This window comes from Dromaius novaehollandiae, chromosome 15 (assembly GCF_036370855.1).
Source record: "Dromaius novaehollandiae isolate bDroNov1 chromosome 15, bDroNov1.hap1, whole genome shotgun sequence".
Lineage (NCBI taxonomy): Eukaryota > Metazoa > Chordata > Aves > Casuariiformes > Dromaiidae > Dromaius > Dromaius novaehollandiae.
The window spans coordinates 3551248-3621932 of record NC_088112.1 but is presented as its reverse complement, the minus strand read 5'-3'; the positions used below and the strand labels follow the sequence as shown (position 1 = coordinate 3621932).

At 48.2% G+C, this 70685-nt stretch overlaps 2 protein-coding genes and 1 non-coding gene across 4 annotated transcripts; all 3 read right to left on the bottom strand.

The window, feature by feature from the left end:
- Window positions 1-3206: 3206 nt before the first annotated feature.
- ETF1 (eukaryotic translation termination factor 1) lies at window positions 3207-31783 on the bottom strand. Of its 2 annotated transcripts, XM_064520813.1 has the most exons (11): window positions 31631-31783; window positions 31418-31544; window positions 16084-16259; window positions 15142-15281; window positions 11622-11760; window positions 10510-10700; window positions 9854-9983; window positions 8930-9085; window positions 8289-8353; window positions 6924-7071; window positions 3207-5371 (listed from the first exon to the last, which is right to left on the bottom strand). In XM_064520813.1, the coding sequence occupies exons 2-11, from the start codon at window positions 31501-31503 to the stop codon at window positions 5289-5291; spliced, it is 1314 nt and encodes a 437-aa protein (XP_064376883.1). In that variant the 5' UTR covers window positions 31504-31544; window positions 31631-31783; the 3' UTR covers window positions 3207-5288. The 2 variants fall into 2 exon arrangements, with proteins under 2 accessions (XP_064376883.1, XP_064376885.1); XM_064520815.1 differs by lacking the exon at window positions 6924-7071.
- Window positions 31784-36461: 4678 nt separating this feature from the next.
- Window positions 36462-59402, bottom strand: HSPA9 (heat shock protein family A (Hsp70) member 9). The gene is made up of 17 exons (XM_064520812.1): window positions 59212-59402; window positions 57842-57900; window positions 56115-56202; window positions 55820-56001; window positions 55140-55264; window positions 53628-53701; window positions 53433-53539; window positions 52511-52673; window positions 51757-51849; window positions 49709-49918; window positions 46962-47189; window positions 45983-46087; window positions 44787-44904; window positions 42289-42383; window positions 39903-39995; window positions 38064-38204; window positions 36462-37222 (listed from the first exon to the last, which is right to left on the bottom strand). Exons 1-17 carry the CDS (start codon window positions 59368-59370, stop codon window positions 37163-37165), a joined length of 2100 nt encoding a protein of 699 aa, XP_064376882.1. The 5' UTR covers window positions 59371-59402; the 3' UTR covers window positions 36462-37162.
- On the bottom strand, window positions 46622-46692 carry LOC112981829 (small nucleolar RNA SNORD63). The gene has a single exon (XR_003258830.1). It is a non-coding gene; the product is annotated as a small nucleolar RNA SNORD63 (small nucleolar RNA).
- Window positions 59403-70685: the final 11283 nt, after the last annotated feature.

The following is a 70685-nucleotide window of genomic DNA, read 5'->3' as shown; positions in this document are numbered from 1 at the left end:
CTTTGCCTCGGCTCGTTCCTGCAGCGAAGGTGCTCGCCCCGGCACAGCTATCGCCCTCTCTAAAACTAGCGAGCCGGGAGCTTTAAAGCACGCGGAGGTGCAGGTTAGTCCACGGCTGCCCCCCGACGCCACGCAGCCCTGTTCTTCCTCTCCCTGAGGGTGCTGCACGCTTCCCCAGTGCGCCCAGGGTCGGTACACGTCTCCTTGCCACCGGCAGCTGTTTTCGACGCAGTCCTACCTTCAGGGAGCTGCTGGAGCCCGGCGGCACGCGGGGCAGCTCTTGGGCCACCAGAGCCTAGTGGGAACCTCACCGAAATGGAGGGAGCTGCAAGCGAGCCTAGAGCGCGATCTTCCTCCTCAAAGCGCCAAGGCCGAAGTCAGGGCGCCGGGGCAGGGAGCCCCGCGGCAGAGCAGCTCGGCCGCGAGCAGCCCGGGGCAAGGAGCCATGGGGAAACTCACTCCCCTGGGGAGCCAAAGGCAGGGCAGCAGCAAGCTGCCTCGCGGGGCCGAATCCTGCCCTCCCAGCTGGAAGGAGCAGAGGGGCTCTCCCTGCGCTTCCTTGGGCTCTCCGGAGCTCCGTCCCAAAGGCGCTCGCTCCTTAGCACCTCTTGCCTACAGCGCTGGAGGCTGAAGGTTTGCTCGGCCTCCCCCTCGTCGGTGCCAAGTCAGGATGTGCCCTTTGACTACTGAAGCACTGACAAGGATTCAAAAGTGTTGGAAGTGCAATTTTTCACCGACTGGCTAAATATAGCGCAGCGAAATTCCGGAGTTGCCATTCAGCAATCCCAGCTCCGCTTAGCTTAGCGCTGCGACGGCATCCGCAGCCCGCTAGCAACAACGGCGCAGGCTGGGCTCCAGCTCCCTAAATAACAAGCTACAAAGGGCAAATTCTGTCTTTAATTACAGCTATACAAAAAGGAGCATTTAAAAAGAGCATTGTCCGAATACCTGAACCGGGGAACGAGCACTGTGGACTCGCCATACGGGACACAGAAATTCAGCCGGTATTACTGAGAGCCTAACGCACGCACTTAGGCGCTCAGAAGAGCTGGAGCCCTTTCCCATGACGGGAATGCGTTCAGACAGCGAGCAGAAGCTGATCGCCCACTGTAGCAACCACCCGTGTGAGACGCTCAGCAAATTGATCAGGTGGTAGGTGCCCGAAGGCATGCTGCTCTCAAGCTCAGCTGCAAAACAGCGCGGGTGAAAGGGCAGGCAGGAGCGGGGCTTTGCATCTCGGGCCTTGATGCAGAACGTCCTGAGGGGGCATTCGAACGTCTCCGCGAGATGCACAGAGGGAAGCAGCTCCCCGTGGCGTGCCGAGAACAACCCTTCCTATTTACCCTTCTCCCAAGTCCATCAATTCAAAATTGGATCCCTCATGGGAAAATAATTAGTTAATGGCTTACAGGACGCCAGACACGATGAAAACCAGCCTGTCTAGCTTTTAAATACAAACCTGCATCCTCTGAGGGCTTTGGTCTGAAAGCACGCAAGCTTGACCCCACGTAACTCCTTTCCCAATTGCTGCCCGTTCCACAAATTAAACGCTGCAGCGACCGAGCCAGGCTGCTGGAGGCTGCAAGGTCTCCCGGAGGAGAGCACGCCAAGGTGACGCTTTTGCTATACGCCAAGCAGAACCTGCGCGCCAGCCAGCCAACCTCAGACCGCAGCACTTAGCAATATTTGCGGTAAAGTAAGAGTGCCGTAAATCAACACCTTCAGATATGTGACAATCTCAGCAATAACACTGACGCATACACACAGGACAAAAGCAGACCTGCTACAGCACTTTTCTGAAGGGTTAAGGGGACCCAGCGACCTTTCTCAAGTACCTTTAAGGTGCCAGATGCCTATACAGAAGGGACCCCAGCACGCAGTTCCCACAGCTGCTCTGCAGACTATACACAGGTATGTTTTCTTCACTGAAACGAAAAGGGGAGAAACGTGAGAAGCAGCCAAGTAGATTAGCACAGGAGGAAACAGCAGCTTCCAAGCGTGGCTGGAGCAGTGTTTGCGATGCTGCGCTAGCCAGCTCTCAGGCATCCTTCCCTAACAGCCAAGCTTTGCTGCTCCTTGGGATGCAAAACTGGAAAGCACAAACCAGCCTTTTCTGTTCACTGTCAGTTAAAGGTTAATTACTTTTTTTTCTTCTTTTGAGAACAATGTACATCCATATGCCTGATTACACCTGCTGGTAAGAGCAGGCAGCTTTCTGCAAGCAGTAGCTGCTCCTGCGATGTGCACCGACTGATGGGGTTTCCTTTTTATTTTGCATAGATCTCAGCTTGATGCTTTTATCTGCACCATGATTTGAATGGTGATCAGATTTCTGTACTTAGAGCTTGCAGACATCCCGGGATGCATGCAGCAAAGCACTTCTGTGCATCATTTTAATTTCTATCCCAAGAGAGATGCCAGTTCTCCACAGCCTCCAGTTCGTAGGCACCTGGGGAACCAAGGGCCATGTTCTGCCATGTGCTACAATGTAGATCAAATACAAAGCCTGAAAGTCCACCTCAAAGGCAGCTCAGGATTAGCCTATATATGTACTGGCAAGAAGAGCCAGAACAGCTGTATGCATACATCCAGTGCTGTGCTGGTACTGTGGCAGGAGAGGGTAGACGAGAGCAGCTGAAAGGAGGGGTAAAGCATGGCAGAGAACTCTTGCTATCAGAAATACATCTTTTACATATCATCTTCCCAGCTGACAAAGGAGGCAGTTCTCTCTGGGAAAAACATCAATATATCCATTTTGCACACCAGAAACAAACTGGAGGAGGTGGGCCCACACAGCAAGTCCAGTTCTGATCTGGATTTGTCTTGTGCTAAGAGACAGGGTAACAGAGGCCTTCAGAAAACGCCCAGGTGGTCTGTGCATGGAATATTAGGGGCAGGCTCCTACAGCTGCAGGATAGTTCTCCAGCTTTCTCAGTTGTTCAGAAGACCACCTTAGCTAACACTCACAGCATGGAGTTGATTACATTTGTAGGCTCCCCCCACACACACTTTTAAACCTCTGAAGTTTGATTTCTGCTACACCTTGAGAGCGCAGCTCAGCACGATGAAGAAACAAAATGTTCAAGATCAGCTATGGAACAGCCACCTTAAGACTCAGGTACTGATCTGAAGCCTTGCTGGCACAGAACTGAGTAAAGCAGGTGTTTCCTGGACTAGAAAAAGATAAATAAATCAGGAGTCCATACTATATTCTTAAATATGGTTTAATACTCTTCTCCATTTCTGTACATCACAACACCAAGATATCACTGCTTGGGATCTCTCTGCAGAGGCTATATAGTATGCGAAGGCTAGGATTTTTCACCCCCGTTTAATGTGTTTGTATGTGTAAGTGTAATACATATCAGTATATATTGATATACACATCAATATATAATGCAATATATATCACTGAAGAGAACACATTGATTAAAGAAATACAAAAATTTGGCATCATTTCCAAACTTAAATAGTAAAAATAAAAACTACAAAAAGGAGCTGCATACCCTAATGTATCATGTGAAACAACAAGCAGTATATTCAAAAATGTAAATTTACATCCAATTTTTCTGGTCTTGTCATGTCACATTAGACCCATTTACAATGGCAAAATCCAGAACATACCGCTTTGAAGACCACAAACTTGCTCAAGCTTGGGTTTGTGCAAGTCTATGGCAGACCCAGTCACCTTCTATGAGAGATTCCAGCTTTGATGTGAAAATGACAGCAAAGTCATCTGCCAGGTTATAAATCAGGGTTACAAATCAGGGTTACAAATTATATTGCTCACAATGACAGTAATTTTGGACCTCAAAGAACAGTGTGGCAGAAGTTTTAAGACAAGCTCCCCCTCCATTCAAGTGAAACAGGATTATTGGAAAGACAGGCAGGTATGCAACTTGGGAACAGAAGCTGCTTTCGACTGATGCGCCAGGAGAGACAGGGTTGGTGAAGAACAGAGCTATCAGGCACTAAGCTGTTAAAAGTGCCCATCAGAGAACCCAATAACCCAGAAAAAGAAGCAAGATTTGTGCATTATTTTGTGCCAATGTTACCTTTGCCCTCTGCCTGCAAGACCATCTGAAAAACCCTTCGCCATTTCTAGTAGTTTGCAACGCATTCTATATAGCGGGCATGACAAAAAGCTCTCTCGAGTCTTGATGCAACCAGAAGCTTTAACCCATTTAGGGTGCATTTGAGTTCAGCATCAGATTTACAGGACACTTGTTGAGCCAATATGACAGACTTGCTTAGTGCTGGGAAATGGATGTCCCAGTGGGTTGTGCTAATGTTCAAAATATTTAGCATTAAATGTTCCAAATGCACCAGTACTAAGGCTTCAGTCAAGGACTCCACTTGTTATTCCTGTAAAATACCCGCTTCCATTAAAGAACTGTGGGTTCAATCAAATTCACATAATCAAGGAAACCTTACGCAGTCCTAAAGCAAAAAAAAAAAAAAAAAAAAAAAAAAAAAAACCACCACTTACTGAGGAACAAAACAAAGCAAAGTGTACCTTACTTCACTTAAATCGCATGTTTATTTTTGTAAAGACTGGAAAAAAAAAAAAAGAAAACTGAAGGCTGCACTGCTCAAATCCAAATTAAGCCTAAGACTTCAGCAGCATTTTCATTGCAATCAATGAAGTGCATTTCCTAGTTTGTAAGAGCAGTGCTTCTGCAAATAGATTAAAGTACGTTTGGCTGGTAAGCCTCCCCAAACCACCTGAATTTGCAAGCCACACCTTTTAAGCTAGCACTCTAGGTAAGTGCCTTCTCATTCTTTCGAGGAGAATGAATGGCTCCAATTTCCTTACATTGTTTCTTCTGCAGTCTAAGCTGAGAATGCCATGTAAATGGGTCATGTCGCTGCAAAATGCAGCAATTGATTTCTCCAATCAAAGTAAAAAGAAACAAACCAGTAGGATCTTACTTCTATTAATTTTTGAAGGAAGAGGTTTACAGCAGTTAATGTATCATGAAGGTTAAAAAAATCATTTTCATAAAATACAAGAGCAACCAATTTCACCATTGAGTAAAAGTAAAAACCAGGATTCTTTTTAAATTAGTCCAAAGTGGCATATAGGAACTTAGTAGTTTGCTGCTGTACTGACACTATGACAAATCAAAGTGTAGGGTTTTGCTTTTTTAAATCCAATGCTTGTGGATCAAGTTCTGGAAATGTTCCAATTCTAAGGCAGGGATCTGTTGTGTTTTCCACCATGAGTTTGCTCCTTGGGTTGGATGCTGGAGGGGCGAGGCACGTTTTGCCGGACCCAGGTCGACTACCTAGTAGTCATCAAGGTCAAAAAATTCGTCGTCTCCTCCTTGGTATTCCATTCCCTGGAAGTCCACTCGGTACCGCAAGATACCTAGTAAAAACAAGACACTTTAGCTTCTTCAAAATTCAGAGCACTATAAAGGCACTTAAAGCAGTTTAGTGAGCCCTCACACAAACGCGCTGAAGTCTCTGCAAGTCAGCCGTTCCTTAATTAAGTTTTCAAGCTGACTTACCACTTGGTTTGCAAGATGGGCTCAAACTACGATGGTTGACAGCAGACACTCAGCTACATGAGATTCTCACATCCACATCAGCCTGATAATTTATTCCCAAAAGGAATAAACACCTACCTGTCCAGCGCAAGGGTAGCTTTCTGCTGGCAAAGCTGAACCTGTGCTAAGAGTACTGTATCTCCAAAAAGGCTATACCAGGAACAGATCACTTGTCCTGATACAATTGCACAGGCTAGACAGTGGCTCCACTTTAAGGCTGCACAGCTAAATTCAGAGGGCAGCTGACATTGAAATAAGCTTTTACAAGGGAATACAAGCAATGCTTAGTAGCAATCTTCATGGACTCTTTTTCCCCCCACCTCAACCCAGGATTCTGGGAAGCCTTTATTCCTAGGATCATTTGCTTAGGTGTATTCAAGAAGAATAGCCTTTTAAGACTACAGGGACTGGAGCATGGTAGCAAACAATCCCACCAGGCAAAGAAGGCGGATCTGGCAGATTGAGAAGGGCTCCTGGAAGTCTAAACCCTGAAAATGTAGAAACCTTTTGTTTCACATGTAGCCAAACTATTCAAGCTCATTTCCTAGCAATTGGTGTCCCTTGCCCCCTATAACTTTCTACAATAATTCACCTCTATTTCACATCCATCAAACTAGACACGGTAAGTGTTCAGCTAATCCAGAGCTAGACATGCTGATTGTCTGGCAGCGGTTGGCTTATCAGCAAATAAGCAACAGCACTGTTATGGGATCATTTGTCTGGAGAGAGGAGTGTTTGTGATGAGCGTCTTTGCTCTACTGTGATACTGATTTTTGTCAAACTGAGGAAACAATTATCTGCACCACTGTCAGACTTGGCTGATATTGCCCAGCGAGTTCAAGAGAAGGACTGAATTATTTCAGAAGCTTCACTTCTCCATGAATTTGGGCTAAAATACTTTGTTTTGAAAAGAAGCGGAGAACAGGGTGTGGGGGTAGAAGTATGGAGACACTTTGAGGGACAAGCAACAGATATCCAGTTGCTTCAGGAGTTAGGCTAGTTTGTCATACACCACTTCTACATAGCAAAGCATATTCCACAAAACAGCTGGGGAGAGACAGAGCAGGCAATTCAAGGCCCTTTTGAAATTCAGCAGCTGGAAAGAAGGACAGCCTGTCCTCTGTGCCCTCTGAAGGACAAAAGGATCTGGGAAGCACAGTCTCAGAGTGACAGCTGCTTAACACGCAGAGTCATCCTGCTGAACGTGGTTCCCCCATAATTCACCTGGAGACTCCTGCTGAACACAGTAATTTCTTACACAGGTATCATGACTAGTACGAGTCAGATTTGTCTGGTTCTCTGCTTGTGTTAGCACTAGTTTAATCAAACCAACTGTTAGAAAAAATGCATGTTTTTTCTCTTGCAGTTTACCTCCGATTCCTCCAAATCCTTTCACAAATTGGGATCCTTCCTGTGATTTGTCTGTAACAATTTCCAATGTTGCTCCAAATTTCTTGTAGTTGTTTGCAAACCACTCCAGAAGGGGCATACTTTCTATCAGTTCATGTTCTTGGCCAGTCTATGTAGACATTTAAAAAACAAATGATGTTACAGTCATTGCATGTTAGTTATTGAGAAAACTCACACCAAAAGTTGTCTTTGGCTTAATGGACACCAATAGTGTCTTTTCTGTCATAAGACAGAGACACCTCCCTTCATGCTTTGCAGGCTGGAGCAATCTGACACACTTGCCAGGGTCCAGGTGGTAGGCATTCCTGATACAAATGTATCAGACAAGTGCTGGCACAAGCACAGGACTCCTGGTGCTAAGAAACTAAGGTGTTGACAGGTCTTGCTCTGGGCTTCCATACTATGCAGTTTAGTGTAGGAGAGAAGATAGCCTTATTTGTTCTGCTCAACTGTCACTTCATGCCACACCCTTTAGTTTTCACTGTTTCTTTAGAGATTACTCTCTACCCCACAAAACACTCCATCAACATTCATCTAACTGGACACTGTTTACTCTGGGAAACACTGATCCAAGCAAATACAGAGGGAAGACGCAGAGATTTAGAAGTAAGAGGTCAAGCGATTATTAGCATAGAAACATTACATCATGGCAAGTAACACTGTGATCCTTCTGTGCACAGAAGGAATTGGCAATTACTCTATCAGGGTGAGCAGCAGCTGGAAATGACTACCCTAGCAGTCACATTAGGCAGAGTTCACCCACCTTTTTGTGAGGGGGCAGACTTTTGCTCAGCTTACACTGCAGTAAGAGTAATGCAGAATTGCCCTGTCAGGGTTCTCTGACCTTTACAGGCAAGAACCCCATAAGCAGTGGATGACAGATCCACACTTCAAATATCTAGAAACAAACACTTCCTTTCATCCTTTCACTCAAACCTGTGTAACAGTTTCAATCCTCACAGTTCTTTTGCAGCAACAGAATCAATGCACAAACAGCAGGAAGTAATGGTTTGGGACCTTAGCCTGCAGGACGCATAGTGGATATCAGACTCTTCTAGTGGGTGGTTTGATGGTGGTCAAAGACCCCTTTCTTGCTGTCAACTTCAACTGATTTACATAACTTCAGAACCAGCAGCAAGAAAAAAATCAGAGAAAAGCAAGGCTAGGATCCAGGGGGTATACCGCACGTGAGCAGAAGCCACAGTGTTCTCTCAAAGTCTCATCTGAGTGAGAGAAAGGTCATCACACTCGCGTGAGTGCAAACTAAGTTCAGAGTGCTGCACCAGCACATGGAGAATGAATCTACAAACCCCAAAGCTGAAATACCTCTTTATCTGTGAAGTGGGACTTATCTTTCTCTTGCTCTGGTGTCAAATACAGGATCTTCTCCTCTGAGAAGGGGGAAAAAAAAAGAACAGTATTAGGTTGGATGAGACTGCCAGAAGTGGATTAAAAACAGCAGGAGACTGAGGACGACCAGTAATTACAGCTCAGAGGGTTTGGTCATTGGAACTGCCTTCCTTTATAGGTGAAGCTCTATGGGAATACAGGAAACTGAACTGGGCACACAGGAAAAGAAAACCCCTCCTCTCCAAACCAAAACCTCCAAAACAAGGGCTGAAATAAGGCTATGTAGGGCCAGTAAGAGTTTTGCTTCTGGCCAGCAGAGTCAAGGCAGTCTCCCCTCAGATGCACTAGTGTCACATTTACACGCACACAGCTGAGAGGCAGGTTTGATGCTAGCTTTGTGACAAACTGCCACCTCAGCACTGCAATTCCTTCTCCACAGAGGAAGCTTGCTACTTTCACAGTAGCAGGGAAGCTGCAAGTTAGTGACTTGCCCATACAACATCTCCTTGATGGAGTCCTTACAGATCTGCTTAGGCAGTTCCCCCAGAGTAATCTATGAGATGGCTTAGATATTAATCTCCTCATAGACCTTTTAGCCTCACAGAAGCACCACGTACCCTCTGTGCCTTGGCAGTGCAGAACATATCTCATGATATCCAGATTTTCATAGACTATCAGTATCTCTACCGCTCCCATTTCCAAAGCTTTTAGTGTATCTTCAACACCAAAACAGTACTTCCCTGTGTCCTGGCTGATTTCGTCGAAGTATCGTCCTGCGGTCAGGATACAAAGAAACAGATTGTCATGAACACAGACCATGCCACCTGGATTTTAACAAGCCTAATCTGAATAAAAAGACTGAAAAGAGAAACTGCAACATTACTGAAGGGAACAAGGAATCTGACAACGTATCAAAGCATGTAATTCAGAGGATTCACTGCTGGAAAATCAGCTCTATCAAACACAGCCTGTCAGGGGTCTCATTCCATTTAAAAGTTTAACTTAGCTATGCAACAATCACTGGACTAATCAACAAGCAGGCTCTATTTACCTTTATTCCCTTCATCAGTGTAAGGTAGCTATTGTTACTATTGCCCTCTTGCTGCGTTTTCTTATTAGCGGCAACACATGGCTGCTAAAATTCAGACAAGGGATCACTTCTATTGCCATCTTAAAACAAAGAAAACCTTAACTCCTATCTTGCCAAAGATGCAAGGAATCTGAGGAGACGTTTCCTCTCTTCCCACCCCAGTTTCACCAGATGGCCTGAAACCAAGGCAATCTGATGGAAGAATAAACAGGATCAGAGGAGCCTGGTGGAAAAAACAACTCTCCTTAACGTCCCACTAAGTCCTGCAGCAATCGAGAAGGTGTCTGGAGAACTTCAGAAAGAATCACTAGAAGTTCCATTCTGTCCAACTCTGAAATCATTGCAGGGCTGAGCTAGCATGCAGAGGCACTACCAGAAGGTCTAAAGGAAGATTAATGTGTTTGATCAAGAGTATTTGGTTCAGGAGAAAGCTAAACACGCAGTCATATACCTATTAGTTTCTTCTCTTGAATGAATTTCACATTGGAGAGGACCTCAGTTGACAATTCAATTGCTTGATTAAATCCATTTTCTCCTCCATATGAAATGTCAACTAGTTTGAGCACTTTGGATTGCAACCGCTAAACATGAAAAGAGACAGGGTTAGCCAGTCTATTACACAGCACTGCCATAAAACTACTTCATAACCCCCACAAGAATAAGTACCTGGCAAGAGTCACAGCATTAATCTATCTTACTTCACTTGCGAGCACAGGTTCCGAGTCAGGGGGATCTCTGAATGCTTAATATTGAAGCGCAACATTCAGGCAACAGGGCCAGACAGATTAGGTTTAGTGGAGTTTAATTCTACTAAAGCCTCTACTTTAGATTTCGGAACACAAAGCATACGAATGCCAATTCTAAACCAGGGAGGACAAATTTCTTAGTAACGGTGTTACTAAGAAAATGAGATCTTACCTCCTTGCTGGAAGTTACTAGGAAAGGGAGGCCTCTTTAGAATATATCAGATTTTATATTTTGAACAAATCACTTAAGACACCAAGTTGACATTCCTCTTCAAATGCATCTAATATCAGAGCTACTGCTAATATCACATTACTACTGACAGCTTAAAAGTTTGGGCTTTGCTCAGAAAAGGACACTCACCTGATCAAACATGTCAGATTGACTTAATTCAGTTTTGAAGTCAGCTGATCCAGCTAAAACGAGACCAGCCACGTTCACCTTGTCACCGGAAATGAACAGTTGCACAGCCGTCTCTGCTACCTTCCTTACATAGTTGTGTCGTTTTTCCATTCTCAAACGAGCAAAACGCAAGGCAGATTGACCTCCTCTACCTTTAAGAAAGAACAGATGTGAGGTAGCAATTTGGAAGTCATTTCATTTCTAGGAGGTTATTAGTACATGGTCCCAACTGGGCCTTGAGTAACTGAAGCCAAGGGCAGATGCAGTCTCCTGAATTAGCTTGCCACAAGCAGAGCTAGGGGCATTCAGTTGAAACAGCAAGTGAATAGAGTGCTCATTCACAGAACGATTTTTCTCCATGCATCCCACAGGGGGAAATATGTTTTTCAAAGACTCACTATAGCCTTCTATAGAAAATGTGCATAGACACTCAAAATTTTTATATCCTGTACCTTCATTAATTGCCATTTCCTTTATTACACTGCCTCACATACCTTTCTTGCTGATGCAATGTATTCCAGCACAGACACTGCTAGGCTTAGCTTACTGGGGAGACATTCCTACCACATTTTGTCCCATCCCAATCTACATCAGAGAAGGATGGTAAAACAGGAGTAGCTAACAGGCAATTCTCTGAATTCAATATACAATACAGCATCATATAATGGAACAAGAGATTTGCTTGTTCCATTAAGCTTCTGTGCTTCTTGCAAGGAACAGGTTCTTGCTTTTCACTGTAGTTGGCATGCAACACCATTAGATGCAAAACTTAAGGACACTACCAAGTGGTATTACTACTTGCGCTAGTAATCTTTACAAAAGGCTGTTCTAAAACCAAACAATGGGTCAAGTGGGCCAAGAAAAATAAAGTGCCACTTTAAGATCAACTGCATATTATGTTAATTTAATCTTGTCACAAGACTCAAACTATGAGGCTTTGCTGGCAGACTTCAGGGGAGCAAGGAATTGAGTATGGTTAAACACCTACAGCTGAAGTTTCCTGCTCTTCTCCCCCCACACCCCATCCTATCATCTGCTGCTGCAAACAGTTTAGAGAGTCACTACTGTGTTACCATGCTTCTTTGGAAGATCCACAGTGAATTTGTGCAGGACTTCTCTCGTGTTTCCTTGAAGGGTTCCAAAGAGTGCACCGCTACCATCTATTACAATAAAGCCAAACTTGCTGTCGTCAGAAAGCAGCGCTGTAAGAGCCTGAAACAGAAACAACGTTGTCAGCAGTAAGCATTAGTTTACCAAGGTTTAGAAAGACCAAGTTTATCCTTCAAGTTTATCTCGTTCCAAAAGACTATGAAGGACAATAAGCCTCAAGAAAGTTTAATACAGTAGGTGATCATTGCAATTTTCACCAATAAACTAAAAGTAAAGTAGCAGAATAAGGAGTCAAGAGTACTTCTGTCTCACACAGTGCTGCCAAGAGCTGAAAGGAAACTAACACTTAAGCTTAACAGCTATTTTCCCAGCATTACCAGCTCATCACTGGCAGGTGTAATGCAAAACCCTAAAGAGTGGCTCTGGAAAATACAAAGTGAAACGCATCACCTCTCCAGTCAGCAAAACTGGAATAGTAGTTTTCCTAGCATTCCAGCCAGAAAAAACAGAACTTGCTCAGACCACTGATCAGGCTATTCGTCAGTTAGGTTTTAGTCTACAAAGCAATATAGCCTGACTTTCCACTTGCCAGCTATCACAAATACTGTTTTGCTATGCTTGCTGACTTCAGAAAGTCCCAAAGGCAGAAGGATGAATTTCCCCGGGGCTATGACAAGTTCAGCCTTACAAAGCAGAATTAAAACTGTCCTGTAAGTGACTGGCTATAGAGAAGACAGCTATAACATCTGCTGGAAAAAGCACTTATCCTTCAACTACCTTCCCTTTAAAGAAGGCTAAGCTCATTCCATAAGGTGGCTCAAGCTGGCTAAGAATTAAAAGACTGCTTGCTATCAAAGGCTCTAAATATCTTTTGTCTAATTGCTGCTTTCACTTGGAGTTTGGGGAAGAGACAGGAGACTAAAGGGTCCCTGCACAGCACATTTAAGACTGATTATGGTTTCCTGCCCAGAGCCAGTTCTGGTGTTACAGGACACTGCCTGGTACCCAGATTCCACACCCGCCCTGCGGAGGGAGCTCTGGCAGCTCTTAGTGGCAGGCCCAACTGGGAGGTACCTTCAGCAACCTCACACTGCTGTTCACCTACACGTGCCCAAACATAACAGCAAGAATGCTCTCTCTGACATTATAACCAGAGTGGCAGAAACCGATTAGCAGGGTGGAAGATTTGTCAAGTTACAGGTAGTTTTAAGTCACTGGTTCAATACTGAGAGAGTGATGGTGTTGGTTTACACCACAGGACCTTTAACTGCCTCCATGATTACTCGACTGAATGGAAAGAGTAAGACAGTCATCTTCATCCAAAATCCACACAGCCAAGTCTATGGCTTTCAAGCTTAAAAGAAACAGATACTGAGGTTTAGTAGAATCTACTGGCCAAAATAAATATTTTGTATTAACTCCTCAGCAGTGGGATGAATGAGAGAAGGAAGTGGTATATTACATTACAATCTATTTAACTGGGACAGGGCCAAGCAAATTGTGTGACTGGTATGAATGCTCAAGCCAAGGTATCAAAATAAGTCATTGTAAATCCTACCCTTCAGACACACATCAGGGTTCATATCCCTCTTGGGAAGTTACTTCAGTTTCACACATGCAATAAAATATCTACAGGATATCTTATCTGATATCATTGCCAGGCAACAAATTACTACAGCTCTCATGTTCTTGATTCCCTCTTATTTTAATTAAGTATCCAATGATCAGCGATCCCCAATTTCCCCTTCATTAGTTCTATGTCAGCAGTTCCACTGTTCTACCTGTCAAGCTTACAAGGGCCTATTGCTTTTATGTTTTGGTCTATCAGCCTGGGTTGAGTTTCTTCTTTCCAGCCTCAGCCTGAAGTAGAGGATTGCATCCTTTTTCTGCTCCTTTAAGTGTCCTTACTTTCATATGAAATCTGTTGCTATTACCAAGCTAGAGGCCCCATCTCGAGTCCTAGCTGCATACTGGGAACCACTACAAGCAAATGAGATAGTAACAGACAAATGAGGACTCCAGTGCTAACATCTTCTCCTTGCTTGAGATACATAGTACACTTTTACAGCTAGATTTGATTCTGCAGTGCAGACAATATCAAGTAAACTAAGAATATATCCAAAAAAGACAGGGGAGCACACGGCTCATGAAGAAAGGTGCTACTGGTGTGTCACATTATCAATAGTAGCCATTACCACAAATTCCTCTCAAGTTATTGCAACTCTTGCTGAGCACATCAGCAAGAGTGTCTACAGCTGCCTCCGGGGAACAGCCCACAGCAGCTTTTTTTTGTACAGCATCAGTGCCCTGAAGCAAGAGCTACAGCCAAGACCAAATTAATCCCTTTTCTGGTAGGGCAGAAGGCAACCCACTGCCAGTGGGTGGATGGCAGCAGGGCAACAACTGCAGTAACAAATATCTCCCTTGGAGTTGCACCTCTCCCTCCTGAATTCCCTTGTATACCTCTTGCTTTCACTTCCCCACACACATCCAGGCTCAGCAGAGCTTTCAGGAGCTGTATACCTCTAGGTAGGTAGAGGCTGCTCCCAGTTTCAGGCACTCCCAGTAGGTCAAGGATGCACTGGGATTTCATCCTTGGTGGGGAGACAATAACAGGAAGGTACCTCACAGCTGTGGAACAAACATCCCTTTCTGCCTCTACTCCAGCCCTTTGAAACCCAGGACTAGGTCTCCAAAATGAAACCATCCAAACAAACGAGTAGAACTACATCACTGAAGGCTGCGTCAAGGCCCCACTTCAAACGTGAGGCAGTTAAGCCTCCGTCATGCATTTACTGTAGTGAACACCATGGATGTGAAATTTAGTCAAACATCTACTACAGAGACCTCTACACCTGCCAACAGAGCCAAAACAGACTGAGATGCAACAAAGTTACTTCATGCAAACAAAAGGACTACTGTAATCCACATCAACTGAAATACATCTAAAAACTATTCATTTAACTAAGATAAGTAGATCCTGCAATCAGATACTAGATAAAAATAACCCCACCTTACCCTAGATAAATTAGGCACGTGCCAGTTCTTTATCAAGAGTCCCAGGTAACACATCTGAGATCAAGACTGGTAACATTAATATTTTCTTGGCATTACTTTAAGGCATAGCTTGGAGTAAGATCTATAGGCCTCTAAGATTAAGAAAAAACCTGCTGCCAATTACAGAGACAAGCTCACATCTGTGGGTTACACAAACTCAGCAGTTACTGGCTGGGCCATGAAATCAGCTATAGCAGGAGTTGGACAATCTCTCAGCTCACAATGCCTTTCAGCAAATATCACACATTTCTGAATACTGGCCAGTCACAAGCCATCCAGTGGCTTCACCAGCAGAATCCCTTAATTAAAGCCTGCTGTTCTAGAGACTATGGACCCAAGCAAACTAAGAATTGTTTTGGTAAGTTCTAGCAAAGAAGTTTGACTTCGACTACTGCAAGACCAGCAGACAATAAGGAGACTTCTTACCTCTGTGTGGAATTTGTTGTCACACAAATACAATGATGTGTTGATTGGTTTGAAAGGTTCGAAGTCAATGTTGACTTTCTTCTCTTTTCCTTCTTCTGTCACAATTGTTCCACAGTAAACAACCAAACCATTTGGAGGTACTAAAAGGACACAATGCAATTTTAGATCACTGAGAAATACTGCAAGCCATATCCATCAAAAGCTAACTACCAGGATTTGAGACTTAAGACAGGACTGAAATTGAAGTTCCCATGTTCTTTATTTTCTATTTGCCCTGTCAATCCTTCCCAGGTCTCTACAGTGAAAAACAAACTAATCCTGACTCTGAGATAGTGCCCCTGTACTGAACAGCTTAAAGCAGGAAACCAAAGGTAACCCAGGGTAGCACTGATAGAAAGTTAAAACTGTTAAACCTATGAGCTTGCAAGCTTGTAGAATCTGCAAACAAGCTGAACATCCCCATGACACTTTCCCAGCTCTTACACAGCAGTTTACAGATGGACCATCTCAGCCAACGCCACTTGCTGGAGGAAAAACAGCAGCAGTGAACCTTTCTCCTGCACTCATCTTAAACAGCCTGGGTCCATTCCCTCCCCAAACAAGGGTAGTTGCATGCTATCACATTTGCACATAAGGCTCCTCTAGACTTATGCCAGTTCAAATGGGAAACCGCTAGTTTAATGCAATGAATTATAATGGAACAGGTCTCAAGGCTGATCTAATTTAGAAGAGTCACTATTGCTAAGGACAGAATCATGAGCCTGTTTATCTCCCAAGGGCTATCCCTAAAGTAGTCATCCATGGGCAACTTATCTGGAGTATCAGTGCAAAACAGCAGCACAGGTCAACAGATTTGATTAGCAGAAAACTGTGTAAGACAGGAACTTAAGGATGCCTCCAAGTAAGGGAAATCTGCCAGCACCCATACAAGCTAGAAGTTACCTTTGTTATAGAGTTTGAGTCTTTGCTGTACAGATGTAATGGCTCCCAGTACGGAAAGGCGATTCACTCGAGACTTTATGTTGGAGGCAGTGCCAAATTCATCCGCTAGCATTTTTGCGACTCGCGAAATCTGGTCTTTGGGGGGAATGATCAACGATATCATGCTGGTACCATTGCTGAGAAAGGAAAAAAAAGAGGAGTTGTGAGCAGCCACCAGCCAAAGCAACAAGTGTTTTCATAGAACAGTCCACACCAGCAGTTGTCTCTCCTCCCTCCCACCCCAATGGATGCTCCCCTTCATTGTTAGTGTAATTCCCTTTCTGCTGGACAATAACTGGGCAAGAAAAGAAAAGGAAACAAGCTCTTCAGAGGACTGACTCCATAACCAAGCATTCAGGTTAGCTGCTACCAAGCTGTTTGGCCAATCTGGGATAATACACTAGGAAAAAAGAACACATTTACAGGCTAAGAGCTGCAAGCTAAAAGGCAAGTAAGCAGGCCCTAGCAGAGGTAATTTAAAACAATGCAGCCACATACTTCAGGGCCCTTTTTAAGTCCATTCCATTTGTTCTCAGACAGCTGGAGCACTAGTAACCAGCCCAAGTGTAGTTTTAACGCTTTGTTCACCTCAGATTAATACAAAAAAACGAACTGGAAGGATCTCTTCGTAGCAGTCGGTCTGTTCTACTTTCCTACTAGCACTTTGCCTTACAGAGAAGCTCACCAACTCTGGCAGATGCTTTAAATAAACCTTGCTTAAGTACAAGACTGCAAGTTCAGGAGCACCAACCCCAGGCACAGACACAGGAGATAAGACCCCACAAACCACAGACCTGGTTTAAGTTAAATAAAATATAAGTTTGATATTCCTTTATCCAACAGCTTTGCGGCAGGTCCCACAAAGAGCCTGGTGGTTCAATTCCACCTCCCCCCCTCCAAAAAAACACCAAGGAAGTCCCCATCTGCCTTCCATCAGGCACCTCCCATTTGCCAAAAAATTACTCGGATGTCTTCACTGCTGCCCCAAATTTGACCCAGATTTCACGTTCCACAATTAGGGTGATGGCATAAGACAAATGCCTCATCATGTCCTCTAGCCCTCTCAAGGGCGAACCAGCTAAGCTCCATGGAAAAGTAAAAGGCTCTATTCAGGATTTTATCTTAGATCAGCAATGAAAAGGTGCTTTTTCAGCCATTAAAAAACAGGTCTGCTTTTTTACATTTCTTTCTGTAGGACAAGACTAACACGGCACCTGCCTGCTGCCATTTCAGTCTGTCATGCACTAGTGTCCTGCCTGAAGTGTTTGGGCTACAGAGACAGCAGGGAAGCGCTTTAAAAAGCATCACTTCATTAGCCTCTTTACAAAAGTTGTACAGCCCTCTTCCCAAGATCTTCAATTCAGGCCAAGTTGAAATGGATGCTGGTAGGTCAAATAAGTCCCTGACCTTAAAGACAACTAATTGGTTTTAATTTCCAAGATCCCTTCCAACACTAATGAAGAAAGTCGCAGAGACACTTGCACACGTTATTCCCAGAAGGAGCTCTGAGCCATGCTGACAGCTATCACAGACTTCCAGGTCACACCAGCCAAGAATACTCCATATACCACTCAATTAAAGTAGTTAGCTACCTCAGTGAATGGCACGAGCCTTAGGGGAGATATAATGGCCCATCGTTCCCAGCAGGCTCCTTTGAGTAAGAGGCTGATCAGAATGAAAGCAGCTCTTCCTGACTTTTCGGAAAGTAGCACTCTTGAGGTAAGCTCACACGGCTCATCCCCTTCTCCGAAAGGGGAGATTCTCAGGCTTCCCGGGGATCAGAAAGCTCTGCAGGCCATGCTGCTTGCGAAAGATGATCTGCCGCAGGAACTAAGGGCATTCCCACCAACGCGGCAGGTGGGAGATGGGACAGCCATGCCCCTTGGGCACTGCATGGCTCTCCTGCTAGGAAGGGATTTCATACCAGCTCTCCTCCACTGAAGGTACCAAATTGGGAAAGAACAGATGGCAAGACAGAGTAGTGTGGTGGGAACAGCAACGAGGAAGGCCAGTTGCACCCTCACTAGAGCAACAGTCCTTCAGCAAGAAAGCACTTGTCCTAAAAGTGCCTTTTGTTTTCAAATGCAAGCCATCCTTAAAAATCTTTGAGTTGCCCCCATCCCGTTCTTTATGTTGCACTGCCCCAAAACCACCGGCCAGACGGAGAGGCGTTAGCAGAGCTGCTGGCTAAAGAGCAGTTCTATTCACTGGGAGCTGGCTGGATTATGCCAAACCACACCTTGGAGAGCACTGTAACTTGCAATTATTTATACTGCACACAGCATCTTATCTAGAAGGCAGTCACGTGCGTCAGTCAGATCACCGTTCCTTAGCAACGCGACAGCACCCTACTCAAAGTAACAGAGTGGACTCCCCAAACCCTTGTGATCCACTACGGCAACACAAATGAAAAAGGATCTCCAAGTGGGAGAGAATATAGGTATTATGTAATTCTCAAACTACAGTGCAACGCAGCATAAAATTGCACTTTGTCCAACCCTTCAGTGAATTCCAGCCTGGTTACACATCCAGAAGCACCTTCCATTACCGCCATCAAGTGCATTTTCTGGACGTGACACACTTCAGTCACTATTTACTCAGCTATTTCGGGCACTAGCAGATTCCTGCAGAATCCAATAAAACAGCAGGCACGCAGTTTGTCACCGGAGCACCGCGCAGCGCAGCACGCCGCAGGAGCCTGGCGCACAGGAGTCAGCTCGCCTGCTCACCCGGGGGCCCGGGCACCACCGAGGGGGGGGCGGGGGGGGCAACCCCTGCCAGCATGCTGCCGCCACCTGCCAGGGAGGATTAATGCACCCAGAAGGGCTCATGAGGAAGCCAGCTAATTGAAGGTAACATGTAGCACCCACTGCTCTTTACTCATCTCTCTCTCCCTTAAATTAGCACACTTTCAGCATCTGATCGCTAAATTAGATCACGTCCCAGACAGGCCGAGACCAACGCGACACCAGCTCCAGCGAATGTGCGTGCAAACGAGTAAGATGGCTGCAGACAACCTGCAGATGTCATGCAGCACTAAGACCTTGTTAGCCCACCTCAGCAGAGCGGTCTTCCCCTCTCAGAGCAAGCTTGCACCTATACATGGTTTTGTTAGTTTTTTTGGTTAGGTTTTTTCCAAACCTGTGGTTGCCTCTGTTAGACTCACCTCAGTGAGCCAAAGTGCAAAGACGGTTTCCAAGAAAGCTGCAGTTCAAAAAAAAAAGCACAGAGGAAAAAACCTGATGTACTCGGCATATCAATGTAATCTCTAGGATTCCTGTCTGTCTCTGTAGCCACTGTGCCTGAACAAGAGACAGGTATTTCTGCAAATCCCCTGCCTCCTCCTCTGCAGCTGCTCGATCAGCTGTGCACTATGTTCTAGATTACAGTTACTCCGGGAATGATGCACAGGAAATCACGCTGACTGCAGACCTCCAGAAAGGAGCCTTTCCAAACAGCAGACTCCTAAAACAAACAAGCTCGACTGTGCATGAAGTGCATGGGACACTCACTGCCCGGCCAGCCCTTGCCAACTATGAATCCCACAGCAAGCTCGCTGCCAGACAAAACTTCATTATGAAATTGTTAGAGTGCACAATTAAGTAACCAATCTCGATTGAAGGAAGTGCTCAGAGTGCTCACACTGGCATCTCAGGATCAAACAGGCGATGAGCTGGATCCTCCCGGTATCTTCCCCAGTGCTCCTCTAGGAAGGATAGATCTGAAGCAGTTCAGATTATATCCATTCAGCAGGCTTCTTATTTTAAGGAGGCAGCAATGCTAAGAGGTTCTCCCCTAGTTTTAATACACCCAAGACAAATTACACTAGATCAGCTGGAAGCTAATGCTTTCAGACTAAACTGAGCCAGGAAGTTTTAAGCAGCTAGAGACAGTTGCTGTCCCTATTCTGGGCTAGGGAGTGTCTGCACGGCAGCCAAATAGCTGCCATTGTAATGTAAGTACGTGCATCAGGATCTCAAATGCTCCGAAATGTTTGCTCAGTAAGAAATGGGCACCCCAGGCCACAGAACAGCACAAGATGTGCCACTGCACAAGGAGCTGAAGGACAAAGCAGTTAAAAGCATCCAGGGCACCTGTCTGCATACTGCAAAGAAACAAGGGGGCAACTGCATGCCGACCCCAGAAAGGCAGAAACACTAAACTTACTGGGTACTGTGGTTACTAACCACACTGCACCAGCCCTGCCAGTAATTGGCAATTAGCTCAGATGTAGCATGGCCAGGAAGATACCAACATTAGATCTCCAGGCCAGAACAGCAGAGAAGATGAGGGCTCTGAATCCTCTCCTAAACCACTACAGGGGGGCTCCAACCCTACTCCTCCAAACTGCCACAAAGAGCTCTTTGGAGGAAGCAGGAGGAAAGAAGCAAGCACATCTTGTTCTCCCAAGGCAGCAAGTTCCTTAGAAAACTTAGGTTTGTGGGTAGGACAGTCTTCTGTTCTATTATTAAAACATCAGCATTACTACACTTTGAATTTCAGACAAGCGTACCACGAAAACAGCGTTCCAAGTTGCAGAGAGGCCTAATGGCAAATGTGAACAACTTATCACAGTGAGTGGCAGCACATGCAGCGTTGAATCATTTGTAATCAAGCCTGGAAAAGCTGAAGGGAAAATTGAGCAAGTCCAGCCAATATTCCTTATAAGCAGGTACTAGGGCATCCTAACAGCTTGTTTTTCCCTGTAAAAATCTTCCTGCACTTCCTAATAGGTAACATCCTCCAAGGTCTCACTGTGCCTTACAACAGCTGTGGTATTTAAGACCAAGAGCAAGTACATTTTGGGATCTCTTCAGAAGCACTTAAGTCAGTTCAATTCCTGTGCTGAGTCTCAGTCCACATTTGGCACCAGGAGTGGTGGCTTACTGTGCTTGCATTTTATGGTTCAGCATGAAGAAACCACCACAACAGAAGGCAAGTGCACAAGGCAAGCAGTGTATTACATTTGAAATAAGCTGCCAACTATACCCCATGGATGGTTTTTTGTTACAGCTGGCAGTGGAGCCTCCTGTTCTGGGTGGCCATCTTGATCTACAAGGATTTGACTTCTGTGCTTTTGCTGGTCAGAAGAAACAGCTGAGCAGGTTCTTGCACCTTCAGCTTTCAGCTGAAACTAGAAACTGGCTTAGACATTTTCCAAAAGACTCCCACCATCTTACACAGCATATTATTAAACGGCTACCTGAAAGACTGCACACCACATGAAGTACCAAACGCAGCAAGAACCGACCGTAGCTACCCTCAACTTGGCAGAGTTGCTTGGCAGACGAGAGCAGTCCCAACTAGAAGTCCGAGGAGGAGCAGTCACTCAACCTGCCTCACGGAATTCGGGATATGTGCTGGCAAGGGAGAGCATTAATTCAACAAACATACTATATAAATAGCAGTTTCTGGCCTACACTGTGGTATCAGGGGAGACTTGACAAACAGCAGCAGAGCAGTAGTTCTACAATGAAACATTTTATTCTAATAGCACTGTGTAATATGGAGATATATAGGCAAGGAAGGTCAGTCACTCTCTACAACTCAAGACTAGCTTGTCTTTATGGGGCACTAGTTTCACAAGCTTAAGCTCCTTGCTTCCCAGTGCTGCCTGGAACCAAGGGCAGCACGAGGCCTGTATCTGGCTGCAAGAGACTGGCAAGAGTGCAGAGCAAACAGCTTTCAGATAATCTGATCTTAATCACAGAGCACAGCTAGGAAGCTTTCTATGAAATAACTGTTGCCACATACTGCTTCAAGCAGTGTCACCTTCCCAAGGTACCAGCCTTGCTCTCCATCCAAGAGGACTGCAGCTTACTGGGCAGTAACCACACATACTGAGGAGCCCAAGCTACCTAGACAGCCACGGCTACCAAATCTGCGTGATGGACAGACCAGTTTAATCACTGACATGTCCATGGCCAGCTGCAAGGTGGATGCCTGCAATATCCATGCAATTCAAAGCAAAACTTCACCAAACACACACCATGTACCCAAGAGAAAAGCACTACTTCTGAGCAAATATCCACACAGTCCTGCAGGCATGCGATACTTCAGGGAAGGACTAAGTTGAGAGCACAATCCCACACAAGCAGCGATGTAAAGGAAAAGTATTTGAGGTTTTTTGATCCTGATATCTGAGCAGAGATGAACTGCTGTAAAAAGAAAAAAGAAAAACAAAGTCCTTTGGTACAGGCAAGTGTAAAATTGCCAGTATGGGTTCTCTTACTAGCTATGCCACTAGACATTCCCTACTCATATAAGCTTTGTATGCGACAGCACTGACATTGCCATAGGAAGTTTCTACACAAAGGCTCTTACAGCTCATGAATTTTGGCTGAAAAGTACAGAGACTGGTCACAGATACGCCCTCTAATGACTTCATGTCACTTATTAAGACAAAGTCTTCATCAAATAGGAAGTGGCTCCAGTTCGCTAATGCCAAATCTAGAGAGATGACTGCAAAGGCAAGAGTTATACAACATTTCCTGGAAAACCTGTAAGCTGGTTAAATAAGACCAGAGAAACATAGGAGTCTAGCACCCCTTCAGTGCTCCACAGGCAACGTCATCTGGAAGCCTACCCAAAGGCTGCATTGCCTGCGTTTGAGAAAGGGGTTTGAATGTTCCAACACAAACATAACCAACACACCTCAACCGAATTGCTTCTTGAGGAGCAACAGCTTGATGTGGTCTCCCCATCAAAAATAGATGAAATCCCACTCCCTCTTCAGATGTTGGGCTCAAATCACAGCTTGAGCAGATGACAAGTGCTGGATGGATACCTACACAGAGCCCATAACACCAGTTAGCTGACAACGGGACCTACCACTGAAGCTCCTTTGAAGTTTAGTGCAAGTTGAGGGGCAAACCATGTTGTTAGTAATACTTTTTTTTGCATCAGCAAGAACCTCACAACCACTGTCTCAGACATTCTGCATTTTATCACACCACACATCACAGTTCTGGATAAGCTACTAAAAGGCAGCCACAGAGACATTTGTACAGAGTGTTTGTCAAAAGCTTCCAGGTCATGCAAATAAAGATATGAAGATGTGGAAGAGATCAGTTCCCGAGCAAAAGTAAGGAGGGGACAATCTCTCTGTATCTAGTGCCACCCGAGAAACACAGAGAAAGCACATGAAGGGAGAGGACTGCAGTGTCAGGAGACCAAGTCATTCTTTCCTCAAGAGTATTTTCCAGCATAAGCATTAATTGAAAGAAAGTGAACCCCTGAGTCTGAGAAACCCTCCAGATAGTTAATTGCCCAGTCAATCTTTGAATGCCACCTCTACCTGGAGAGACGGAAATCACATAAGCTGCACAGCACAAGGCCATGCAGCTATCACTGCCATGGCCCACGCGACGCCAAGCCCTCATGCCGTAGCTCTGTCCCAGGGCTCTAGATAGGAATCTTCTCTCATTTGCCAGAGGATACAGCATTACAGGAAGATATACACAAGACACTGTAGCCAGCAACAACTCAAATACAGACACTAAGACTGTCCTGAAGAGATATCCTGCCCTCTAACCCAAACCCACTGACCTTCTCAAAGAGGAAACAAGTAGGAGCCCCCAGATGCCAAGCAAGCTTACCAAGCACAAGCTAAGAAGCTAATCACCAGCCAGATCCCACCCTGGAAAAGAGAAAGTGACCCTGCTCTTCCTAAACGCGCTCCCTGCTTCGGCAGGGAGGAAAAGCCTCCCACAGGGAGGCAGCAGATGGCTGCTCCAGCAAAGCAGCAGAGGCAAGACGGGCTAGCGGCTCACCAAGGGTCAGGCAAGGTAGTGCTTTCCCCCCAAGCAGCTGCTGGGCTGCTGCCAGTACCTGACTCCAGAGCTCAGCATGCATCGCTCCTCAGGGACAGGGAGGGGGTGAAAGGAGAATCAGGTCACAGACCTCTTCCTCCACGTAGCAGGGAATTTGGCCAGGTATCACTGGTCTCAAGGCTGCACTGGTAGCAGGTAACAGTGAGCCCTTTCCCACTGGTCCAGCACACATTACCTTCAGAGCTTAACACAAGCAGCACAGACACTTGCTGCTCTTAGCTCCTCTGCGAGACACTAGAGACTCCAAGCTCCAGCCAGGGCCAGCTCCTACACTGTGGCCGATGCTCAGACAACAGTCAGTGCCCAATCCCAAATCTGTTCTGCAGCTCCAGGAGGAGATCCTGACTTCATCCTGAAGTGCTGAAGTGCATTGAATCGGCATGAGTGGATACTGCACAGCCCACAGGGAAGGTGAATCAATGCCACTTTGAAATCCTTGGATCAAAGGCAACACATCACAAAAAATAATTGCATAGGCATGCTTTGAATAGACCTTACTGGCTGCATCTGACCTAATGCAGAAAGCCCGTATGCCCAATTACTGGTAAGTGGAACAGACATTTCTGCACTTCAGACATTTGTGACTCACTGGCAGCCTTGGTTTTGCCACAGCTCCCCTGCTCTCCCTCCTCCCTCTCCAATTATTAATGCTCCAAGTTTAAAAAGACTTGTTGCATTATGCTAATGGGCCAGTTGGGTACAAGATGTACACTGAGGGACTGAAACACCAAATCCAGATTTGCTTGTTAAGATGTTAATGCCTCAGAGGTACATAGAAATAGAGAGCTAATGGGGGGAAAAAATATCCAATTGCCACAAAGCCAAAAACGTCCATCCTCTTTTGAGGTGCTCGTTCCCATCTTCTACCATGTTGCTCGTCTTCAGCAGACAGGGTCTCATTCATTAGCTCTATGTGAATGATGATCTGTGTATGAATCATGCTGTTCAGTAATGATTCACAGTTGTAAAAGAGGATATCAGGCGACAGAGCTACCAAAGGCTATAAACACTTACTAGAACTCTTTCCTGACACATAACAGCTCTCCCAGATCAGGTCATTTTTTGCCACTTGCTAGCGTGTACTCTCAAAACAGCACTTCTTAATTGTTACTATAATTCAAAAGGAACAGGTAGAGCAAGCAGATGAGAAAGCAGAGGAAGTGTTTTACAACAATCACAAACAGGCATCCAGCAAGGTGTCAGCAACCCTCTCGATATGCTTCCCAGCTCCAGCTGCCTTCTGCCCAGGACAGGGAATGGGCAGCTTTCTCAGACCACCGACCCTCGATCCATTCGGCTCCACGACACTGCAGAAAGGTAAGCTGTCAGAGATGCTGCATTAGTTCTGTGGGGTCTGATCAGTCCCACTCGCACGATGGGCATATCCAGCTTCCAAACCCAGTATTATGGAGACTGGCAGCCTGAAGAAACTTGAACAGTCAAGGCAGGAAAACAGAGCATAAGCAGCTGGAGTACATCCTGCCTGATTACCTGCCACAGAGCCCTCAGGTTTGACTTTTGCCCTGGGCAATTTCTACCCTGGCCTCCTTTTCCTTCTCCTCACACTATCAAAAGCAGAAGGCAGTACTATTGTTACAGCCTTTATTTGTGTAACAGAAGCACTGCCCTTCTTCAGAAGCTCTCCTGAAGACAACTGGCCTGAGAAAGCACTACTTTGAGGAAGGAATTTAGCTAAGAACTTAAATCATAACTTTGTCCCCAAACACTCCACGCTTCAGTGATGGATCATAAAGCCAAGGCCGAAAACTCATGGCCAATTAAAAGAAATTCTATATTCCACCCCATGGATACTACTCTTTTGGTCTCACATTCCCCATGAGAACACAAGCCCCAGGACTGGCCCAGCCCAGATGCCAGCAGAGGAAAAGCCTTTCAGCAAAGGTAGATCCACTGGAGACTGGCCTGCACCATGCAGCAAACCGCTGTGTAGGGATCCTCAAGGCCATCCCATGACTGGCGATAACATGACGAATCAGCACTGCAACCTAGTTAACATAGCAAAAGTTGGGAACCCAAGTAGTACCTTGCCACAACACTGCCCTTCACAGATGGACCAGCTCACCCAGACCTGGTTCAAAGTCTCCATCATACTCCACATCCTAAGATAAAGCTTCAGCTCTGCAGAAATAAATCCTGTATCAAGGATCATACTGTTTCCCAGAACCCAGATCTGAGCTACAGCCACAGAGACAGATGCACCCTGATGAAGGCAGGGAAAGAAGTGTGCTGCAACTCTGGGAGCAGGTAAGGGAGCCTCTGAACCAACATGTCTCTGGCAGCGCGGCCAGAAATCAGTCATAGCAACAAAAGACCACACCAAATCCTCCCCCTCATGCATGAGCCCACTTAAAGACAAGACAGTCATACTGGTACTTGCCTAGACATGGTAGGATTATTACACTCATTTATGGTACTCCACACCACCACATACTGTGCAGTAATACATGCTACTGTTAGAATTGACTATTCCAACATATTCAACTATTCAGCAGCTATTCCAGCACAGTTACAACTGCAGTGCAATGGAGCTGCACAATACTTGCTATTGGCAGAACTAGCCATCTACAGTCAAGTGCAGCAGATGCTACCATGAGTAAATGAATATTTCCACTGCCTAATTCAGGAGAAAAGCGAAGCTCTTTGATGAAGAGCTTTGATGAAGTTTTCCAGCACCTTGTTCAAAAGAAATCAGGAACAAGGCAAAAATCTGCAAAAGGACATTACTTGCAACTGATCCCTGTTATTCCCCAAATGGATCACAGCAGTATTGCTGACAGCTAGGGCTGCCACAGCATTCACAGCTCCAGCAATAACTCACAAGTGGGTGGGCTCGTGGGTCACTTCCAGAAAGGCCCACCATGCTAACAGCACAACAGACCAAGTCTATCTTGTTCTCCAGAGCCAGCAGGTTATCCAAAATAACAGGTCTCAACCTTGCCAGCCTGCCTGCTCATGAAAGCAGCACCATCCCAGGACACCCCAGAACAAGGTGCAGAGGTGTCAGGCCTGCGACCTACCCCTACCTGAGTAGGTCCCAATCCCTGTCACACAAGGCTGGGAAGCAGCAGCAGTCTGAGGCCAATTCCAGAACCGGGCCATTCCACAGGAACCAGCGAGGTGCCAGACGGACTGAAGCAAACCCCAGCTGCAACTGCAGCTTTCTGCAGCACATGCTGAGCCAATTACTTATGTATAAGCTACAGGTCAGCTTCCCTGCACTCGAGCTCAACTAGTACGTTCCCTTCTACAGGAGTTTGCAGAATCCACCTCCTAGCAAGAGACTGCATTGCTTTGCTTCCCTACGGCTCTGGAAGCATCGCGCCTTCCCCTTTTCCTCCCCTTTCTCCACTCTCCCACCTTGATTCACTTCTTCCAGTTGCAACCAGAGTAAGTTACTTGTTCAAAGCTAGTTTCTGAATTTGCTCACAAGCATGCATATGCCTCATTTCTCCCCACCTTCCCTCTAATGTATGTATTTGGGAAACATATCATTTTCATGCTCAATTTCTACCCATCTTGTTCATCAGGCTTAACTGTGCTTGCAGACAGAGCCTTCAAAGACACTTTTCACCTTTCTCCTCTGCCTCCCCTTTCCCTGTTTCAGCAAAATAAAATAGCTAACAGAAGTCATTGCTCTGAAGAGAATTCTGCTCCTTTAAGTTCAAGGTTGGAGAGGGAGCTCAAGGGAGCAGGCTCCTGAAGGTTTTGCCATTAAAATACAGCCCCACACCTGGCATCAGCTGTGCTCTTACTCCAGGTCAGAAAGCCAGTCTTCCCAGCAGAGGTGTTAGCAAACCATTTCTGAGCAGAACGGCCTGCAGGAAGAAAGCCTCTGTTTTTAAGACTCTTAGAAATTTTCCAAACATGATTCAGATGCCTCATCTTAGGCCTAAGCCAGCAAGCCGGCTGCTAGTTGTTGCTGCTGCTTGATATTGCCAAGCATTTACAGCTTAGATTAGCAGAAAAACTGACCGTAGCCCTGCTAACTATTCAGGACTGCAAAGACCAGAGGAACAAAGAGTAATTGTCAGTTTAATAGTGATACTGGAAAACTGCACGAAGCAACAGCACAAAAGCCCTGAGACAGGGTAACGAAGAACACAGTGGCAAACACCACTTTACTCTTGCAGAGACATGGCTGCGGCTACTGGGGGGCACAGTCTCTTTCACAGAGACTCAGTTTTACCCAAGCTAATTTTGGATCAATCAGAAAGCTGAATGCCTTTGTAGGGCAGAAGTGCAGGTGCTTGATGAGAAGCTGAGCCTTCCTCGCTACCAGAGGACAGGGCTACAGTTCTCACAAGGGCATAAGTTCCTCATCACCAGCCTTTTACTCTCACCTACTTCTGGCTAGAAGGGTGAATTGCCTGTATCACAGAGCTCAGCCCCCACCTGCTCCCACTCGCACAATATCCTGGCTCCAGCTACTCCTCCTTCCCTTAGCACCAAATCAGAAAGATCAACTCATTAACTTCAAACAGCATCAGACAGTTCGCAACTCAACTTTGGAAGAGCTAGGAGATAACAGATACTTCTGTTTTAGGCCGTAAGATAGAGACAGCAGCTCCTTCCACTCCCTGCCAGCAGGGGTGGGGCAGGTTTGGTGTTTTTCTTCAATGATTTGTTATTGTTTTCATTCGCCAGGTTCTTGCTAACCAGAGATCAGCTCCCTAAGCAGGGCTTGAAAAATAACATAGGACACTTTCACTAGGACGTTACCTTAAAATTCAAGAAGCAGCCTTACCCTCACTGGCCTCTAGCTGATCAGCTTCCAGTAAATCCAAAGCCTAATCTTTTCCCTTGCTTTTTGGGCCAAACATTGCCATTTACTTCATCTATCTCAGACGTGATAAAAGCATCTCCTTGCTCTTGTATTTGCTTAACATTTTGATAACACTCTGCAGATTTCATTGAGATTTTACAGAAATGGCTAGATAACAGCAAAGGCACCCCACCTGTCACATGCGAATTGGATGTCTAGTTCCAGCTCCCTCTATTTCCCATCCCTTTGATCCACTGCAGGAACAACCAGCACATGAAACTGGGACACTGCTGCTGGGTCACTATTAGGAGCACATGAGCAAGGGAAGGTGGAGGCACCAAGAAGTCCTGTCCCTCCGCATCGCCCTACTTAAAGGCTTTGCCCCCTTATCCACCCCAGAACAGGTCTTCCGACTTCACAGGAAGGGGAAGTGACTCTCCCAAAGGCAGGAAAAGCCTGTTTCACTGGCTCACACCTCTTGTGTGCTAGGGAGCCTGATACCGCTGGTAGCAAGAGTTGCAGCATCTCTTCCCCTTACAGGGCCCAAACAGACTAGAATAATTTTGGCTCAGTCTCCCTGCAAGCACCACGTGCATTTACACATCATCAGTACAGCCGTGTTTACAGCAGAGTTTGCTAGCGTTAGCTACCTTTGTCAGGCGGTTGTTTTATTAGCCAATAGACAAATATTAATTTAAGAAACAGCAGTATACATCTAGGAGAAATGCTTGATGCAGAGGCCTCACCTAAACCTCCTATATGCATTTTATTTCACTTACAGTGTCTTTATCATGAACTAGAAGTGTGCCAGGGGACATGGATTGGGAAAAGAGGGGAGAAGCCTGGGCTGTGGCCCCAGCATGCTGTCAAAAAAAAAAAAAAAAAAAGATGACCACGGGTTCTACTGCAAACAGCCACCCCTTCCGGCCTGACTTTCCAAGAGCTCCTGAATGTCACTTTTAATCTTTGCAATATTCATCTATTCCAAACAGGAACAAAATAAGAGCTGCCATTGAAGCTAAACATGCTTATGCTACCACATTTTGAATCAGGGAGAGCCGAAATGCTAGCTATACATTTCCCAAGCACAGCCAAGCCTTTCTCAGTACTGCTGCAGGAAGCAACAGCCCTCTTCAACACATGCCTGTAGCCCCCCCAAGCCACCCTGCCCTTTCACCTTCATAGCAGAAGTCATCCACACACTCCTGTGCTTCTTTGGACCTCCCCACCAGCAGCAGTTAACACTGTGTGAAGGCACAGCTGCCCGACCAGCTGAAGCAGTCAAAGTCCACTCTGGGGCAACACAATCCCAACCCCGCAGTCCCTCTCGCACACCCCCATCCCTTCCACTAACAGCTACATCACAAAAAACCCTGAGAAACCCAGCTTGGGTTCTTCCCCCGCCTCTTCTGCCCAGGTTCGTTTTCAGCCGGACCTTGGCCTGCCCTCCCCACGAGGATGAACGCCGGCACTCAGGAAAGAACAAGACGGCCCTTTTGGCTGAAGTGAGCTATCCAAACGTAACCTGTCCTTTGGGCAGCCGCAGCAAGGTGCCAGCAGCACTCCAGCTAGCTGGACGAAGACTCGTTCGGATGAACCTAGGTGAACTGTAGCCACAAGCCACTGAAGAGTCACCCCTGATTTTTATTTTGTTGTACTCCAAGACAAACACTACAGCTCCAAGACCTACAGCTTTTGCAACAACTCAAGCCTGGGTGGCTTCCTGATCTGTGCAACAACATGCTGCCTAGCTACCCACAGAAAATGGCACCTAGGTCACCTTTGGCATGGAGCAGGCTTCAGAAGTATCCAACAGTTTTTACTCTGATGAAAAGAGATCACAGAAGTACAACAACAATACATATGAGATTAGAGACTTCAAATTTAACACTGTTTGAGTTCTGGAAGAGTTTACTTTTGGAGAAACAGAGCTAAGCCCTTTCTGTGGGAGGTGAAGGGGTGACAGAGAGAACACAGTAAGTGTCAGTAAGACAGGTAATAAAGCAGCTGCTAGATAAGGCCGTGCCTCCCTGCTCTCACCCCTCCCTGCACTCCAGCCAGCTGGCCTCCCGGGTGCAGCCTGACCAGCACGGGGCGGCCAGGAGCCTTCTCCTCCAGCCGGAATCCGCCGGGCCCAGGTGCCAGCTGGCACCGGACGCCCGGGCCACGGCGCTCGCAGCTCCGCGCCCAGCCGGGCCAGGCCGCGACACGGCGCTCCGCAGCCCCCGGGGCCGCGGCCGGGCTCGGGAGGACGCGCACCTGTGACAGCCGGGCACGGAGCCCGCCGCTGCCCGGAGAAGCGGCCGCTGGCCGAGCGCGCCGCGCGGCCGGGCCTGCCCTGCCCTGCCCTGCCCGCCGCGGAGGAAGGCCTCCACCGCTCCCCTCGGCAGGGGGGCCGCGCTTCCTCCCCGCGGCCGAGCCTCTCCCGGGGGCCCCGCGCCCCGGCCGCCTCGCGCCCCGGCTCCCGCCGCCGGCCGGACCCCGCGCGACCGCGGGGACAAAAGAGCCCCGGGGCCCGGGCAGGGGCCGCAGCGGGGCCGCGCTCCGCCCCCCCGGCGGGCCCCGCCGCCCGCCCCGGCCCGGCCGCAGCCCCCGCCCCGCGCCGCCGCGGCTCCCCCCCGCCGCGCGGCCCCGGCCCGGCCGCTCCGCCCCCCGCCGCCGCGCCGGGCCCGCCGCTCACCCGCGGGCCGCCTCCAGGCTCTTGATGAGCTTCTTGATCTTCCAGATCTCCACGTTGCGGTCGGCAGCGCTGGGATCGTCCGCCATCTTCTCCCTCCGCCTCCTCCTGCTGCTGCGGCTGCTGCTGCCTGCGGCGGGCCGGCCGGCACAGAGCACAGCGGTTAGACCCCGGCCGCGCCGCCGCCCCGCCGCCCCCGCCGCGCCGCGCCCTCACCTCAGGCCCGCTCCCCCCGGCGGCGGCGGCGCGGCGCTGGCGGCGGCGCTGACGTCGGACACCGGCTCCTCGCGCTCCCCCTCTCCGCGCTGCATGTGTTGCAATCGGCTCACATGGGGCCTGTGACATCACTTCCGGGGGACCGGGGCGGGGGCGGGGGGGGCGCGCGCCCGCCCCGCCCGCGCGGGAGCGCCGCGCCGCGCCATAGGCCGCCCGCCCGCAGGCCGCCGCCCCCCGCGCGCGCCGCCATTGGCCGGCGTCCGCGCGGGGCAGCGTGGGGCGGGTAGTCCCCGGCCCGCCCCGGCCGCGGCGGCGGGCGCTCGGCGGGGCGGGAGGGGCCGCGAGCTCTCGCGAGACCTCGCGAGCTCGGCGGCGGCGCCGCGTCAGGCCGCGGCGGGCTCTTAAAGGGGCCCCGCGCGCCTCGGCGGGGCGGTGCTGAGTGAGGCCGGCGCGGCCTGGCGGCGCCGCGGTCCCCGCCGGGCCCTGCCCCCGGCGCCGGGGCCTGGCACCCCGCGGCCGGGCCTCCTTCTCCCCGGCCCCGGGGCACCTCCGCCCCCGCGGCCCGGGGCAGCCGCGCCCGGGCTGTGCCGCCCTCGGGGCCGCCTGGGTGCTGCTGCCGTGCGGCCGTCGGGGCCCCTTGTGCCCCCCCCATCGGCTCGGTGCCACGTGTGTCGCCCCCGGCTGTGTCACCCGCTGGGCTGCCTCTGCCGCCTGCAGGCCGTGTCCACCCCGGGACCCCTGCGTCGCCCCGGGCTGTGCCCCCCTGTGCTCGGTCACCCACCGGCCCCCTGCCCAGCCCCGCCGGATCAGCCTCTGGCCCCGCGGTGGGGTGGCCCCGAGGGACACCGGCCTGCGGCACGGCGGCTCCACGCGGTTCCCTTGCCTGTCTCCCCCCCCCCCGCCGGAGACGCCGCCTTTCCGGCTGGCCCGCGCGGCGCCCTGGGCCGGGCAGTCCGGGGGGCGGCAGCGAGGGGCAGCTAGAGACCGGGCTCGGGGTCCCCCCGGCCAGGGCAGCGCCCAGCACGCGTCTGGCCCAGCATGCTTGCTGAGGCCTGGCACGCTTGTGACATGCTGGCGTGGGCCTGGCACACTTGCTGAGGCCTGGCACACTTGTGACACGCTGGTCGGCTCCACCCCACCAAGGCCTGGCCTGCTTGTGACCTGCTGGCGTGGGCCTGGCCCGCTTGCTGAGGTCTGGCACGCTTGTGACACACATGTTGGCGGGCTCCGCTGCATGTGTCACAATGCGCCCAGGGCCAAAGCAACAGCTGGGGTGACACAACCTGCTCAGTCCTCAGCCGCTCCCTTTGAGGCAGGCGGGGAGGCTGAAGAACCACGCGTTTTTGGCGGTGGGGTGCAGCAGAGCAAAGCCCCTCCGAAGCCCTTTGGGCGCCTCGGGCACAGCCAGGTTGCCTCTGCGGAGTCCACGGGCACCCTCAGCTTGCAGCTGCCCGGATCCTGCCCCAGCTGTGCCTGGTGCTGAGCCAGCAGCTGGATTTTCCTGTCGCCAGCATCCCATCAGGGGAGGTGCCGCAGATATCCGAAGCGCCTGACCGCATGTAGTGCCCTGTTTCTGTTCTGGGGGTGAGCAAGTCTCATCTTCAAACCTCACAGGTATTTTTTCCGTGTGCATGTGGTCCCATACAGCCCTTTATAATCTCCTCAAAACAGTAAGAAGGGGGATTATACGTAGCTTGAGAGATTATTCGCTGAGGTAGAAGCGCGTGCGTCCGAGGCTGCAGGGAAGGGTGCACGCGGATGGGCCGGCAAACAACAGCTTGGCTTGTGTTGTCCTGGGACTGCTGTTATCCCAACTCCGTGTAGCGACTCTGCTCCAAAAAGTGCCCAGGGAGCATTGCGGTTGCCCTCTCCCACGCGGTCCCGAGCTGACGCACAGCGTAGCGAGCGTGCCGCAAGCCGGCAGACCCGGGCGCCGAGCAGCGCCTTGCTCTGCGGCAGCGAGGGGGAAAGCCGGGAGCAGCGACGGGGCAGAGCTGCTGAATGAAGGGAACTTCCCCGCTACAACGCAGCTCTGCTTGGAGAAGCACCTGAAAAAGCAGCAGCGCCTTCACGGCACCCCGACAGCCGCTGTCTCAGGGAGAAAGGGGAGAGACCCTTCACTTTCCCCTGGGCGACATCGTGGCCAAAAGCTCCAGCGCCGTGTTTCAGCTCGAGCAGCCGCCGGACGGATGCAGCTTCACCCCGACACTGGCTCCATGGCTCGCGCTTCCTGCAGGCAGCACGGCAGAGCCTTTTGCCCCTGCAGCCCAGTCCCCTCCCTGATCAGGTGCGCGCCCCAAACGCAGCACGCCACGCTACAGCACGCAGCGGACCTGAGCCTGTAGAAGACGCTCGTAGCAAAGCTGGAAGGAGCCACCGCAGGCAAGCGGGAGACTTTCCTGGGTGAAATCTCAGCCTTCTCTCTGCTATTTCATGCATTTGGGGTGGAAGCACGCAGCCCAAATGTTGCTCAGTGACCTGACTTCATTCCCCAAAATGGATGTGCAGAACTTCTCTTAATTGCTATCACACACAGGCCAGCAATTCAGTCTAGAGCTGCAGCACTGCTGGGGCTTCAGGCTTCCCAAGATAAGCCTCTGCCTACATTAGAAACAAGCGCAGGGAATGAACCCAGAACAGCCTCCCTCCCTGGGCTGACGGACACCTTCCCACCAGCGCAACTGAAGCAGTTAACTCCTCGGGGCAGCACTTGCTCCTTTTCAGGAGAGAGAAGAGCCCAGCTGAACTGCCGCCCCTCCTGCCTTCTCGGCAGTTTTTTTCACAGCAGGAAACTGCTTTCAGCGTGAAACATCACCTGATCTCGCTTTTCCCTTCTCATTTCAATAATTTAGCTTATAAAGGAGGAGCTAAGAACAATGCGTTAAAAAATAAAGAACACCTCCTATGAAAGAAGTCTTTAAGCTGTGACAGCGAAAAGAAGAATTCATTCAAGAAGTAAAGGCCGGCCTCGATCAATGATTCAGGACCCTGGAGGCTGTGGGATGACCAGCTTGCTGCCTTTGCCCTGATGGGGCTCTGAGCCCTGAAGAGAGCTAAGAGCAGGCCAGAGAGCCCTTGGCTCTGCTGCAGGTACAGAACATTTATTTGTAGTTTCAGGGAGGCAGCAGGAAAAGCCCCAGTGGAAGGTGCTTTTTAACTTTCACTTAAAGACATTTCCCTTTAGTACCCAATACCTCACTCTGCCAGGGGACAATCCCTCCTCTTTTCCAGGCTGCATGATTTTACACATGGAATCACTTCTGACAACACCAGCAGCACAAGGAAATTCAAAAAGAGAGAAGTCATCTGCAATCTAGTTTTATAAAGGAGATTATTCTCAAGAAATACATGGCCAAGTGCTCCCTGCCATTACTGAAACCTGCAGAGGACAGGATTAGGGTCACGCTGCAGCAGAATGAAGCCTGTAGTTTTGCATATAAGACACGCATAGGACTGCACGCCCAGATTGCACAAACACCCTTTGGGAGCAGCAGCTGTTGTAAACATGCATGTCCTTATCCAGATGCGTTCCTCAAACTTCCCGGGAACCATGGCACTTTATTGCCCATCGCACAAATCTTAAGTATGCCTCAGCTCGCCACTGAAAAGCAGGATCTGGCCCCACGCAAAGTGAATTTGTACCTAGCTACTTGTGGATGATCTACGTTCACACGACAACCCAGCAGCTTGTGTCTCTCCAGAGATGTCTGCTGCTGGAGAGATGGAAGTCTCCTCAGCCCTGCTGGCTGCCACGCTGCCCAGCACCCTGGTGCCTTTCCCCGTGAACAGCCGCAGCACACAGCAGATTTCTTACCCCTAGTCCCCACCAACTCCCCTGCTGAAAGCAAAGTGCCGAGTGCCAGGTTGGAACCCCTCACTTCACCTGAAATCAGGCAGCATAACACACTTAATCACCCGTGAGAAAAATTCCCCTGCAGGCCTGCCCTTCCTCACGCAATGCCAGCCAAGGTTGCTGCTGCCTGCAGGCTTGTGCTGTGCTGCCTTTTGTCTCTTCCCACAGCCCCTTCCTCACCTTGTTTTATGCCCAGGCCAAGATGCTCCAAGCTCACTTTCCCTTCCTTAGCTGGTCCTTTCTCTGCATATGTCCCTTTGAGAGCCATTATCTTTCTCTATGTCCTGGTTCCTGAATATCCATCCTTCAACATGAAGACACACAGACCCAGTTAGACCTAGCACTATTTGCTACCCTGTGCTAGCCCTTCTCTCAGCTGCTCCCACAGAGAGCTAATTGATTTTAAAGAGTTTAAAAAAAAACAAAAACAACAAACAAACTTAACAGAAGCTGCAGTAAAGGACTGGGTATCATCTCCCTCTAGATCCCAGTTTTTGGTTTGACTTTCAATAGATTTCTGAACAACGACTCACTCACTATACAAGGCTCCTCTTTTCCCTGTTGCCTTCATTGGGCTAGGCCTATTCTCTATTTATTTTAGAGTAGAAGCAGCTTCCAGGCTTTCTTGCTCAGGCTGCTGGCACCATTGCAGTAGCTGAAGCTGGTAAGGCCTTGGTCCCTTAAGAAGAAAGGTTCACAGCAGCAGGACTTGCCCAAACACAGAGTGCCTGAAGGTGAAGTCCCACTAGATAAGCTACTGCAGGATCACAGCACAGCTTCAATACATCTCCTCGCAAGTGCAGCAGCAATACTCTCAGAGGGGATGGATCCTAATCTGAAACCAGGTACCCTCTTTTTCACATTAATCAAATACAAATACCAGAAACAAACTACCACTGCAGCTAGACTCCTTCACAGGAGGTTTCAGAGGCAGTTAGCATGCCCACATTCTCCATCAAATGCCAGGACATCAAGAACTCCATGTTGGACACTTTTCTGTTTTTATTTTAAAAAAATCCAGAATGGATCCAATAACAGTTTTATTATCAAGGAAATTGTTTTGCCATAAGCAGAGAACAGACACAGGATGGAGCAGAAGGCTCAGACAAGCAAAGTACATAACCTCCACATAGCCTCTCTTGCAAGAAATAATGTTACAGCTAAATTTCAAGTAACCCGTCTCCTTTAGAACAAAGGTACTATGTTAGCTGCAGATCTCAATGTTCTCTAGCAATATAACCAGCTGTGTCATTGCTGTACACAGGTTCACAAGTACTCAGCTCTGCAGGCAGGACCTACACCGGTGTTACTCCTCTCCAGGTCTTCCATCTCCATCCTTAGACTCAATAACATGGTTTCCAAACTCCGAATTAAATTTAGTACACCATTGTGTCATGTATCAGAAATAAATGATCGCCGAGCCCCCAAGTGGCTCAGTTGAATACCACAGGGCCAAAAACTTAGAACTTCGTCTTGCATGAATTAACTTTCATCAAGTGACAATTTATCTAGCAGACACATCACTAAGTTTATACATTAAAGAAATTTTTATATATAGAGTACTGCAAAAACACAGTAAGTCTGAATTCTGCCCATTTCTGCTCAGGAAGGTCCCTTCTCTCCCAAGCGTCAAGAACATCCTCCCCTTCATACTCCAGTCCAGGCAAGACAGAGACTTCTTATTGCTTCTCTTCCTTCTGATCTCCTGGACTTCCAGAACCCTCTCGTTCTGAGGCCATCTGTGAAAGAATTGGCTTATTAGCTGCAATAACAACATGCTTCTCTCAGACATATTTATTTCCAACTAGCTGCTTAGGTTAGTTCTAGATTGAAGAAACCTTTCTTCAGTGAAAAACGTAATTGTCCACTGGAGAATGGAAGTGATCTTCATCTCTGCATGACTGCTACTAAGAGGACAGAAATTATCTTCCTATTTACCCTTTTCCAGTGGACATAACAGGCTTACATTGCAGCACTGAACATTTCAGTTTGACATCAGGAGGAAAAAAAGCTTTCAACAGCAAGGAGAGCTTATCACCAACAAGGTCACCTGAACAGTGTGCAACATTTCTATCCTAGGAGACTTCTCCCTAGAGAGGTTAAGCACATATCTACCAAAAAGGGCTTAAACAGGTGAGCCTCTGGCTGGGAAGATGGACAAGAAACTCCTCATGGCCTTCTTTCCTGTAATTTTAGACAGGCTGAACAAGAAGCCTGTTATACAATCACCTTTAGAATAGCTTAAACATTACATTACTTCTCTAGGCAGCTTATATACACAGAAGAAACCCTTATCCACAGTTCCCGATGCTCCTTTATTAATAGCGTCCAGTGGTTTTCCCTGCAACACTCTCTAGAGGAATGTAACATGCTGCCTGTAAGGCACGCTACCTACAGAAGGATGGCAAAGATTTGAGGCCATCAGCAATGCCCTTCTACAGCTGCTGCTACAGCAAGTATTATTTAGGGGGAGCTGCATGGAGACTGAGTGCTACCTCCAGCACAGATCTTGCCTAAACATTCCGTGGTCCAACTCCCCCCTCCATCCAAGCACTATAAAATACAAAGGATTGAACCTACCTTCTTGTATGCCATTTCAAAGAGTTTCAGGGAAGCCTGCTGCAGGCTGGTTGCTGCCTGCCTGATGTTTTCTCCTGTTTCAGTATCTTTACGAGCCAGAAGTTCCCTCATTTTAGCAATTTCTTCCTTCAATTTGTTGCACTGCAAATAAGTTACAAACAAATATGATGCAATGCCGCACTCAGATCACCGAAAGTAGTATTCCAGTCATTTCACCCACCTACTGGCCGCAGCAAAGCTGCCATTTTTTTCCAAAAGCAATGAAGTTAAATCCCAAATTAAGCCATGAAGTCTGCAGGGACTAGAATCATGTCCAGTTCCCAGTGGGCACATGTCCACTTCACTAAATGCACCACAGTTGGCATTAATTGGTCCCCTTGGTCGCAGTGTCAGCAGAGGCGCCAAGGATAGAATGCACTGTGGAGACAGCGCAGCCCGCCAAGGACGAGAGCTGCTCTCCCTGGCACACCTCATCAGTGAATCAATCACCCCAGGAGCCAAGGTAGAGGGAAAAAGAAAGCTGGTTTTCATCTATATTTAAGACACTGTCAGAAAGCCAACAAGTACGCTATTCACCACCCTGTTTAATCCCTTTGTTGCACGTAGGAGGAGCAGGAAGGCAAACAAAAGCAATACGGTCTCATCTCAGCCCCTGTAGCCATCTGTCAAACCCTCCACACAGTCTGGCATTTCTCTGTCAGGCTGGCACGCTGCTGGAGAGGCAGGCCTGGAGAAGCGAGGTTACTGGGGGACAGCTGTGCTGGCACCGCTTGCTCAGCAGTCTGTGCAGTCAAAACGAGGGCACAGCATTCTCCTCATTCAGACCCGCAGGATGGGGAAGGCAACCGAGGCCTTGTATGTCAGGCTCCTATCTCCACCCCCACCGCACAGAGCTTCTTCCAAGCCGTGCTACCCACGTGCCCTTGGTATTCCCAAAACCAGAGGGAACAGATACAGGCTTTGCTCTGTGTTCCTGGGAGAGAAAGCTCCAGTGACCACACTTCCAAACACACAGTGAACCAACATTTATCCTAAAGAGGAGCTGAGCTGAACCCTACCCCCTCCAGTATTGAAACTGATCAGAGGCTACTTACCAATAAACTATAATCTAGTTCCCTCTGACATCTCACAGAGCCCCAGGAACTCTTTTATTCTGTTTCCAAGAGTTGCTACTTGAGGATTGCAAAATTTGTTTTAAACTTGGCTTTTAAAATTTATAATGCAGAAATTAAACTGTCACTTTGAGTGGTATTAAAAGCACTCTTTTGACACTAAATATCCACTTCACTCCAAAGACAAGAAAAACTGGAGTCAAGTGGGTACAACAACTTTTGTTCCTTCCAAGTTCTTGGGTGTTATGCTTGCGCTGTTCTGAGGCTGCCAGGACTGCAAGCAGCTTTGCCTTTGTCCCTCTGCTCATATGCTGGCAGGCACTGTTTATAATCTCTTAGCTTTTGAGCAAAATTCCCCTCTCATACAGGCCACAGAGCAGTTCTTATCAAACCACTGCAAGGCCAAGTCAAGGACACAATTCATGGAGCAGCCCTTCATCAGCAACTTCACAGACACTTAGATCTTCACTGACACTGAACTCATACTTTGAAACAGGATATTTGCTATTGTCCAAGCCACGTCCTCATAAGTATGTCCTTACGGCCTCCCACGAACCACATTCATTCCACTCAAGTGCAAAAAAGAAGAATCAATGGCTGTGCCATCTTTACACAGAACAGAGAGCGCCAGCTATGAGTTAAGGAAGAACTCTAGCACAAAACCACCATTAAAGCAGAGATGAATCTTACCTCCTCCTTTATTGTTAAGTGATCCAGAACTACCTACCTCATCTGCTGGCAGCTGATCCTTGAACTCCTCCATCTTAGATTCTGTATCATGGATGATGCCTTCAGCCATGTTTACAGCTTCCACACGTTCCTGGGGAAGACAGGTTGTAAGGGTTTACTTCATACGTAAGTACTTCATACTTCATACTACATACTGGCGCTATGAGTTGTGTATGTATAAACTAACAACTGACTTTTCTTTCTCAAAACCGCCCAGCTCCACTGTAGCTCCCACCCAGGGTCCCTCTTAATGGCAAGGTGGAGAGGAGAGGCAAGCGAACCATTTCTAGATGCATTCTGCTGCTGGAAAGCCCAAATAGGCAGGCTAAGGAAGTCAGTCCTCACATACCTTCACTCCCAGCAAAACTCACTTCCCTAGAAGCAGAAGCACGGCATATAGCGCAGCCATTGGCACACTGGAAAAGCTGGCAGCTGCAGAGACAGCACAGCTCTCTGCTCTGCTCCTTGGAAAAGCCACACAGCTTTTCAAAAACACTATTCACTGTTAGGTTTCCTCTGCAACAAGGGCATTAGAGTCAACTAAGATGCTGGGTTGTTTTTCTGATACCATCTTACTACGAGTGCTTGCAACATCTCAACAGTGGGGGAAAAAAAAATTGTGCTAGTTAATAAATTTGAGTTACTACTGCAAAGAACCAACAGGGGAGGGAGGGAAGTATGCTTTAAGTGCAGAAAGTGCTAGTCCTGCTGAGATGTGATAATCCAAGTGTCAACATGAACTATTTCGCCAGCAACAGCCTCTGGGACACCCAGCCCCCTCCATCTGAAAGAACAGTCTACATGGACAAGGGTGTGATAATATTCTCAGGAGACCAACCACTTATGGAGGAAAGTTGATGAGAAATAGTTTGGTTTCTATACTATGCCTTCACTATTTGTCGGATGCACAGTTCACAGCAGAATGCTGAGTCTAGTACAGTGATAATTCCATTTATGCATTCATGATACATCCATAGTGATAAAACCATGATCAGAAAGGTACAATAAGGGAATTTTGACAAGTGCAGTTATGCATGTCAAGTAAAAAGACAGAAGTGTTAATTAAGAAAGCAACCTAATCATGTGATAGCTCACTGGACAGAGAGGAATCCCATTTCAGGATTACAATAGGGAAGAAATAATACCAGTTTACTGATCAAAGGCACAAAGTTAAAGCAAGGCAACAGGAAAATGTTTTCAGTGCAGCCTCTTCACAAGTACTATGCCACCACCTACGCTCCCTGGAAACGATGCAGTTACTTAAACAGCAGGACTTTCAAAACAAAGTCTTTATATGTTCTGCATCTAACTTGCAAGTGCTAATAAGCCGGTGCTTGGTGACTCAAGAGCTTTTGAGGTATGGAGATGCTGCTTCACATGTATTTTCTCCCCTTTCCCTATCCTTCACTGAGGATCAGATTCAAAGTGCTGCCTGAACAGCCAAAACACATTTATATGGACTAGAAAAACACAAAGCAGACAAACTCGATGTACCAGTTTCAGCAATCACTAAATACAGGCTGGTGCCATATCTCACCATAGGTTTTCACTGTGTCTGCTGAAAATCAATACTCTATATTTAGTAGTGCAATTCATTAGTACTACCCTCATTAAACCAATTACTTCCGATCATTAACCCTATGAATATCACAGGTTCAGTCACTCAACCGTGGGAAGTGTCAGTCCTTTCCAACAAAGTCAGTGAAGCTTTCAAGTACCTCCCGATAGCTTCACCTGCATTGAAGGCAAATACTGCACTCAGTGAGATACAGCATTCAAGGTGCCAGAGAGTCATATTTTTAAGACGACAGAAAGCAACTTCCAAAGGAAGTGTGCTGAGGTGCAGCTTTGCTTGGTAGGTCTTACAGATTAAGCTTTACAATAAACTCAGAGAACGTCACTTAAATATCCCCTGTAGTGCCTCCATTTAAATGGAACAACATCTGTGCGAGAACCTCACTGTGCTGGCTAGGTTCAGATAAACAGCCAAGACAACAGGCAGGACAATGAAGAGCACTGATGACAAAAAAGCATAAGTAGATTTGGAAAGCTGTTTGTCACACGTGACAGACAGATGAGTTTGCTTACTGCTGTCTCCATGTCCCAGCAGTTCCTCAGGAAGGAGTTAACATACTAATCACAGAAAGCCAGTTACCCAACCCAAGAAGCAAGAGATATGCATGCATCTTCTTGCACATGAGGCAATTTCCAAGCGTAAACTGGATATAAAGAAAAAAACAGATGCGCAGATAACTGCACAAACAAAACAACTCAGGAGCGTGCAGATCAGGACCAACAGCTCCTTCAAGCTGGGCACAATTAATAACGCAGGATGGCAGTTACCAGCCGATACACTATTAGCTGGCAGATACCGCAACAGTTACCTTTCTTCGCCTGTCTTCCTCTGCATATTTCTCTGCATTCTTCACCATGTTCTCAATTTCGTCTTTGCTAAGGCCACCAGAAGACTGGATAACAACTGCATTAGAGAAGGAGCATTAATAAAGAATGTGCTCTCATCTTTGAAGAAAGAGAGATTATTATTTCCCAAACCCTCTCAGCAGCAGCAGCCTGGCTCAGTGACTGTATCTGTGAAGACCCTGTGGGCAGTACAAAGGCAGCCAGGCTTTGAAGACGTAGCAAAGCAGCTTGCAAGATAAAAGCCTGACACCTTAGATCTATGAGCTCCCCAGCCACTTCTTGTCCACAGGTCTGCGAGTCACTTCGACTGTTCTTCAGTTACTCCTGGAAAGCGAATGTGAACACAGGGCCCCCAAACCAAAGGGGTGTTCTGGCAGGTAAAGCAATAGGAGGAATCAGTTTACCAGGGCACAGGGTTTCCTTTCACTGTTGGAAAGCAGCCCAGGCTGGAAGCAGGATAAGAGAACGTTCCTCACCCAGCTGCTCACGCTCCCCTCAGTAAGTAAGAGTGGCACTATTCTACAGCACTCCCTTCCTCCCCCACCACCCTTTTTGCTCCATTTGTGCCAAAAAGCATAGTCTAGAAATAAGCTAAGTTCTACAGTAAAACGCAATTTCACTGGGAAAGAGAAGACATCTTGGATACTGCAAAGTCCAGAATAAAGGTAAACCAAAATCCTTATTAGAAATGAGTTTTCTATACAGTATTTGGTACAAAACCCTAAACACACACAGGTGTGCTTTGGATGCAGATGAAGGATGAGGAGTTCAGTTTTATAATTAGGACCAAGTCTGCATACATACAGGCAGCTAAAAAAATTCTGGTTGCCTGTTATGAGGAGATATTTATTCAGAGCTAGAAGTTTACCACACATGGAAAATTTTTTTGGCTCTACAGGGAAACAAGGTTACACGCAGCGTGTTCTTGGAAACAAATTTAAGCCAAAAACTAAGCTGCATGATTAAGAACAACATATACCTTCAAGTTGCCAATACATACTTAACAGTATTTTCCTTAATTGAAGCATGCATTTGACTGCTCATGGGGTTTCCTCCAAGAAACAGCTAAAGGGCAGTATAGACACTTTCCAGTCAGAGGCACAAAAGAGATTATTTTGTATCAGGGGAATCTACAAATGCTTCAAATTAATTTTCTGCTAGTTCACAGTATCTGAGCCCAAACAGGGCTTTGGAAAAACAACCACATCATTAATTACCGCAGAACAGTAGGCCTAACATTTCATTGCGCTACAGAGCGAAACATACTGACAGCTTCAAGTCCCCAAGCCTCCTGATATTTACAGATGTTTTGAGGCTAAATGAATGAAAATGAATGAGGTGGTTACTCAAAATACCTGCAGCAGACACTTCAATTTCAAGATCTTTGCAACAAAATAGCTGGAAATAAAATGGAGTCTTAGCATGAAGCTCATCTGTTCAGCTGTATCTGACATACCTTGGATTCAACAGGAGTCTTCCTAATTCAGTTCTACCCCTAACAGCTGGCACCTCCTTGCAGGTGGCTTTCAACAGACAGCAATCTATCAGTGCCTTAGTGCGGGCCATTCCCAGAGGAAGAGTACACCAAGGAAGACAGCACAGAAACCAGCCTGGGGAACTCGTACAAGATGCAGGATTCCTACCTCCTAAACTCTGATTTCTCTGCCCTTAGGGTGAGCAGTGGTGCCCTGTGTCACTGCCCTGGGTACTTCTGTGACACAGGACATTCCTGCAGGCAGCAGGAGCACTGCTCCATGAATGTATCTACGAATCATCGGAGAGAGGAGCAACCTGCACATCCAACTGCCTCTCTGGGGACTGGAGGACATATTTACAGGAAGCCCCAGGGAACTGCTGAAATGTGGCTACAGTGGTGACAGCAGAGGGCAAGACCAAGAAAAGACTCTCATACAGGGCAATCTGACTTGAAACCTGTCAGAACCCTGCCAGAGGGGACTTCCTTGACCACGGTGTAAGTAGAGGTTTTAGATGAAGATTGCACCTGTCTAATGGGCAAGCAGAGAGCATTCACTGGTGACAACAGGTATCTCCGTTCCCCTCTTTGTTAGCATTCTGACAAAGTGCTATGTATTTAACAGGGTGGCTTTACTTCCTTAAAATAAAGCTACAAGCCAGTTGTCACTTCTTCCTTTCCCTATTTCATTCTGCAGTAACTCCTCTTTACACCTCCCTTGTTCTCCTTCCCAGTGGTAACACTTAAGCCAAGATGACTTTATCTATCTATGCCTCCCTGGTAACTCATTGCTCACCCCGCCTTTATCCCAAATAACATGCTGCAGCCCTCACTGCTGGTCTGCAGCATCGCCAGCGCAACAGCACTCTGTCACTATTTGAGTCACCTAGTGTTACCCTCCGTGCCCTGCACCTATGGCAGCCACCTTCGCTGCTCCATACCTTTCCCTCTTCTTCCTCTATAGCATCCCAGGGCACTTGCACTTACTTTGCTGTTCACGTCCGGTGCCTTTATCCTTTGCCGAAACGTGAACGATGCCATTAGCATCGATGTCAAACGTGACCTCAATCTGGGGCACTCCACGTGGCGCTGGAGGAATTCCAACCTGGAAACGAGAAGTGCTCAGCCAGTAGCTCCCACACAGACACGAGCTCAGGGTATGAGCCTCCAGGGCTGGGCGTATTATCTTGGTGATCTGCCAGCTAACTCAACTATTAACTAAGCCTCAGAGCTGAGCCATTTAAATGCCTGTCAGCATCATGTGGTGAATTAGCAATACTTTGACAGATTTAGCAGGATACAGATTTTTACCCAGAAGGAAGGACAACTGCACAGACACCAGAAGGGGCAGCCATACAATTGTTTTGGAGATGACATAGCTGCTGCTTTAACAGTGAACAAGCCACTCTTGTTCAGGCACCCTTTGGGGTGTGACAGCAAGCTCCATTTTCTTAGTTCTGCTCTGGAGATGACTAGACTTCAAGCACAGTACCTCTGAGGCTACTGTATTAAGGTGGTGACAGGCAATCTGCCTTTCTTTAATTACAAAAGGAATGCAAATCCCTTCCCTTTTGGAGGGCTCTTCCTAGCAATAGCAATATTGGACAAACAGCTGACAATGCTAAACTTTGCTGACCGCAGCGTGCAAAACTGAAAGTGGTACCGGGTTAGAAACAGGCTACCCTAGGGACTGCACATTAGATGGAACCTGTTGACTCAGGTCTAGTCTCTGCAATGAGATCATCACCCCATGACAGTGACCAGAGGAAAGGCCAGCATTCAGGTTATCCACTGCACAGGCCTGGTACTACAGAGCTCTTTTTACTCCTTGCATCCAGAACTGGAGAGGGCCCTTCGAGGCGACTGCGCCTAGTCCTAAAGCTACAATAGCCTCTGCACTATGTAATCCTGCTCAAAAACTTGGAGCTCCATCTTAAAGACTAGCTGTTCTTCCCACGCCACTGAAAGGCTGTTCCAGAATGGAATTCTACCTTTGCAGGCTGCTTTTTTTTTTTTTTTTTTTTTTTTTTTTTTTTTTTTACTATAAAAAGGATCAAATGTCTTCTGTAAAAACAAATAAAAAAGGGACCCCTTAAAGGGAAGGGGTCAACTGAAACGGAGAAGGCTTTGAACTTTCCAAAGAAGGTCAAGTCTAAGGTCACGAATACTGAGAGCCAACATACCAATGTGAACTGGCCAAGAAGTTTGTTGTCACTAGCCATCTCTCTCTCCCCCTGGCATACTTTAATCTCTACTTGAGTCTGACCATCAGCAGCTGTAGAAAACACCTGTAGAAAACAAACAAAAAGTTACCCAATAGCTAGTAAATTGCAACACATGAACTGATGCAGTTACAAGCTGATTAAACAACAAGGTAAGGCATAAAGAAAAGCTAAGTTGAAGGCATGAAGAATCACTAAATGCTCATCATGCCCCTGTTGCTTAAAAAACTCTAATGAAACACCGAGGCAGCCAAACTAGCAACACCCTAGTTTACTGGCATCTTGTCCTATATGCATTTGAGCACACTAACACTGGTAATGCCAGGCCAGCAGCAGGCTCCAGTGGCGAGCAGCCACATTACCAGAGCATTCCCGCCTGAAACAGTACAGCTCTTGCCTGAACCCCACACCCCAGAGCAAACAAGTGTTATCAACAAGAGCACACACTAGTGGACCCAGCCAACAAAGTGAGAGAAAGGTTCACACCCAAGTCTGCTAGGGTCTACAATACATGAAAACATCTGGAAAGGGAGGGTTGGGGGGGGGGGGGATAATCCTTCCTAGGCACACAGACTAAGAAAGGTAGTCTCAGCTGGGTGTGGTGCTCAGTTACAGAAGGTCTCCACACAATTCCTCTTCAGAATGATGTGTTGACGGTTACATCACAGCACACACACTGCGTTCCTGACCAGGCCAAAAACATCCTGTGATCTCCTGGCACATGTTAACTCAACTTATCCTCCTCTTGGGGTAGGCTAATAATTAACAGAGATACTCAGTGACTAACTAAATCCTGATTTCTAAGCTTTTTCTCCTTCCACTTCAGTTCTGCCAGCTGAGAAGGAGACAGGATAATTTATTAGGATGCTTTGTGTAGCATGCAATGGCTGTTTGAGGACACCACAGAACACCCACCCACACAGTCAGAGTCAGTCTGTACCTGGCTTTTCTTAGTTGGAATAGTAGTATTCCTGTTGATGAGCTTCGTGAAGACGCCTCCCAGTGTCTCAATCCCCAAGGAGAGCGGAGTTACATCCAGCAGCAGCACATCAGTAACATCACCAGCTAACACACCACCTTGAATAGCTGCACCAATAGCAACGGCTTCATCAGGATTAACTGCTTTGCTAGGAGCGCGGCCAAACAAATCCTGTACAGTCTGTTGCACCTGAATGGGGAGAAAGCACAGCTTGTATGCAGTGAACCGTTACCGCCCAGCGCTGCAGCCACACCGTGCCGGCAGCCTTGGCTAGAGGCTCATACCAGAGGGGCAACCCTCAACTCAGGTATCCCACCCTGCTCAGTCCCCTTCAAAGCTCCTCCTTTACACTTCTGCTGCCATGTGACACTGTGGCATGACAGAGAGACTAAACTCCAGGTATGTGATTGTTCCAAGCCCCCATCTTCCACATGCCCTGTTAAATGCACTCATTTCAGTCTAGATAACTCCTTCTCCGTAGACTTTCTTGCAATGAAGTTTGCCAGCTGCAAGTCAACCCAAGTACCCACCTACACTGGCCCTTTCACACAGCCCAGCCATTTTAAAAAGGGATCACTCCATGCTTATCAAGCAGGAGTCAAGCATTGCTTCCCTGGAATTTGCGCAAGCCAACACCGGGCAGAACACAGCTGTCAAGGACAGTACAACTGTGGAGGCAGAATACAAGGGAAGGTCAAAAAAGCCAGAGCAGAAGGACAGTTCATCTTGTCTGGGTGTAATAAAAAGAAAATGAAGCTGTATGAAGGGCAAACTCTTCTATTTTCCAACTCTCTATTTAATGGGCTATTTCACCAGGGAGGTAGATCTGCTATGTCAGCAGACAGTTTGAGCTCTGTTACTAGCTTTTTCACTGTTCTGCCCTTTCACAATGATGTGCTCATGATTGCAACAGATTTACTGCTGAAGTATCCAGATGGGAATGCAATTAGGTATCTGCAATACAGCCACAGCCCTCTAGACCACTCCTCCCTCACAACAGAGGAATGTGGGACTTAACTCCTGCTCACAGCCTCCCTCCTCCCTGCACTAGTCAAGCCCTACTCAGGCAAACATCTGCACAGGTGAGCACCATGCGCCTGGGAAACTGCGCTGGAAGCAAACGTCCAACTCCTTTGCACTTAAGCCAAGAGACATCTGCAGAGAGTGTTCATTACAGAGGGAGACACTACATGAGCATCTAATTAAGTGCAAGTCTTCCCCTCTGGAGGCATATTTTAAAGCACAAAAGAAACATTACTTCTAACCACCCAGTTTATGTTTCCTGGAACACTGCCCAAGCGGTATTCCAAAGAACACAAGCTCCCTCCCGGCAGGGGTGCAGCAGAACAGGACAACACATGCGAGAGAAGGCTCTGTGCACCACACTGACACCAACCTCGGTGTCCAGCTGAGCCAGAGCTCCAACTGCAGCATTCAGGAACGCATTACATAACCTCTAAGCCAAAGGTGTTGGGGGTTAAACATTGAATCCTCCCCCCCTCCTATTTTTAAGTACTGCCTTCTGCTCCCAAAAGACATGCAATACTTCAGGAAGGGCTTCCTAAACTTTCAGAGACAGTTTTGTCCCGTTATACATAGTTAACCACATCATTTTTCTTTTATCCAGCTGGAACAGCAGGGACTTCAGGGAGGTGCAGCACAGTTACCCCACCTGAGTTTTGGCCAGAGCAGCAGCTTTTGTTTATCTTGTTGCCTTAGTTCCCTTGCCTAGATGACCATCTGTACACACTAATATGACATCCAGCTACTAGGGTCATTCAACACCTCCAGGGGAGGAAGAAAAAAGAAAGATTAATCCCAGGCAGGACCTGCCCAAAACATGCACAGTCCTAGAAATGACCTGTAAATCACAAATGGTAACAGCAAACAAATGGTTGAAGCCTGACATATCCTACAGAACATTTTAGTGATCCCTGCATGAAAAAAAACAGGCTGTATCTTTAGCATAGACCTCAGGGGAGCTAAACAGTAGTCTACATTGCTGTGAACAAGAATGGTAAACCACCAACAGACAGCTCTTAATCTGCAAAACTGTGCATGTCAGCACAGCAAGCTTTTAAGTCACCTGTTGGTGCTTATCACTACAGGACACAAGGGCCAAGTACTTAGGTAATGAGTGCTCAGAACAGCTAGTTAAATATGCCTGACAACACAACTGCAAACAGGTAGCCAAATGCACACAAGCAAAGCAGCTGTTCTGCCTGTGCAGTTTCTTCACAGCTCGCAGCTGACTACAATGGTCAAGCTATAGATGCTCTGCACAGAGAAAGAAAGACACAAAGGCAGAGATTCCCAATGGGTTACTGCCATTGGAAGTATACCTCTACCACACACCTAAGTCCACAAAAAAAGGAAAAATAAAAAACCTCTTATATCTCAACAACACTGCTTATGTTCTGTCCGCATGAGAAAAACTCAACTCAACTTTTAACTCCTGATAACTCCCACTTGTCTTGGTAAGGTGCAACTCAGCTGTGGCCCCCAGATCCAAGCTGAGCCCAGGCAGGATGAGAGTCCCTTGCTACTTCTTTCCTGTCACTACTTGGCATACGTGATCTACTCCTGGAGGTCTTTACCTGCTGGAACTGCAGTTACCAGACTCCTAACTTTTCCTTTACAGAGCACCCTTAAAAATAACTACTGGGTAGCAGTGCCAGCTCTGTCCCTAACAGGGAAATATGTCATACCTTTGGCATTCTGGTCATGCCACCGACTAGGATGACTTCACCAATGTCGCTCTTGCTGACTTCAGCATCCTGCATGGCTTTCTGGCACGGTGCTACTGTCCGCCTGATCAGATCGGCTACAATGCCCTCAAACTGCGAACGACTCAGCTTCATGTTCAAATGCTTTGGTCCGGAGGCATCCATGGTAAGGTACGGCAAGTTGATATCAGTCTGCAGCACAGAAGTGGACAAGGTGTCAAGAACAGGAACTGGAAAACAAGGCAGCTACATGCAGGTTTTAGATCAAGCCACAGGTTCTGTTGTGCCGGTCTTGAAATTTCTGCATTACTGTTTACCCCAGACCCCAGCCTGTAAGTGGCATGAGGAACATTTTTATATTTTATATTTCAGACAAGAGATAGAAGAAATTTGGTTAAGAATTGCATGGCTACAACTATTAAGTACAAATTCTAATATTCTGTGTTACTTTGAGGTCTTTTATCATTAAAAAAGTGCTCTTCACAGCTTGTGCAATGTTGTCTTATGCTCATCATCTGCTAATGTTACTATAAACAAAAACAAATTGAGATGAAACCATCTTTGCACTAGTGCTTGGAAGCACTAGTACTTAATTTTTAATCATAGCCAGGAGGTAAGAGGGTGAAATATTAGAATTTACAAGCTTCAATCCCTCCTTCTAGCAGAACATAGAGCAAAGCCATCAAAATTCAGAAAGCCTGCTAAATGACTAACATTTCATATAAGACAATCCACTTCAAGGAAATAACTCACAACTGTTTCTGTAAGTGCAGACAACTTACAAATTGCAAACAACTAAATTCATCAGTACCAGGGACCATAATCCCCATTTTTCTTGGCTATTTGTGCAAGACCTCACAAATTCACATGCTGGATTTTTAAAGCAAAGCACAGACTAAAACCATCAACCATCTTGTTCAGATGCTGAGTCATGCTGACATCAAAAGATATTACAAATCAAAGCAATTCAAAACAAAAATGCTTTAAGCTCTAGAGATTACGTTTACAAAACATGACCTGAACTCATGTTATTCACTAGACCAATGCATTCCCTTTCTAAATAGCACGGTCAAAAATATTAGGAAAAACTGGGCCAAAAGCAAGCAGTTGTCTTCACTGCTAGAGAGGTAAAGAACCCAGGCTTTCCTGGTATGAACAGACTGTATTTGCCAGCCCTTCAGCTAGGAAAACAGACTGCTATGTCTTGGCAGAACTATGCATCCATTGTGACAGGCCTAAACTCCTTCCTATGAGTTCCCCCATGGGCCAACAAAAAGACCACCATCAAAAAAACAAAAAAAGCTTATTCAAAATCTAAAAATTGGCAGAGTCTCCATTTCAATTACTATATAATTGACCTTAATTTCCTTTCAGCAAGGCTATCACATCCCCAAACTTGCTGCTTTTCCAGTTCCTTATCCAGTAGCGAAGAAAGGACATGCTTAAATGCATTACTATATGAAGCAAGTGAAGAAAAGGCGGTATAAGCTGCCCTTTGTCTAGGCAACCCTTCCATAGGCAAATAAGGAAAGATTCTCTGCAAAAATTATTTCTTCTTAGACACATTAGCTGTTTCAGTGGTACAAATTTAGCGGCACAATAATTTGTGGTACACGAATAACACTACAAGATTTTGGAACTGCTAGAACAAAACCACAAGGGCTTCCACAAACACAGCAGTACCTAACTGCAGCTAAATTCCCTAATGCCCATCACAGTTCTGAAACACACAGTAAGTTATGAACAAGGTCACATTCCCTGCAAGGTAAGAAAACATCTTCTGGTGTCAGAACAGAGGCAAGAAAACAGCATCTGCTATCATTCTAAGCTTCAAACAACTAATTTCTCTCCCAGACACTGACAGACTATCCTGCTAAAAGATTTTCTGTTAAACTGATGTCATTTGGTTACACTTCTTCTGCCACCAAAAGAGAAAGTCAGCAACTTTACATAGTTTTTGGAAACAAATATCATACACTGAGTTTTGCATCAAAATGTTTTACTGGATGGCTTTGAACCCAGCCACTTACCTGCACAGATGAAGAAAGCTCACACTTTGCTTTCTCTGATGCTTCTCTCACCCTCTGAAGAGCCATGTTGTCTTTAGTCAGGTCAACACCCGTCTAAGCAACAAAGAAAATATGGGTTAACAGACTTAGCTGTCACACAGCAGCCACGGAGTGCTTTTCTTTATTGCAATTCACCTATCATGTTTTGCTGTAAGAATTTTTGCAGAAATATAGCCCAAAATGCACACTTTTTCTCATCTCTTGCCTCTGGCAAATGTATTTAGCATTACAAAAAATCTGCTAGTGCTCATTGCTCTGAAAATGACTGCATAGCAAATTACTGATTAAAGCTTGGAGAAGCTGCTGCATCACAGAATATAAAAGCAAGACTAAATTAGCAAAGGAGTAGAAATTACATCACAGTTTTCCATGGGCAACCCTATACAGTACTATATGCATCTGTATTGACATATTCAGTTTATCCATGGATTTATAACAATAAGTAGATTATGTATAGGATAGTCCTGCTACACTAGAGGGAAAAAGCAGAAGACCTGCTATTCCATCTGTTTTCCAGGAGAGGAATATTCTGTCTCAAGTAAATAAATGTAAGAACTGGAAGCGAGGCTAACCACGTGTTTTTAATACCCTACTTTTAAATCTCGGGTGTGCCACAGATGACAACCTAAGTCCTAGTAATTTAAATAAATCCCCATCCTTCCACAGAAGTTAAGCCAAGCTTAAACACAGGCTGAATTCTGATGAGACACCTTACCTCTCTCTTGAAGTCTTTAACAATATGCTGTAGCAAAGCCTGGTCAAAATCTTCTCCACCTAAGAAGGTGTCACCATTGGTGGACTTCACCTCGAAGACTCCCTTCTGGATTTCCAAAATGGAAATATCAAAAGTGCCACCACCCAAGTCGTAGACTGCAATACTACAAGAACAGAGGCAGAAAAACATTACTTTCTAGACGAAGTTGTGTGGCTCAAAAGCATTCTATCCAGGAGATGAGCCATGCAGAATTCACTCTGTTGTTGTCCACAGAGTCAGTTAAAAACCGTCTTTAAAGACAACAATAATCAGATTACATAGTGTACCCATTCCTTGGGCACACTGAGTCCATGCAGAAGTCTCCTCTGCAAGGCCTGCTGCACTATGATAGCATGTAACCTGCAAATTACTTCATCTGAGAAGGCTCCTGCACGCAGGGTTTGGTAGCTTCTTTTTCAAAGAGACATGCACATCTAATGACAAGTGCAGGGACACTGGAACCATTATGAAACATGCTTTGCAAAGCATGAGGCTTTCACAGCACCATGATCTACATCAGAAATACAAAGTCGGTGTCAAAAAAACTCCATGCATTTATATAACCACCTTTGACAGGGACAGAAGGTAGAACGCAGTCTTGAGAAATATGGACACTGGGCACCAAACCTGAACATAAGTCCTATGCCACCCTTACTCCTACCCACCAATGCCGACAGCCAGCTGTCCTCAGCCGCACTTGTCACCACTATCAGCAGGTGACATACATAAACTGATGCTCAGCTTCGGTAGTTAAGTTCACAGATGTCTCAAAACAAAAACAAAGACACCCCCCCTCAAAAAAAAAACACTAGAAAATGCATTTACAAAACAAACTACAGCATGCTTATTTAAGAGAGGGTAGGTGTTATGAACAAGCACTTACACTTTGTCTTCAGACTTGTCCAGACCATAGGCAAGTGCAGCTGCTGTTGGTTCATTAATCACCCTCAAAACATTCAAGCCAGCAATCTGCCCAGCATCTTTTGTAGCCTGAAGAGAAGAAAAAGATGTTGACAATTGAGAGAAACTAAACACAGCTTAAAAGCCAGACAGAAAACTCTTACAGATTGGTGAATACCTGTCTCTGAGAATCGTTGAAGTAAGCAGGGACTGTGATCACAGCATTCTTTGCTGAATGTCCCAGGTAGTTTTCTGGATTGGGGGGTGGGGGGGCAAAACAAAAGAACAAAACAGGTTATCTTCATAATTAAAAATGCCAACCAAATTACCACTTAGTCTGAAATCTTTTTTCTGAACAGAAGAGAAGCTTGCTGCTCAAAAACCTGCTGCTTTTTGGGAAGATGCAGAGTGAGCTGCACCAAAGCTGAATCTTTTCTTAGTCACATAACTTGGAACAGTCTGTAGACCCCTGACAGAGCACAGCAAAGCACCTTTGTCCTTGATCAGCAACCAGATGGAGTGAGTGAGGAGCAATTTATTTGAGAGCTTAACTTGCCTTTTTGGGGTGCAAGACTGAAGTTTTCTGTGTTTCTTTGGAGCATTCAACATGCAATCCACTTACAATGTATTCATCTTGGTCCTCTTTACACAGTCTGCTGTAGGTAACATTTATACAGTACAAATAATGCACACAGACTACATGTTTGCAAGTAAGAGTTGGAAACATTAAATGTAGTGTGTCAGAGAGACATATTACAGTCTAATTCTCCTGAAAAAGAGCAGAATGTGATCAAATGCAGATTCAGACCTGCTAAAAAATAAGAATGCACATGATGCAGAGGCAACACGCCAACAGGATTTATGTCTATGCGTTAACCCTGCACAGACCTTACTCGCTGCATTGTTTTGTTTTGCTTGGAAAGCCAGTTCATGCCACAGACAAATTCAGGTAGGTAGCATCCAGGGCAAAAGCCAACTGACCTGCAGGAAGCAGCCTTCTACTCAAGGCAAAGGAGCACCATCCTCAGTTCTGAAATAAGCCATGATCATCACATCTAGGTCCCTCACAGACCACATACTCTTATTTCATTCTTGGGTGGAACTTCAGCAAGTGCCCCGGATCTAACCCTGAAATACCTTTGGTGAACCTTCAGTGACAACGCTCAGTCTTGTCCTCCAAATACTTAATATTGAATGCACAAGTGCTTTCCAAACCAGACTGCAGAAGACAGCTACTCTATGTATTTTTGCCTATGTATTGCACTCAGTTCCCCCAGAAACTGTGTTCAGAATTGAAAGGGGAAAAAAAAAAAAAATCTCCAGTTCAATACAATATACCTTCATGTAACTCATGATAGAGACTTTATAATAGAGTAGGCAAAACTCATTTGCCAGGCAGGTAATTCAGCTACCTCAAACTGGTAGTCAATTTTGGTAAGAATATGCTTTAAATAAAGCACTAACATATTGCCAAAGACCCCAGTTTGAGGCAGAAAGATGGATTCTCCTCGGGACTGCATAGCAGCCCATCATTGTACTCCTTCACAATTTGACCCACAGGACGGCCTGCTACACAAGGGTTTCAGAACCAAAAAGTGTTTTTTTTACAGCTGCAACCCATCCATTTACCAGTGCCCAGCACCAAGGTCATGTTTGTGTTCAAACATGGCAAAGACCAAGCTGTACCAACCTGCAGTTTCCTTCATCTTCATTAGTACAAAGGCACCAATCTGGCTCGGAGAATACAGTTTCCCATGAGCTTCTACCCAGGCGTCACCGTTGGAGGCACGGACTATTTTAAACGGAACGTTCTTACTAAAAAAACAAAAAGAATTCCATACCTAATTTTTGTATCAATGGCACCACATACAGCACAAAGCCCTTACAATTAGTATCAGCAGAACAACACATACAGGGTTTTGACAAAGAATACTGAACTTTCCAACGACAGCCTCAGATCTGGGGAGCCGCAGAAGTGCCAATGTACTTCTTTTCCCTCTTATTCAACTACAATCATGTAATCATAAACCTCAGGTATGACTGTACAGCATTGGTTGTACAGACACTCAACAGCAACAGAAGTCTCTTTTGGCAGATGCTGACTGTTCTGCCCAGCATCAGCAAGGCTGTGGGGCAGAGAGACTAAAGGGCCTACTATCCAACTTCAACCCTGAAAACCTCAAAAAATCAGCAACTAATGTAGTAAAATACAAAGCAGCCTTCAGTACATTAGCAGCGACCCCTTGAGCCATGAAGGTTCAACTACTTCACTGTCCATCTTACATTTAAGAATTGTTTAAGTTATGCTATGCAGCATATTATTTTGTGTGTTTTCTGCTGGAGGAGGAATTGTTTTCCACTCTCACTTACATATCCTTCTTCACTTCAGGGTCATCAAAGCGCCGCCCGATGAGACGCTTGGTAGCATAGAAAGTATTATGTGGGTTCGTTACCGCCTGCCGCTTTGCTGGCATTCCGACCAAGCGTTCGCCATCAGCTGTAAACGCAACCACCGAAGGTGTTGTCCTGGCACCTTCAGCGTTTTCCAGAACCTATATAAAAACCGTAAGAAAGTGGCATCAAGAAACATTGCCTTTGAAAACACTAACCCAGACATTCAACCTCTAGTACAGTTACCGCAAACCAGTATTTACTTTCGACTTACTTTAGCTTGTTTTCCTTCCATAACCGCCACACAGGAGTTTGTTGTACCCAAATCAATTCCAATAACGGCACCTTTGATTGCTTCTGAGCTGTAAAGCATATTACACAGAAAACAGGATTACTACTAAAGGAAGATGACAACTAATTAAGATAGCAAGAAAGCCTCCTATCTTGATGATAGGATAAAGTCATTTTTCACCAGAAGCAAATCCATATTTTATCCTGAGCATAAGAGTCAAAGCCAGAGAACACCTTACACTGGAAGCCAACCTCATACTAAGTGTCTCTGTATTCAATCAGATCATTTATAGCTAAATCTCCACTTGCTTATCTAAATATGTGAAACACTATTCACCAGAATAACCTTTACAATATGTATTCTCAACAACCTTTAAGATTTTGACATAAACATGAACTGAAACAGTAACTAACTCTGCCCTTCCCCACAAGAAGTTTCCTGGACTTGTTTTTGGTTAGCTTCGATGTTCATACTCAAACCTGTGTCTGAAAACAACCAACTGGAGTGAAAATTTTAAGAAAAGATTGTATTGGCTTGTTTTTAAGCAATGCTTAACATGAAGAGAAGACAGACAGTAAGAACTGGCTAAATCTGTGCAAGCCTCTCCGAGGCAGAGCCAGAGTTAACCATTTTTTTCATCCTGAAGATCAACAAATGAATTCTGAAAAGTGGGAGTGGTTTTTACATAAGCCAATTTGGAATCCTTTCTTTCTTCCTGGAAGCATATATTCACCCTTTTAAGGCGAGAGAGAACTCAGAGGCATAGTTTGGCCTGATAAACAAAATCATGCTCTGGGATAAAGAAAGCATGCTGATGCCAGAGCAGGGCCCTCGTCCTTACCAGATATAATCTTCTCACACTCCCCAAGATACTAAGTCCCTCACTTTAAGAAAGTGAGCCCTGGTTCAGATCCCATAAAGCAGTGATCCTGAAAATGAGCAACTGCTCAGTTGCTCTGTGGTAATTAGAACTTGGGCAGTTTTCCTAACACACACAGATTCCCCATGTCTTTCTGCCCCTAGTCATAACATCGGTTACAAAACATGCCAGCTACCGAGAAAAGGGTAGCAGTTATTTGTGTATCTTGTAACAAGAAAAAAAGGCAAGTAAAATAGACAAGCTATTTGAAACTAGTTTATCTGCAATGAAATGGAGAAGCTGATCACCCTGCTTTCATGACACGTGGTGATGGAGGGGAATAACTGTTATCTTACAACAATTTGCTGCACCTATTTTTTTTTTTTTTGTATGTAAAACAGGGAATCCCTAAACACATTTTGTAGAGACTACTCCTGGTGGGGGTATGGGAGAAAAAAAATTCTTAATGTTCCCCTGTAAAAATAAATAAATAAATGAGATAAAGATAGAACCTTAGAAAACTAACATTCATACGTTCTGGTTTTACTTCTTTTTCAGCAGCTGCTGAGGTGAGGAAGAAAAGATATGTGTATTTTATTGCTGTAGCTAATTGGTTCGTGGAGACTTCGTAAGCACTCTGTACTTACTGGAATTTTGCCTTTAAAAACAGTTCCGAATAGAAAACTTGTTACCAAACTTCTTAACTGCTCACGGAGTAGAAAACAGCAAGTCCAACTTGCTGTTTTTGTTCTGTTTCTCCATCTTTGACCCCAATAATCAGCTCTGGCATCAGGGTGACAGTAAAGATGATATCAAACCACAAGACATGAAAAAACAAGGAAAGACTTACGCATATTTTCTGCTTGATGCTGCTCTGAGAACATTTTGACTGAGGCCATTCCAGAATGTCTATAAAATAAAAATGTTCTAATGAAGTTCTAGTTTTCAATGTTAAGTTATCTTCAACCCATAACTTTTAGAAGTGGACTACTTACAAAATAAAATAGTTCTACTATGACACTGTACTTTTTAAATCTTAATTTAAAAATAAACAAGAATTTAATAAAATTTCAATTTGCCATATAGTCACAAAGCAATTACTGCCCTCGTTTGTCAGAGATACAACCAACCCCTATCACCAGGGTGAGCAAGTAATCTGTGAACATGCTACCGACTTAGCTGGCAAAAGATATTTCAGTAAGTTAACCTGAACCTTCAGCATGCAAAGAACAGCAGCAGATAAAAATTAACTCCATTCCTTGAAGCTTTATGCACTGTCAGCAACAAATGACTGACTACATCTTTTGAAGAAGCTGCGGTCAGTCTTTTGCAGTAACTCATAAAATTTTGCACTGGCCACAACTTTGCATGTCCAAGTCTGTAACTTGGAAAACTTTAGATATATCATCCTTTTTTCTGTTCTGAAAGTGAATTTTTAACAAAATATCTTCATGAGATAGGAGCACATCAAAACATGAATAATTTGCTAATTCTCCAAGACACTTGGCCTACCCCTACTCCATGAATGGGCAAGGGTGCAACAGTCCCGGGTTAGGGCAGGCGAGTGCAGGCTATCTGGAGCAGAAGCTGCTCAGTAAGAGACAGAGAACAGCAGGACCAGCATGAAGAGCTGTAATTTTTGATGTCCGTATCTGCTTATAATATTTCTCTGCCAGTCTTTTCCAACTTGATACCTGCTATTACTTTTACATGAAAAAAAAAACCCAAACTACAAAGTACAATATAAAATAACACACATGCACACAGACAACCCCCCCCATCCCCCCGCAAAACAAGGCCCTGAGCAGCCTTGCCATGCTCTTCCTTGGGAACAAACCCAGGTGCACGGAAACCACGCTTTCAGCACCCTGTCCCAGCTCACCCACCACGCTTGACACCCATTACGCGGTTTCTGGTGAAAACCTCGGTATTTGCAGCGCGGAGAGCCCGAGGAGGCCCCGCAGGCTCGGCGGCCACATCCCCCCGCCGCGGGGCGCTCGGCCCCGGGCCCAGCGACCCCGCAGAGCGGACTAGGCCCGACCCCGCCCGGGCCGGGCCTCCGAGCGGCCGCGGCCACCCCTGCCCACCCCCCCAGCGCCCCCCCCCTCCAGCGCCGCCCGCGGCCCCCTCACCGCCCCCTTCAATCCCCTTCGTCCCCCGGCCCTCAGCGCCGCCCCCCCCCCCCGGGCCGCCGGTGCCCGGCCCGCGGCGGCGCCGCACCTGCGCGAGGCCGGGGGCGGCGGGGCCGGGCCCGCCGCACGGCAGCAGGCGGGGGAGGCGCGCGGCGGCGCGGCTGGCGCTGAGCATGGCGGGCGGCGGCGGAGCGGGCGGCCAAGAGACGAGGGTGCGCGCGGCGCTTCTGGAAACCTCCACCCACATGGGCCGCGGCGGGGGGAGCGCCCGCGCCGCAGGACCCCTCGCGCGGGCTGCCCCGGCAGCCGCCTGACCCCCGCCCGCGCCTTCGGGGCTCCGCTCGGAGGCGAAGGGCACGGCACAGCTGCGCGCCGCCCTCCCGAGCACTCGAGGGAGCCTCCCCGGCGCGGGCGGCACGGACTGGGGGAAGCGCGGGTGTCTAAGCGGCCCTCTGCGCGCCGGCACAGCGGCGGGCAGCCTAGGTCCTTCGTGCAGTCGCGCACTCAAGGTCGGACAGGATAAAGCGCAGGGCGATTGCAGCGGCCTTGCGTCAGGGGGCCGCGATGCGCATGCGCAGCCAGAGCCCGGACTCCGCATGCGCGGGGCAGCGAGGGCCCCGGCGCGTGCACGGGCAAGAGCGCGCGCTGCGGCGCTAGTGCGGCTGCGCCGAGCGAGCCGCGCTGCGGAGCCCGCGCATGCGCTGGAAGGCGCGTTGCCGGGGCGGGTGGAGCGGGGCTGGGCGGGAAGCTCGGGGGCGCCAGGGAGCCCCTCGGGGGCCCTGGGCAGCCCCTCGGGCCGTGCCCCACACGCCGCGCTGGCGGGCAGGCTTCAGTCCGGGCTGGGCCTGGCACCACCGCTCCCGTGTCCTCCCCCCCGGCGCGGCCCGTTGGTGCCTTTTCCCCAAAGGCCTGTGAAAATTCACGTTAAAAATGGGGGCAGAGTCCAGCGCTGGTGTTGCACTGATGTACGCACATGCGCTCCTTGCTTTAGAAAACCCATTTTTGTTGCCAGATGCCCCTGCGCCCGGTGGTGCGGAGGCTCCTCATGGCACCCGGCGCTGGCCCCTGTCAGCCGAGGTGGCACAGGCCAAGGTGGCCTCTCCCCAGGCCCGTGGGCTGCGCAACTGCCTCAGCTCCATCCAGCCTGGGCCGCAGGTTTGTGCTGTGGGACCAGGATCTGTCACTATGGCCCAACAGATACCAGCCACTATGCCTGATAACTGAGCTGAGATTAGAGGACGTGAGTGGTAACTGCTGGGTCGGATTGCTTCCGCACGGATGACAAAACCTGACCTCATCTCTCGGGCATCTTTATTCATGTAAAATACGCAGCCCGGGGTGCCTGGGATGGGCCACCTCTCATCCAGAAACCAAAGGGAATGCATGACTGTCACCCTCTCCCGCGACCAGAAAGGGGCAGCAGACAGCCACGCTACCACTGCATTTCAGGGTATTTCATGAATTAGAAGCCCAGAAGAAAGACAGCTTAATTCAAATCACTGACAACTCCCAAGTATTGGCAAGGCTGTAATTAAAGCACAAACACACTTAGAAGTAGCTCTCCGGGAGCTCTGTCTGCACCACTCCTCCCTGCTTGCTTTTTATCTCCAGGACAAGAAAGGCAGGCTGTCCGATCCTGAAGGAAACAAGCCCTTCACGTTGGGCTCCATGACATTAACAGCTCAGGCAGCTACCGACAAAGCAACAGGCAAGCACATTTCAGCAGTCTCCACAGAGGTTGTAATAATAAGTGAAGTAAGAAATTCTCTCCCCTTTGCATTTCCTCTAAGATGTCCAGTGCTTTCAGCTCCTGCTGACTTCAAATGACCAGGAGCAGCAGGCAGGATTGGCCCCTGTGTCTGCAGTTCTCTGGCCTTGCACCACCTTAGGGAAAGAGGAAAAAACTTTGAAGAGCTGGCAGGGAAGGGGCTGTGGTGAAAGCACCAATTTCTGGATGATTTCTGGTGATACGGTTCTTCTCAGAGGATCTGCAGTGAGGACCATGCACCAGATGCCCTCAGCTCAACAACACAGAAACGATGAGAAGGAGCTGCCCTGGGGGGACCCAGTTAACTTCCTTCATGTCAACTGTTGCCATGCGCAAGGAAGCTTTGAAGCACAGAAGCTGGTCTCTCCGTAGGGTAGCCCTTCTGCAGCTGCAAACACAGGGCTCCTTGCAGATGCCCTGTCAGCAGGGCTGGTCCTGCTCCTGCAGAGATCAGCAGCAAAACATGTGTTCAACTCCCATAGGGGCTGAGTGGGGTCATAACCAGTTTCCTATAAAGCTTCAAGCCGTTCTGATGTGTTTTTCAGCTCTGTGGGTATCTGTCTTAGAAGGATGTCACTGTAACTGGCAAAACGCAAGGAGATTACATGCACTTTTCAGTGGAAGAAGCATTTTTGAGGCATCTGTCAGTGCCGAGGCAGGCCAGGACTGCTGGCAGCGTGACAAGGCCTGCAGGGAGCTCTGCATTAGCTTCTCCACATTCATTATTTCCTCTCGGCAGGGATTTGAGGGCGACTCCTGCTCTCTGGCTCCTAAGTGTGTTGGAGTTATCCTAAGTTATGAAGGCATGACTTTGGATGCCCTATTATGAAAAGGCTCAGAGAGGCAGCTGTCAAAACAGCTGCATTTCAGTTGCTTTCCTACTCACTGAAATGAAGTTTAATAGGAAAGAGCACTGACTGATCAAACACAGTACAGCATTGGTCTGCACCCTGGATGAAGGGGCACAACAGGGAGGCCAAACAGAGTCCCATCACACTTGGTGCACAACAGGAGAAAGACATACAAATTCAAGGGTGCCCTCATGTGCTTAATGACAGCCTGGTTAGGGGAAAGGCATCATACAGCAAATAGGAGCAAGAGAGAGGACAGTAGGGCAAAAATAAAGCTCCCAGTTGCAGGGGTGGAAGGGATGCAGAAGTTTCTCTTTGATTTGGATATTTAATAGTTCATGTGCACCACTGTTGTAATGAACCACTAGCAAGATGCTTGATTACATAGTCATCTCTAGGGGATCAAAACAGGGGCAGGAGGGTCTGAGGTGGGCACTCAACACAAAGCTGGTCAACACCAGCGTCCCTCCAGGGTTTCCTGGTTTCCTCTTGTGATGCCAGTGGGACTGGCAACAAGCACCAGCCTGTAGAGCAGGGCTTCAGCCTGCTATAGCACAGACACAGGGCATTTTAACAAGCTCTGGGATAGGCAATTTATTAGAAAACAGAGGGAGATAAAATAAATTGGGAAGTAATATGGAAGCAACAAAATTAGTAGACAAAGACTGCCTGAGAGCCTGCTAGCAGCTCACCAGACCTTTCTGCTACAGCACAAGCTGGAGACCTGCACTCAGCTAAGGATGCAGGCAACTGTGGGGAGCAGCAAACCACATCTCACCCCTACATGATTACAGCTGTTTGTAATAAGGATATGAGGTGCCTCCAGGAACCATAATAATGAGGGCAATTAGCATGCTACAAATGAAAACTTCCAGATAGTGTGTTCTGCAGGTTCCTGCCGCCCAATCTGAAACAGCTGAGCTCCAAGTGCACACTGCCAGGGAGTGCGTTTCAGCTCTGAAAGTTGGGTTTCAGCACAGAGCCCTGCTGAGAGGGCAAGCTGTTTTGAAGGTCACCCTTAGTCAAGCCACACCACCATGGGAAGGCCCATGGGGCTCAGCCAGCTGACCTTGCAGGCAGGAGAACCCCCTGGAGACCATGTCAAGTGCTCATGTTGTACATAAATTAGCATACTCTTGCCCTGGCTCCATGCAGGACCTTCCAGAGCACATGTGGGTCCTCTGCTCTGTCCTGATGCCTCTGGGTAGGCAGCTGAGCATCTCACCCAGTGCAAGGCCCAGAGGTGTATCATCTCCCCCAGGCCATTCTCCACATTCCTGCTTTCCGAGTTTCTGTCATTAAATAGCTTTTGAAGAATCACTCCCTAGACATGCTAGGCTGCCTCTGACCAGCTGAATATCTCCATCTCTCCAGCTTCCTGACTTCCCCAACCTCTTTTGGGTGTTTTGGTATTTGCAAAGCAATTGAATTTCCAGTTGCTGGGAACTTTGAGTGCTGTGTACTCGAAGGAGTAGGCACTCAGGGAGGCACTCCCCCAGCCACTGACACCAGCCCTTTGCCGGTTCCTGCGACTGTGCTATTCCCTTCAAATCTGGTTCCCTTGCAGTGTCAACTACCCACTGTCCAAGTACTTTTATCCATACTAGTTTTATCTGGTCTCCGGATTTGTATCCAACAGCCGAGACTCATCCCAGGAGAAATACGCTTTCCATTCCTGACGTAACTCCGAGGACACAAGACTCCCCAGCCAGCGCGTGAGTCCTGAGGCAGTGTCTTTGGCTCTTGAGAATGAATACAGTTTTTCTTTCTGAAAACAATATAAATCACTATTGATACATACATGTTGTTTCCTTTGTTATTGCCTAATTACATATCCTTTTCTTTGTAAGCTACAATGCAGTGAACCTTGTGCAGCTCCTCTGTGGAGATGCACTTTGTTTCGTGGAGGCTGTCTGAAAGTGAAGCGGGGAGAGAAAGACCCTTTCCCTGCCTGGCAGGGGATGCGCTGGAAAGGTCCTTTTGAATCGGCTGGTGCCAGTGCATCAAGCCCAGGTACAGCCTGCAATTTATATGTACAATTACAACAATTTCATTTTGAAAGCAGCCCCATGAGACCCGCATGAAACAAAAGGGTAACATTCGGAGGAGAAAGAAATTCCTGATTCAGGCTTAGACAGAGGAAACGCTTGTTCTCTGCTGCCTTGGTGATAAGATGACAATGAAGGGGAATTAAAAAAATTCACATTCCAAGCTCCCTTCTTTCCAGTAGCACCAACATATATTTTGAAGGGCTTCAGTGCAGGTTTTTACTGCAGAAAATAAACAGTAAAGTGTTCCCCCCGCAAAGGCAGCGGAATGAGAACAAATATATCCAGATTCCCTCCAGCCTTGGCTCCCTCTCTCCCCCCTGTTGTGCCTTCCTCGCTGAGCCAAGCCTCACCGTCACCCGAGGGTATGGAAATGTTTGGCGTGAGTGCAGCCAAGCCTTTCATTCCCGAAGGGGGACACACCTGAGACCTCATGCCTTTAGCCAAGCCACCACAGCCCTTGCTTACCTAGAAAGGCATGGGGGTGCTCAGCTCAGCCCCCAGCCCCACTGCCCTGTGCCTCTTGCTGCCCCTTCCCTTCCCGAGGCAGGGGTTGCCCCATTGCGACCCACTGTCAGGGCAGCAAAGCCCCAAATTGTCACCTCAATTGCCAGGAGGCCTCAGGGCAGCGCTGCTACCAGCCAGGTCCATCCTTTAACCTGGGCCCTTCCCTAGAGCAAGGGTTTTAGAAACAGGGACATGAGACACTTTCTTTAACAAGAGGTCATAGGAGACCACTGGAAGGGGGAGACACCAGGGAGGGACCCTCATTGCTGCAGCCAGCAAGCCAGGAGAGCACCGCAGCCACCTTAGCTGCAGGGCCAGTAACTCAGCACTGCTCAAGCCACATCCGCAGCCTTGCTGCCTGCAGGCTTTGCAAGCTGCGATCACGCAGGGATCGGTGCCAGTTGAAGCAGCCCCCCTTCTCCGCACTGGCAGGCTGCAGTCACGCAGTGACCCGGATGAGGAGGGCTCTGCTGCACCTTTGCGCTTTGCCAGGCTGGTGTCCTCCCCAGGCCAGATCCCCACACGGAGAGCTGCAGCACAGGCTGGGCACAAGGGGCCAGGCTGGCCATGGAGGCAGCTTAAATTGGTTTCGGTAGCATCACAGCCAGTTACGAACCCAAAGTGTTCGCACATGTTTTTCCCCTGCAGGAGAAGCCGAACCCCCTGGGTGTCATTAGCGACAGGCTGCACGGCTGGGGCTGGCGCAGGAGCCTCCGTGCTCTGAGCTGCCTCTCGCGCGGCCGCCCTCGGTTCAGGAGAGGGCTCCAGCAAGGTCGCGGGAGGGGGCCGCACCCTGGCTCAGATGCGCCTGCCCCGTCGCCTCCCCTCTCTCTCAGCACCCCGCATGGACGGGGTGTCCTGCCTGCGCCCCGCCGGCTGGGGCCGGGCTCAGCAGGGCGAGTGGCAAAATCATTAAAAAAAAAGAAGTGGCAAATTGGGGGTAAATTCTGACTGGGAGCATTTGCCTTGGACCGTGTCGCTCTCTTGTTTTCGGTCCATTGGCTGTGCCTGTTCTCAAGGCTCTCCTTACCCAAAATGAGTGAAACCAACTGTAACCCCAGCTTGAGTGTTTTATGCTTCAGTCCTTTCTCAGGGAAGCGAGTCCCACGCTTGGGCTGCACGCGGCATTTCGGTGTCCTTAGAGAGCCGAGGGAGGTGGCAGAGACGCTCCTCGAGGCCGGGAACCCGAGTTCCTTGGTGGGGAAGATCAAAAAGGACACCGAGAAGGGTGGGAAGAAAGGAGAACGATGAGATCAACGCCGAGCTTGTTATTTCCCTGGAGTCATCTCGGATGCTTCCTGTTCCTGTCCTTTTTGGAGGGAGCGCATCATTTAGCATATTGATTAAAATGACCTCCACCATTAATCTTTGCAATGCTTTTTCTCCTGCGAGAGAGCGGGCACTTTCCGCCGCTGCCGCGTTCTGGGCGGAGGGAGAGGGACATGGACAGTTTTGAAGATCTCCTACCCAAAGACCTAGTTATTCTGTCTATTTTTCCCTCACAAACTTCAGCAGCAAGAACACATAAATTGTGTGTCATAGCTGCCTTTTCATCTGTCCCGGGAGTTATAGACTGCACACATAAGACAATTCATGTTCCTCTGCATAATGAGGTGAATTTTATAAATCATAAATCTTCACTTAATATGCAGGTGGTGTTTGCTGCCAGGTTTAGGAAAACTGATGCAGTTGCCAAGTTCATGAATGTCATAAATCATTCATGCTGAGGTAGTCTGCAATTGCTCGGTCCTTTGAGACAGACCAATTTCAAGGTGGTTGTTTAACACGCAAACGCGATCCTCATTGATTGTTTATACAAATATATATTTTCATTAAGTTTTTTCCTTTCCATTTTTTTTCCTGCTTCAGGTGCCAACAGCTACGCCCCGAAGAGTCCCCCGCTAATGGCTTCTTTCCAGTCGCACAATTCCTCCAGAAATGCATTACCAAATGCGTAAAAGTCTGGGGATTTGTAATAGAAAGCGCCTCCAAAAGCTCAGAAAACAAAGCCTGGATGTCTCAATAAATCCTGGCGCTTGTAATTAAAGGAGAGAGCGCGAGACAGCGTGCCTCAATTCTTCACAGCCTGGTTTTGGACATACACTATTTTCCGCAAAATTGCCATTAATTAAAGGTGCGCTGATCCCAGCAGGGTGTTTCATCGCCGCTTGAACTGTAGCCGCCGCGCGCGCGAGCAGGTGATGAAGGATCCCCGGGGACGCCGCGGGGGCGGCTGCGGGGCCGGGCGCTGCTCGGGGCCCCTGGGAGTGCGGGACGCGGTGGGAAGCCCCCCGGGAAACGGGCTTTCCCGTGAGAACTGCGGTTTTGAGCGAGGACCGAAAATCAGAGCTGCGGAAATCCTGCAGGTGCCCGGGAAGAGCCTCCCCCGCTGCCGGAGTCCCCGAGGGGCTGAGAACAGACAAACCGCCCCGGTCTGCAGGGAGGTTTGCTGCAGCGAGCGGGGGGACGGTGCTCCTGCCCCCCGGCCCCAGACGCTCCCCGGCGCTGGCTGCCGGCCGGTGAAGCCCTCCCGCCCTGCCGCTTCCCACCAGGTTCCGTCTCGGCGAGATCCGCAAAGCAAGGCACGGTACCGCCGGCCTGAGCTGTAAATTAAAAAATATTGAGGCAGAGAGTCACCCAGCACTTGAGAGGGGCTGCTGCTGCAAATTGCATTAATTTGGAGTGGATCTAAGGAAACTGTGTAGGTGGGAAAAGGCAGAAAATTGTGACTGCTGCTCCTATCTTCCATCATCCTTTGCTGGCATAATTAACTCCTCGCAAATAATTCAGGCATCGAGTTCCGTCTCTTCTTTCTCCCTGTGATCAGCCAACAAGTGCCGAAGTTTCCCAGGTTTTTCCTTATTCAGAATTATTCACTGATTGGTTTTTGCTAACGACTCCTTAGCTGGAGATTGTTCTTCAGCACCTCATCGTATGTACGTGCTGCCCAGGGTCGGAAACCTGAGCTCAGCTGGTTCGTGCTGGTTGGATACGGAGGGCTCTTACCTTGATTTAATGAGCATGAAACTGAGAAAAGGCTCTTAGGGAAAACAGGACGTTAAAAACTGGCTTGCCACAGACGCTCTCCAGCATTTGTTTTGGCTTCTGACCTGCACTGAGATGTCTGTGATTTCAATATTATCCTTCCCGGTACTCCACTGATGTCACGGTGCTCAGTGTAGGCTCGGATTTGTAAAAACCTCTCATTTCTGTGAACATTCCTGCCAGTAAACTGATTCACGGGAATATTAATGAAAACTGGGCACAAACTCCAACGAGGAAAACACGCTGCTTCGTTTCCGCAGCTCCGCAGTGCTCTCACCTCCTCCGCTCGAGGTGCCCCTCGGCGAAACACCTCCCTAAGAGCAACGGCAGCACCTGACACTTACCCGTAATTCGGAGCGAGGATAAAACTGAATCCCAAGAGCCGCGGGACGCAGGCGGCCGCAGCTCCGGCCTGTGGCAGCGCGAGGCACTAGCCACGCGGTTAGAAGGAATGCACTAAATTGCTTGTGGTCCAAGGGCTGCTTAACCTGGCTTTTAGATGTCCACTCTTCACGGTCCAGCGCGCCGCGTGGTGCCAGCGAGCCCGTGCTGCTCTCGTGCTGCTCTCGTGCAAACCCACCCGTGGCCACCGCGCCCTGGAAAAGAAACTAGAAAGTCCATTGCCTGCTGGGACGACAGCCCGAGACAGCGAACTCCGCGTCCGCGGGCGAGAGCTGTCGCAGCGCTGCTCTGCGCGGGGGAGCGTCTCCCGCGGCCTGGGCGCAACGCGGGCAGCCTGGCTGCCAGCGCGGGCGCCAGGAACCGGCGACGAGCCGTTCGCGGCCGTTCGCTCAAACCCGGTAAGGAAAAGGTTTGAGCTCACCGAAATCTGGCAATGGGAAAATACTGAACTGCCTGAATAAGCTCACCCGGTTCCTTGAGGAAAGGAGGTTTCTGGGGTTGTATTTCCCTAGGGATGCAGAGGTGGGGATTCAAACCCTGCAGCAACCTCCCATTAATTCTTCATCCACGTCAAACCCTGCGGTTTGATACGCAGAAGGATACAGAGGAACCGTATCTGCGAAACGCCACTGCCCGCTGAGTCGCCTCGCTCCGGGCGAAGCCCTGGCTGGGCGGGAGCAGCAAGAGCCGAGGGACCGGACGGGGCAGAGGGGGCAAGAGCAAAAAGATAAAATTGCAAAGGTGAGGAAAGGGTGAAAAGAGGACCGGGGAGGCACCTCGGCAGTGTGTAAGACCATGCACCTAAGACTGAGACAGGATTAATAGAAAACTGGATTTTTTAAACATTTTGTGTTAAATGTGCAAGTGCTTTGCAATGGGCAGCGCGGGTGATCACGGGGTGACCACGTCTGGAGGGCAAAGGCTGCCGGATGAGGTCTGCGCATGGCTTGGCCAACTGTCACGTGGCCTGTGAGAAAATGCTGGGGAAAAATCACAGACTCACAGGAGGGTTGGGGTTGGAAGGGACCTCTGGAGATCACCGAGTCCAGCCCCTCTGCTCAAGTGGGGTCACCAAGAGCACGTTTCCAAGGATCTTCCAGGCTATAGGACATGGGTAAAGTGATCCCAAGTGCCCTTGGTACCTGCTCCCGGGCGCCACCAGCAGCGGTTTAACTCCCAGCAGCTCGGGACCCCGCGGCGCAGCCCCTGTCCCCGCTGAGACGCAGGCAGAGCCCCCGGCGCTTTGCCGGAGGACGGGCGGCGAGTCCGGCAGCGCTGGCGCTGCTCCCAGCCGGTCCCACATCCTTCTTCGTTTGCCTCCTAGTTTCCGGACAGGTGAGCGAGCGTATGTGCAAGCAGAGCAGCCCCGCAAGGTTTATATCCAGCCTCGGGTAAGTTCAGAAGCAGCTGATTATACATACTCAGATGTTTTCAAAAACTGCTCATTCGTGAAAACCAATCTTATAAAATAATGAATTGGGAGCTTTCATGGGAATTAATCACGTTCCCGGGAGCTGGGACGCCGAGGAGAGCGCAGATGTGGCAGAGGTTTGCAGCCGGCGGCCTCCCCGCCCTTCCCGGCCCAGCCGCGGGGGGCTTTGGGGGCCGCCGGAGCCTCGGCCCGGTGTGGGGACCGACGCCGGCTCCGGCCACTGCGCTCGGAGCGGTGCGGGCTGCGCTCGCGCCCCTGGCCCGCTGCCCCTGGCCCGCTGCCCCGGTCCCGCACCGCAGAACCCGGAGCTGCTGGAGCCCTGATGCCCAGGCTGTGCCACACCTCCTACCCGACCTTGAAACGCCGCTGAGGAAGGGACAAATGGTGACAAAAATTGCTCCTCTCTAGCTGCCCCAACCATTTTATCTCTTCCTTCAGACCCAGTGAGCCTCTTAACACGCAAACACTGAAACACTCCTCACCAGCTCTCAGTTTTCAACCTTAAACGCTGCATTAAAATTACCTCTGTGACCTCAGATGTAGATTTTATTTCCAGTTTAAAAGTTTCTGATATTATATGCTTGGATGTCTTTAAAATTGCTCCTCTGTGGCACCCACTCTCCTTGCAAGGCCCTGGGAGCGGGCGCGCGGGGCGAGGAGAGGCGGGAGAGCGGCGCCCCGAGCAGAAGGGTGGCCGGGAGCCCAGGCCGCTCTGCTCGCAGCCTCGCGGACGGGCACACGGGAGCCGTCGCCAAGGGGAGAGCGGAATGAGCTCGTGGCTGAAGGAAAACCGAGTGAGGAGAGCGGGTTGGGGCAAGAGTGCCGCGGCGAGCGCCGGGGGACGAGCGCCTGCTCGGCGGTGGGCTCCAGCCCGTCTCCTCCGGCGCAGCAGCAGGCGAGCGTTCCTGCAGCCGACCCCGGCCGCGCCAGTCCTCGGGCAAGGGAGGTCGGCCGGAGAGGATGCCCCAGTTTGTGAGCGGTACCTGGCTCGTCCCAGGGCATGGAGCTATAAGCAGATCATTTCAACGTTGTAAGGAGATTCCTTAAAAACACAAACGAGCCATCTGATATTGTGCGACGCAAGTCTCCCTCCGTGCCAGTGATTTTCCTGGAGGCGCTTTTCATCTTTGGCTGCTGGAAGCCTTTGACGTGAGATTTATTGCACCCCCCACCCCCAAATGTGATGGTTTTACTGTATCTTTTATATAAATGCGCGTTTAGTTTTGAGTTACTCCAAGAGGCAGGCACCAGCCTTGGTTGAATCTGCCACGCAGAGCATAAATCACAGTTCTCCAGCAAGTTTCCAGGACCCCATTCCTGTGCCTAAGGGTACAAGTCACTTCTGTTGACTTCAGCAAAAGTTACTTGTATTCTGCAGTGAGAGAATTGGGCCCTGGAGACTAATTTGCTGTTGATTAAAAGCAAGAGACTAATCGCAGCCGGCCCGCTGGTGCGGGCGCGTGCCGTGCAGCTCTCCCCACGCAGCGCTGCCGGTGCACTGGCCGCGAA

Bases quoted from the DNA above. Each gene is read 5' to 3' on its own strand.
- ETF1 (XM_064520813.1), bottom strand. From the start codon at position 31,503: ATGGCGGACGATCCCAGCGCTGCCGACCGCAACGTGGAGATCTGGAAG. The intron at 7,072-8,288 runs GTATTTCAGCTT...ATGTCTACATAG, and splicing joins CCCACTTCACAGATAAAGAG to ACTGGCCAAGAACATGAACT. The intron at 5,372-6,923 runs GTAAACTGCAAG...TGTTTTTACTAG, and splicing joins AGGATTTGGAGGAATCGGAG to GTATCTTGCGGTACCGAGTG.
- HSPA9 (XM_064520812.1), bottom strand. From the start codon at position 59,370: ATGTGGGTGGAGGTTTCCAGAAGCGCCGCGCGCACCCTCGTCTCTTGG. The intron at 47,190-49,708 runs GTATGACATATT...CTCCCCATTCAG, and splicing joins GCATGACCAGAATGCCAAAG to GTGCAACAGACTGTACAGGA. The intron at 42,384-44,786 runs GTAAGTGCAAGT...TCTCTAATGCAG, and splicing joins CACCGGACGTGAACAGCAAA to TTGTTATCCAGTCTTCTGGT.